Source organism: Amblyomma maculatum, chromosome 8 (genome assembly GCF_055883805.1).
Source record: "Amblyomma maculatum isolate TAMU_Amacu chromosome 8, ASM5588380v1, whole genome shotgun sequence".
Classification (NCBI taxonomy): Eukaryota; Metazoa; Arthropoda; class Arachnida; order Ixodida; family Ixodidae; genus Amblyomma; species Amblyomma maculatum.
The window spans coordinates 101,017,617-101,089,705 of NC_139351.1; the positions used below are offsets into that span (position 1 = coordinate 101,017,617).

At 47.4% G+C, this 72,089-nt stretch overlaps 1 protein-coding gene and 1 pseudogene across 1 annotated transcript; both read right to left on the bottom strand.

Annotated features, from left to right (window-relative positions):
- Positions 1-11,657: 11,657 nt before the first annotated feature.
- LOC146181993 (doublesex- and mab-3-related transcription factor A2-like) lies at positions 11,658-50,833 on the bottom strand. The gene is made up of 5 exons (XM_084575587.1): positions 50,328-50,833; positions 33,104-33,135; positions 27,411-27,434; positions 15,216-15,445; positions 11,658-14,207 (listed from the first exon to the last, which is right to left on the bottom strand). Exons 1-5 carry the CDS (start codon positions 50,831-50,833, stop codon positions 13,935-13,937), a joined length of 1,065 nt encoding a protein of 354 aa, XP_084431713.1. The 3' UTR covers positions 11,658-13,934.
- LOC146181994 (uncharacterized) lies at positions 45,810-46,348 on the bottom strand (annotated as a pseudogene).
- Positions 50,834-72,089: the final 21,256 nt, after the last annotated feature.

Consider the following 72,089-nt stretch of genomic DNA (forward strand, 5'->3'; position numbering starts at 1 on the left):
AATGACATTCCCGTGGGATTTTTTCACCCGTATACGATAAACACGAACGGGCTGATGGTGCTCACCTCAACGTTACTGCCGCGATTATATATGAACCACGACCGGCTTCATATGAACCGAAAATCACGTTATTTGCCTAGCGCACATGACAAAACTCAAGTCTTTCACATCCGCATTTATGGTCTCAAACTAGTAGTCGATACAAAAGGTATAATGCTTGGTTTGGTTTGTTGGGTTTAACGTCCCAAAGCCACTCCGGCTATGAGAGATGCCGTAGTGGATGACTTCAGAAATTACGACCCCCTGGTGTTCTTTAACGTGCACTGACACCGCACAGCACACGGGGATGGTAGTGCTTTGGTTGCCACTCACGTGTTCCAGGCTCTTTCGTCACAGAGACTACGTGAACGAGGGTAGGAAAGGAGAACGATTGCTATTAACGCTGTAGATTTGTGACAGTCGTGACAGTTGTCTCGTCCGTGTCATGTGCGTCGTGGTGTGCGGCCCTTGAGTACCTATCACTAACTATCAATTCTATGATGTATATCAGTTGAGGGTGTATGTCCTGTGCATTCTCTCTATCCAGGAGTGCGGACGTTCTTGGACTCGGAAGCGACCAGAATATGAAATGCCTGGTGGATTGCGATGAACGCTATAATGTTCGCCCGTGCCTTACGCAATCTTCGCTGTCGTCATAGCCACAACTCCCTAAGTTTTATCAGCTTTAGCACACATTGTCGCGTACATGGTTCCTTGTCAATCACAAAACATTCTACTGTATACTTTGCAAGCCGTGAGCCTTCACAAGGTTACCTCACGAACTTTCTCAATGTTCACTTCATCTCCACACTTGTAGCGCTGTTGCTACGGCCGCCACAATAGCTTGACAGCAACCCTCGATTTAAACATGAACCGGCTATATTCAAGGCGGAATCCGGAGAGAGAGAGAGAGAGAGAGAGAGAGAGCTCAGATGGAACTGGCGTGAGGGATAGAGACGAGTTAAACCCAGAACGTCGGGAAGAGCTAGAACGTATGTCATTGCACCTATAACAATATAACCGCTGTACTCTTCCATTCAGAATTATTCCGCGACCCGAAAGACTTGGCGGGGATGGAGGGGGAAACGTCCGGGAGAGGATGCGCTCAGCAGATGCCCGAGGCACACACGCCCGCATTCACATATAGACGAACGAAGACTTTCACATCGCTTCGCGCATGCACACCAAATTCCCATTGTGCTCCAGATGCGCGGGAAGTCATTGATATAAGACCGCGCATTGCGCTCTACACGCAGCAGTGACTCGGCCAGCGATGCCGCAGAAAACCATTGTGTCGCAATCCTCGCTCGACTGCTCGCGCCGACCGCGTGCAGCGTCTTTGCTGGCCTTGTTTCCTTTTTATCTTTGCTGAAAAAGAAAGGAAGTGGTGGCCTGTCGTCCGCGTTGCCCCTCGCAGTCCCAGTGCGCGACCAAGCTCGGGAGACAAGGGGCGTTGTAACTAACGCACGCACGGCCGAAGATCCCCCTTGGCGCTGTCCCGCAGTGCTCCCAACGGGGAAGCCATCTCGCCTGACCGATCAAAGCGCGCCGGTCGGCGCGGCAACAATGTGACTCCGGGAGGCTCCCGGAGGGGAGTGAGAGGTTTGAAGAGGGCGGATCTGTCAACCTCGGCATTATAATCGCCCCGCCACCGGTGCTTGAGTGGCCGTGTGACGTTTCGGTGGCGGCGGATGCCGTTAAGCGAGGAGCGCCATGCCTGTTTGCGGGCGTCGTCGACTCTTTTTGTCCGGGTTGGAGGTCACAGTTTGAGGCTTCGGCTCTGGCAAATATTGATGCGTATTAGATAGATGCCAAGTGCAAAGCAAGAGAAATGTATTTTGTATGCTGTAACAGCACTGGTCAGTGTCAATTCCTGGTGGAGTCCTTTTTTCTGCTTTGCTCATGTAGGCACGGAGAAGGACGAGGAAAGGCGAAGAGGCTAACTTTGTTGACGCTATCATGAATGTGAAAAAGCTCCTTTCTGCGCAGTGATCCTCTGCTCACTAAAAAGATGCGGAAATATCCCCCAAGACTGGCGGGCAGGTTCACGAAACCAAAGGAGAGCAATAATAGAGTCGAACGCTGAGCTACTTGGTCACACATCTCTTGGAAGAAGGCAGCAGAACAGGTAACAACACAAAACATAAGAAGCACACACAAACAAAAGGACAACGCTGCAATGACAACTGTATAGACAAGAACCCGCACATCTTCTACCTTCACTTCACCCCTGCATATGCAATCTGTGAATCGGGAGAGCAATGTGTCAGTATGCCTTCAGTAGTTTTGTTGAAGAAGCAATTAGAATTTCTCCGCAAACCGGCAGGGTGGTAAGGACAAGGAAGAAGTTGGCTACAGGCATGAAGTGAAGAGAGCACATATGTGCAGGTTCTTGTCAATATAGTTGTCAGTGCAGCGTTGTCCTTGTGTTTGTGTGTGCTTCTTACGTTTTGTGTTGTTGCCTGCCCTGCTGCCTTCTTACAAGAGCCAAAGGAGAGCGCCTTCATTCAGTGCCCTTCCGCTCGTCCTCAATGCCTGTTTCCTGATCAGCCCTGTTTCCTGGCGGCCCCATCCTCGAAGAAAAGGGAGCTCGTTACCCTCATTTGGCCATGACAGCAAACCAAGTTTTTGAAGATTTAGCTTTGTTTATTAGTTTAATTTGTTTCAAGCGAATGTGAAAGAGGATAGTAAGCTCGGCACAGAGGCTGTATACCTTGCAAGCGCCCAAACCGCGTTCGTACGGAAGCGGGCCCCACCATGTAAACTGCACCAACTCGTCGCCTCTGTCTGCATGTTTTCTGGAGCTTCACAAGCGTAGAGAGTAAAAACAAACTCATTTGAACCTTCCAGCAGCTCATCATCACCAGCAGCAATAGAAACAGCAGCAGAAGCCGGATTGACTATATACCCACTGCAGGTCGAAGGCCTCTCCCATATTCCTCCAATCAACCAGGCACTATACTAGCCACATCCACTTTACGCCAGCCAACTTTCTTGCCTCATCCACCCACCTAACTTCCTTTCGCACCCTGCTACGCATTCATTCCCTTGGAATACAAATGTTACCCCTAGCGGCCATCGCTTGCCCTCCTTTCCCTTGCCCATTTCTTCTTCTTGGTTTCCACTGAGAATGTCATTACACAAATTATTTCTCTCAGCTATTCTCCAGGCTTCTTATCTCTTCACCTTACACCTACCATTTTGCGTTCCATAGATTTCTGCATTGTCCTCAACTTAAGTAGAACCATTTTCGTTAGTCTCCACGTTTCAACGTTTCAGCCCCATAGGTGAGTACAGGTAAGATGCAACTGTTGTATACTTCCTCTATAGCGACACCGGTAAGCTGCTGGTCACAATCTGCGAATACTTGCTAAAGCTTCATCCCATTCTTATTCTCCTAGTTAATTATTTCCCTTTCATGGTCTGCAATATACTATACCTGTACTAAGTAGACATATTAGCCTACCACTTCCAGTGCTTCACTACCTAGCGTAAACTGCTGTTCCTTCCCAAGGCTGTTGAACATTACCTTAGTCTTCGGCATATTGATTTTCAAGCCGACCTTTCTGTTATTCCTGTCTATAGGTCATCAATCATTCTTTGCAGTTCATTGCCTGAGTTACTTAGCAAAGAAATGTCATCAGCAAATCGCAGAGTACTGGGGTATTCTTCACTGACCCTTATCCCTAACGGCTCCCATTCTAAATCTCTGAGTACTTCATCTAAGCAAGCTGTGAATAGTACTGGGGAGATCATGTCTCTTTGCCTAACACCTTTCTTTATGGGCATTTTGTTACTTTCCTTATGCAGAACTATGGTTGCTGTGCAGCCACTATATATATCTTCCAGCACTTTCACGTACGGCTCGTCTACCCTCTGATTTCGCAATGCCTGCATCACCGCCAAGGTTTCCACTGAGTCAAATGCTTTTTCGTAATCAATGAATGCTATGTATAAGGGCTGGTTATATTCCGAACATCTTTTTATCACCTGGTTGATGGTATTAATATGATAGATAGCAGAGTACCCTTTCCGAAAACCTGCTTGATCATTTGCTTGGTAGCAGTATGAGGTTGTCCTGATTCTGTTAGCCTTGACAAATACCTTATACGTAACAGAAAGTAAGCTGATTGGTCTGTAACTTTTGAAGTCCTTAGCGTCCTCTTTCCCACGAATTAAGATACTATTAGCGTAATTCCATGATTCCGGTACTACCGACGTCACCAGGCATATCATACACAGCGAGCCAGTTTTTCCAGCACAATATCAAGTTATTGCGCCCTGCGAACTCAATAACTCCCCCTGGTATTCCCAGAGCTAATTACACCCACTGCATGGTCTCTGGCCTGTTTTTTTTTTTTTTTGCCTACCTTAGCCCAGAACAGTATGCGGGGTTTTTACTTTCCCTGTTGCTAATTCTACATCTTCGTAGAAGCTTTTGACTGCCTGATCATCATGACTACATGTAGGCGCGTAGGCCTGCAAAACCTTCAGTTTATACCGCTTGCCAAGCTTAATTGCGATGCCTGCCGCCCTCTCATTAATGCTAAGGATTTCATCTTTGTTACCAGCTTTATGATTATTGACAACCCTACTCCTCGATCTCGTCTCTGCGGTAAACCTCGATAACACAATACATGCCGGCCCTTCAGTACAGTATATGCTTCATTTTTCCTGCTAATCTCACTGTGTCCTATGATATCGCATTTCATGTGCGCTAATTCTTCGAATAGGAATGTCAAACTAACCTCACTAGCTAGGGATCCACCGCTGAACGCTGTCATGGTCAGTTTCCAGTGGCGGCCTGAACGCCGCCTTGAGGAGTTGCTCCGTAGCCGCCACCGCTTCCAGTATAGCTACTACGCTTGTTTTCAACATAAAGTATTGTTGTTCATATACAGCCTCAGGAAAGACCCACAGGGCGGAGTATAATTGATTGAAACCCAGTAATAACCTGTTAACATCCACCCAAGCGAAGCCATGCGGCCAAAAATGGAAACTATACAGCTGCAACATAAACGGTGCAGTCGAAACAAAACTCTTACACAGTGATGTGCGGTTCGAATCCTAACGGCCATCCGTCCGGTGAATAGTTGTTCTACCAATGCAGATAACCAAGACAGCTAGCAGATCAAATGAGGTCGAAAGCGAATTGGTTAACAGCTTGAAGGGGCGGAGTTATCCATATAAAAATACAAACCCTACACAACCTTGTGGGATTCCCCTGAACTGTATATCAACACAATTCTCACTCCCATATCCCATATTTGAACTCCGGACCAGGACAATGTTTTCAACTACAAATTAAGTTGACTATTTTGCGTTAAAGGTGTACACATTTCATTTCCAGCCGTATGGCTGCTCTGAGGTAGAGGCTAATAAGTAATTACTCCTTTTGACGAAGAACTGTATGGTAAGGTGTATTCGTGTCGTTTATTCATAACGCACATGAAACCCAATGCTTGACTTTTCAGAGGTTTAAACGCATACATTCTGAGACAAGGTGCCTAAATTGTACGCCGTGCAACCACCCACGCCTTCGTGGCGTGCCGCTATTAGCGGTCACTAAAGACCCGATGGGGTTCCTCCTGCACCAATCATTTCCCGATAACACGGAGAATAGGTCAGATGAGTCGCCCGGTGCCGACGGCCAGCCCTTGAAACTGCCACCCGTTACGTCAACGCGCCCGTCTCGCTTTTTGTTTCTTTCTCCGTCTTGGAAGCGCATGCAAATTGGATATCCTCGAGTCTCGTAAGCGCGCCGACCGTCAGCTGTAGCAGCAGCTACCCAATCGCCTCACGTCTTGCGGAGCCCTGTTCCTGTCACCTCCTCATTCAAGCGACGCTGCATACACGCTTACACGCACGTTCGACAAACGCATGAACAAAACCACACTGCGCGCACACACACAGGCACCCACTTGCACACAGCACACACCCACATGCGCTTGCACGAACACCGCGCAGAGAACTTAAAAGCAGGGAGCAGGCTGGCGATGCAGATACAAGATTCGCTCACAAAGTTTCAAGGGAGCGTGACACTAAGAGTACCCATCAGAAACACACCGTGGTTCTAAATGCAACGAATTGCAAGCATATCCCCGTCCGCAACAATGTCGAAAAATGAGTGCTGAAAAGAAGAAAAAAAGAAACTCTATTGAAAGGGGAATACATAACGACAGAAGTGGCGGGCAAGAACAGTCACAAAGGAATACAGAAAGAAAAAACATATCGAAATAGAGACAGAGATTCTGTGTGGGTGCGCGTCAGTGGGTTGTGCAACCGTGTGTCTGTTTCAGAGCCTGCAGAAAGCGCGCTCGAGAGTGCGTGGTTGAGGTGAAACTGGCGGACACACGGACGGGCACTCACGCGCTGAGGAAGAATATAATGCTCCCCGAAAGTGGCTCCCTCTGGAGCGGCTGCCAGGAAAACCTGCTCCCGCCTCCTCACTCTCTCCTCTTTGCGGGGGGCGTTATGCAAGGGGATCAGGCAAGGCCACGTGCTCGCTTCCCGCACACGCCGCCCTACCCGTGCGTGCGGTGGCCTCGCCGTGCGAACCTGCGCGACGTTGATCGGGGACAGTGTTATACGTACTCATTGAGCCTGCCAGTTAGGGAGAGGGAATGGATGAATGACAGTTATGAAGTGCGAGACAGGCATGCGGGAGTTAAATTCCATGATTTTTGCCGAGTCGGACATAAATACGCAGTGAACTGTAACCACGCAACATTCAGTATTATTTCTCTGCATTTTGAAACCTTGTAAAAGTTACAGCGTTCGTCAGATTTAAACGGGCCATCTTCTTTCTTTTTTTGCGCAATGTACAGTATGGGCAACAGGTCGCGACACACAGCGTCACTGACAAAACTTTTTTGTCGAGGTGCACTTGTATAAACGCTAGTGATTTAGTTAGAGCGCTGTTCCGAATAGAGCAGCACAACCACAGCAAAGTCTGACAGCGCAGGCGCCCGACCTGAATATAAACGCGCTGCCTGCTTCTTTTCCTCCGTTGTTTTTGAACACCGGATGGTGCCTCACACGGCTGTACATCTTAATGACAGTCGTCCCCGAAGGTCGGACTGTCTGAGGGAAAGAAATCTCCAATGAAGAGGTAATTATACGAAGCGCCTGAGCTCCAGAAAGATTCCCTCTGACATGCAACCGTCTCTATATATAGCCTTATATACATGAGCCCGACGCAAGCGGGTCGGGTTGGGGGGAGCCTCCGGTTGTCGATCTGAGCCAGCCCGATCCGTTCGGGTTTACATGAGCTCATTTCTGTCGGGCAAATATCGCTCGGGGAAAATTAAGTGCAAAAAAAAAAAAAAAAAGACAAACACCAGAGAGGTAAATGCTGCAAAGACGAGACAGGACTACAAATTACGCTGTTGCTGCGCCGTCGGTCGGTACACGAAGGCTGACGCTGCTTATTTTATGTGCTACTCCTGAAATATGATCTGAAGCAGAAGTGTACAGTCGGTACAGTGTTAAATCGGTGTTGAGCTCGTGCTCTTTTTGCACTCCGGCACCGACGCTCACTTTCAGTCAGACACCGCCACCTTCTCGGGTAACATCGCGAACCGAAGCGCCAAGCTGAGGGGTACACGAGTGCAGTGCATGCAGCACTCGAGCAGACGAATAATTCGCAACTATACCGGAAGTGTATTCGTGACGTAGTGGCCGTCACGGCTGCAGCCAATGGCAGCCGATGGCAGCCTACCATGGCCAGTCACTCTCGGTACTCGTGACGTGTACGTCCCGAGTACCGAGAGTACTCGTGACATGAACTATTCTGCCGCGAGTACTCTATAGATTACTCACGGCAGAATAGTCCCAAATCTCACCGCCACGCGAGAACCGAGCAGCCCGCGAATTTCAAAAAACACACTTTTTAAAAATCAATAATAAATTGCTGCCTTTGCTGCAAGGAGTTGTACTTCAGGGGAACGCTCGGAAGCATTCGCTCTACACAATGAAAACGTTTAGCAGTGACCTTTCTAGTCATCATTTCATACACCTTTTAACTAGACGAGCACCTGTAAGAAGGTCCTCTCTAACAAAAAACAAGTGGCTGCACAAATAGGACTACTTACGTGCTCACCGTAAAAAAAAAAAAAAAAATGCCATTAAACTAGGAAGCATAAAAAAACGAGGTGTAGGACGAGGCTCGCGATGAAAGAGGCCGCGACAATTGAATGCAATGAGCAATATTTGTACCTCCATTATTCAGCCACACGCGAGCCACGTCTGCCGAGCCAGTCGGGTAATTCCTAGGCAGCCTCACACGAAAGTGAGCCTGAGTCTATTCCGCCGTAAAAGAAAACAAGAAAAAGTTTACACAACTGGTCACAACCTTCATTTATGTCCTTCAAGTGGCCTCTATATCGCACAGGCGAATGTGTATACACTGCGAGAGCGTTGAGAAAAGGACAGTGCGAAGAGAGGTCAACCAAATTTTTCTAATGATAAAGCGACTACTGCCCGTTTGTATTATATTGCATTTAACGTGCTGGAACAATAAGTTGCGGGCCCATTGGATGTAGTAGTTGAAAATTTACATAGAACATAATTGACTGTCGTGTCAGGAAGAGCCTTAGCCTGAAGGTAACCATCGCACTACGCAAAATACGGCGACACGCAAAAGCAGCGACATCGAACATTTACTTTTCCATCTGTTGCACTTCGGATAAGCGCATTATCAGACCACTGTCTTTGCGGACAGCGACAAGACAATGAAAACTGCTCGAGGCTTTGTTGGGGGAGGAATTTATTGACACTTTTCTTCTTGTTTCCGTCTCCCACCTACAGGTGCTCTTCCATGCCTGCATTTCACATGTACACGCATGCACAACATTTTGTCGCGTACTGTTCGCGCGAAAAATGTTCGTACGCTACCAGTCCTGCGACTTCAGCGGCGCAGGGATACACTTCATTACGCGCAGACTAGACATGGATAGTGCGTCGCCCGCGGGCCGTGCTTCGAGCCCTGCCTCTGTTAGTGTCAAGGCCTTTAACACTGCAACTGAATGTTATACAACTGGTCATTATCTGTACAAAACGTGGCCGCCCTCTGCGAATAGATTTAGAAAGATAGCAGACTTCGATGCTCAATGGGAAAAGTATGAGGTATTGCGACACATGCAAAAATGAAGTCACGAACATTATAACCACAGGCGCAAACCTGTTTGTTCGTCTTGTGTTTGTCCAATGTAGCGTAATTACGTGCACAATTTCTAACCATCCAAATCATGTTGAATGCTTATTAAGAAACCTTACTTTTCCAACATGAAGCAGCTGGATGACAGGGACAGTCCATCAGCTTAAACAAAATTTTAAATACACCTCCCACGCAGTCTAGGACAGGTGAATTCTACCTGGGAGGGATGGGCTTGTCCGCAGGTCCAGCTAAATAATTCTTGTTATTTTATTGCAGTTGTCATCAAGGTATCTAAATGGTAAGCGTGTTTACATGTATATGTGCATGGGGAGCTAAGCAATGTGACAACATCGCCGTGACCTTACCACACTAGACGCATTTTAATTAACACCTATTATCTGTGTAAGGAGTTCATTTTCCAGTCTAAAGGAGGTTTCACCATTATTATCTTGGTCAAGGTCCGGCTGAACACGAAAGACTCTGGTGTATCGGCCTATTGCTCTACAACAGAGCTCACCACTAAAAAGTGTTTTAAACAGGTAGTTCGACATCTTTCAATGCCACTCAGGAGAGCCGGCTAGGGTTCTACGGAAGGTGGAAAGTTGGGCTAGTTTTGAATATGATTTAAGATGCTGTTAGTGCAGAAAAAGGGATCAATGTTGAAAGAACATACAACACGAGCGCTATTTCGCAACTAAAACGAGAAGAACGCTTGTTGTGTGTTTTAACACCCACCTCTCGAGTCCGACCTCGTTAGCCAGATTAACAGCTATTTCAAGTATGGCTTCATGGTACGCAAGATCGGGCAACTGCCTTTCGGAAATCATCGGCTTGTATGGAGGCCTCCACAGCTGCTCGGAGTTTTTGAGGCAGGGAGGATATTACAAGGACCGGCTACGTCTGGTATGTGTGACCTGAACGTGCCCATAACCACCAAGCTTGAATGTAGAGGGAAGGTTGCGACACAGCGCAACAAACCACAGAGTTCATTTGGGCATGTATAGGCTATCTATACAACGCGTACCAGAAGAGAGCAAGAAGTTTGGGCTTAAACTGAACATTAAAAAGACAAAGATCATGGCGTCTTGCCCTATCAAGTCCTGGAGCATCGAGAGATAAGAAGTGGAAGCTGTGACAGTTGTTCTCTTCTTGGGCTTCAAGCACGGTGTGGCTCCAAGATTACCCCGGAAGGAGACTGCAGCCATGAAATTAGGAGACGCCTGCTTCTGGGAAAGAGAGCCATGGCAAGCCTTGACCGCCTAGTAAAGAGCAGAGACATTAACTGCCAACCAAGATCCGCATAACTCGTGTTATGGCCTTTCCAGTTGTGATGTATGGGTGCGAGAGTTGGACTGTGAAGAAGGCTGACCGCCGAAGAATCGACGCGTTTGAATTGTGGTGCTGGCGGAGACTCTTGAGAGTTCCTTGGACGGCCAGAAGATCACATCGGTCGATATTGTTGACCATAAACCCTGACTGCTCATTGAAGGGTCAAATTCTAAAGTTAAAGCTCAGCTACTTTGGTCATCTGATGAGAAGAGAGGAGTCGCTGGAGAAAGATTTGATATTGGGAAAAGTTAAGGGTCACCGGAGAAGGGGTAGGCAGCGAATGCGGTGGTTAGATGGCATCCTCGAGGCGCTGCAGATGAAGTTATGTGATGTTAGGAAGATAGTGAGAGGCCGGGAAACGTGGCGTAATATGATCCATAGGGTCACGAAGAGTCGGACATGACTGAACGACTGAACTGAACTGAGGCTATCTAATGCCAGGAAAGAAACAATGAGGCCCCTGGCGATAAGAAAAAGTCCTCGTTTTCTAGAATCAGTGCCTTTCGGAGCGAAACTTCAATGTAGACCGAAGTTCGTTTATCAACCATCCTATAGGAACCGACTGACAATCTGTCCTTTGGTAGAGCCATTGACGAGCGTGTACCTGAACAGACTCGACTTAGGTGTGTTGAGGAATGTGTCGACGCGAACACAACTGGCCTTGGGACAAGACCCTGTAAGTCTGATACCACATCTAGCTTAGCGGATGTTCTTGTCAGCTCAGTGTTGCGGTTACATTTGCCAGATAAAGAGCGTTACTTCATTGTTGTTCCCGAGGGCATGTATGCGTGATGTTGTTGTTCCCGTGTTTGCGACTATGAAGTTTACTGCTTTTTGCACCGTATCTCACATCATCCAGCACCTTCATCAAATACATCTTGCCTTGCGCCTTTCTTGATGTTGCCATGTTTGTTTATTTTGTTTTACTTTTTGCAAGCTGGATATTATTCTATGTTTTTCCGTTATACCTTTAGCTGCGATGTAGCTCTCGTGTTGTGTCTTCCTACTCCCTTCGTCCTCCTCGTTTTTTGCGCTAACTGCATTACGACGACTACGCGCATTGATTCGTTACACTCCCGGACAAATTTCTGTTGTTGCGGCGAAGGCTACGCAGGAAAGGAAAGCAGAGGGGCTTTTGTCCCCATGTGGTGAAAGTGTGAGTTGTCTCTTTTTTTCGGAGTAGCGGTTTGGAGAGGGAAGCTGGTGAGACTTTACGGGGTCTTCTATTCATATACGGCGCGGGAACAAACGTTCGTTCCCTCCCCTTTTCTGCCTAGTCTTCACTCCAGAGCCACAGAAAGTTGCCCGGGAGTGTAGTGTTCTCTCAAAAACATAAAGTACGCATTTCGTTGCAGACATGGAAACTAGGTGCAAGTGGCGGGAAACTAGTGGGGAGCCCTGAAGTCGTTGTATTTCCTGCTCGTATAGAGGCACTATTTGTTTTCCTTTAAGCACCAACAGCAAAGCGGCCTGACGCCACGCTTAGTGACTGCGAAAGTAATACGAAGCATTCGATCAATGTGCAGACACCTAACGGGCTGTAAGATGGGAAGGATGTGCAACTGAAGAAAGAGAAGTGTTTTTGGTGGACGGAGGACTGAGTGAGAGAGGCAAAGAATAGCACGTTATTTCGGGCATAAAATTAATCCAACCTCCTTATCAATGGCGAGATTAACGAGTGTTTATTTTATTTTTTCCCCGTCCTACACGGCCACCAAATACCAGATAAATTAACAACTTCGATAATCTAATACGTAAAGATTGCGAGAGGTCTTCTCATGTTCGCTACTTTTTATTTTTCTGTAGTTTAACTGTAAGGAGCTCCAAGCTTTGTCTAAAAAATTCCTCTCTTTAACAAAATATCAAACATGCATGTATCAAACATCTCTCCTCATGAAGCGGATCTTCTTAATCCTACTCGTTATTGGCAGCATTTTCAATGAATTTATTTGGACTCTGTGTTTAATGCTTATGCAGCAGACACTCCAGAAATATTTTCATACCGAGAGTGCTACACTTTAAGTTCCAAAACAATGCGTGCTTCAAGGATGAAATATCGGCCGAATGAAAAACCGGAACCACGAAGGTTACGTCACCAATGTTAATAGAGACCTCTGTTAACGACAACTGTTAAAAAAATATTTTTTTTTTTTAGCGGAGTTAGCAAACTAAGAAATATGTATGATGACAACTTAATCTGCAAGCCTTGTAAAGGCAACGGTACCAGGTAACCATGGTGACCCACCAGGCTCGATGTCGAGCAGTTTCGCCGCACCCTAATGATAAGAGAACGACGAGACATGGTCAGCGCTGCTTTTAATCGATATGTTTGGCGCTACCAACACGAACAGCCTGCACATTGTCGCAAACTACACACTGTATCGACACAGGCTCATAACAAGGCAGGAATTATGGGAAAGCAATACTGAAACGGTCCCTGCTTGAGTCACCCAGAGGCTGCTTAGAGGCGCATACAGAGGCAACAGAGGTCCGAGTGCTCCGCGAACGACGCACTATCCTCTGAATGATCATGGGTCGGAGAGCTATATGTTTATTGATAATACTTAAGTGGCACAGCTCTTGAACGTAAACAGTACGCCCATTTAGTATACCACATCTCCATTTGCATTTTCGCTAAGACTGACAACGCGTTCGTTCGCGACTGGAAATCTCAGTGACTTTCCTTCTGTGACATCACATTGAAACCCTCGAGTATTGCCGCGTATGTATACGAGCTCCGTTTGGTCTCGGGTAAAGTCAAATTTCGTCTGGTGGTGCCTCTGCTGCGCGTTTGTTCGTGCCCTTGAAGCCACCGTAATACATGTCTCGGTGCGTTCAACGTTGCACCTGTCTTAGCCTTTCCCGAGCCAAAACGGGGATATAGTTTTCATTGTGGCAGGCAGCTGGTTTCCCTGCACCGGACGCCCAGCGCTGTGATCAAGCTTGCTAGCATCACTCTCAAAACAAAGGCCACCCATTGTACATAAGGCAATCATGTGCACGCCGCGAACGTATGTGAGTTCAAGGTCATGTTTTCCCCGTGACAAATCCAATCGATCTTGTCCTGGGAATACCAACGTGCACTTATCTCGGCTTAGGGGAGGCCGCCCTTGTTAACTTTGGCTTCTCGCGCTGTTTGATAGCGTATTAAAGTAATACAACAAATAATTGAAGAAATGCTTAGGAACCCGATATGCTATGCGCTATAGACAGGACCTCGTTCCAGTGATGGCAACTATCAGAGCGCATGCGAGCAGTGCAGGGAAAACAGGTGGCGAAATGTAAGCACAAGAAGCGAAGAAGCGGCCACGGTTCCGGCAGCTCCGCCCAGCGGAGCATGTTCCGGGGACAAGAGGTGTGGCAATACTGGAGCGGTGGAAGAAGAGACCAGTGAGGGCGGGAGGAGGGCTCAGTCTCCGCTCTTGTGGTCGGCCTGCTGTGGCGCCCAGATGCTGGCCAGCCGCTTGGCGTGATCGGCGGCGGCGGCCGCCGCCGCAGGTGGCGGTGGGAACAGGCCAGGGTAAGCGGGCACGGCTCCCAGCAGGGTAGTCGCCGCCGGCGGGGCTAGAGGCGGGTGTCGCCGGTAGTCCAAGGGAGGCGGCTCCTGCAGCAGCAGCTGGTCCAGTGCTTGCAGCACGTCACCACCGCAGCGGTCCAGCACCGCCGCCAAGGACGATTGAGGCTGTGGGAGAAGAACCGAGAACCGACTGATCAAAGGCCGGCTATAGACACAGCCTCGCCCATAGCGAGTTCGCGGAAGGTTTATCCACTGGCCGGTCACGCTGCTGCATTCCGATTAGCTCAGATGCTCCGGTAGCGCTCGTGGTGAATCCGGTACAGAGACGCTGCTGAAAACAGAGAGACTCGCAGCTTCTTGGCCTCGATGTTTAATCGGTTACTTATACCTCCAGCGTTCCAAACAACTCGAATATTAACAAGGATGTCATCCTTACCCGTCCAAAAGTTGGGTCTTCCACAGATGCTACTACAGCCTCAAACCACGTTTGGATGCATTGCTGTGTGGCCGATGTATATAGTCTTGGTCAAAAGTCCTGAGCCAAAGGATTTTCGTCCTAGGTGCAAAATGGAGCTGTGATGTCATCATTAAAGGCCGAAGAAAATTTAAAATGCCGGGAAACGGTTTCTTGCCACAGCAAGAAATCTGATAGTATTTCACCGCCCTTTAGACTTTATCGGTGCCCTGACGTCTTGATTTTATTTACGGCTTCAGCGAAAATAATTTGGCTTTAGGACTTTTGACCATGACTGTACGTACCTTCGGCAAAGGCTTTAATATAAGGGAACCGAAAGGGTCTATTCCTACGGCACATTGCTCACCACTACCCCAGAACTAAGGAATGCTACAAAATGTCGATGTTTACCGTCAATTATCAATCAATCAATCAAAATTTTATTTGTTCTTACAAGGAGAAAATTGGGTGACGGGTAAAAGCCGCATAAGTGCGGCTTCACAAAGCCCGGTCCCCTCTATGTACAGCCCTCTCTATGTCACCATGGCGGCCATATTAGCCTTTCGCGACGTGAGCAATATGCTGATTCGTATAGATCCCCAAAACAGTTTCATCAGTTGCGATTGAAGTATATTGAGCACTCATCACAAATTCCTTCAGCTGCCCGGGGCATTATCGTACATGTTTACAGGCTCGATGAAGGTGGCACCCATACGCACCCTGGTAGGGAACAGCCTGGCCAGCGTGTCCAGTGGCGACCGGCGCTGCGACGCCGTGGACCGCGCGTCCAACGCCAGCGGCTGCTCGGGCGAGGGTGACCGGTCGCTGCTATCGTCGCCGCATCGCGCGCCGTCCTCGGCGGCAGACGAGGTGGGCGCCGGACTGCCGCTGCTCCCGCTCGGCTCCTCCGACGACGACGCATCCGACGGGGGCCCGCCGCGCTTCCAGTCTGCCACTGCGCCATTCGGTGCACACTCAATGCTCCGCTCTCCTCGAGACGCCACTCATCATCATCATCATCATCATCAGCCTGACTATACCCACTGCAGAGCAAAGACCTCTCCCATATTTCTCCACTTAACCCTGTTCTGTGCTAGCTGCATCCATTTGACCCCTGCGAACTGCTTAACCTCATCCGCTCACCTAACTTTCTGCCACCCCCCGCTACGCTTTCCTTCCCTTGGAATCCAGTTTGTTACCCTAAGCGACCATCGGTTATCCTCTCTTCGCACTACATGTCCTGCCCATGCCCATTTCTTCTTCTTGATTTCCACTAGAATGTCGGTAACTTGAGTTATTTCTCTGACCCACTCTGCACGCTTCCTATCTCTTAATGTTACCCCTACCATTTTTCGTTCCATGGGGCTCACCTATGGGGCTGAAACGTGAAGGCTAACCAAGAGAGTTCTACTTAAGTTGAGGAGGCGCCACTGTCCGTCTCTAAACCCGACAATTGCCAAAGTATCACTCATGAGCGAAAAGCTGGTTCTCCGACAGGCAGTAATCGCGGAAGTTAGCAGGCGGTCATGATCAACGCTGACGAAACGAACTCTGCGAACACTCCCTGCACAAGGCTGACAAAACCTCAGAAACAACCTGTTATAAGGTAAAAATCACTACTCACTGCACAGCGCCACCAAAACCAACTGTTCGACGCTGCCGAAGTCACGTGTTTGGCGCTGTTGAAGCTTCCTGCGAGGCGCTGGCCATTTCAGAACATTCGGCACTGCCCGAAACAAAGAATTATGGAGAAATCGAAGTTAAAGATCACTGCCAAGTTCAGAGACAGCACTATCGTCGAGTGACGTCCGAAGCGTGCCCATGTGCTTGGCCGGAATTTGATTCTGAGTTTCGCAAGTGAAAAAAAGTTTAAAAAAAAAATCTCACTGCGGTAACGCGCCCTAAAAACAAACTGAAAGCCTTCCGTAAAGCCTGCCGTTGCCTTCAGTGGGAAAGTCATTACATGTTGAAGGTGAACTATGAGGTGGTTCTGCGAGGTAATTAAGTTATCAGACAGCCCTACAAAAGCACCACTGTCCCCGCGAATAGGGTTAATACCTTTAAGCGAAACAATGCACTTGAGAATGAATAAAACTTCAGTGTTTTGGATATTCAAAGGTGAGGGGATAAGGGTATACATCTATATGTTGTAAATGCTGCCTACGAGGTTTGCTGCAAAACCACAGCTGAGGAATTTGGCAGAGTAGGCCGTTACACGTGGCAATAAAGTAATATGAGGCACGAACACGGTGAACTCGCCTTCTACTACAGATGCACAAAAATGAAGCACTGGTTTAAATAACAGAGGACCAGTGTAACCAGTACTCTTAGTAAAATACATTTGTATCAGGATACAATATCCCTTCACCAAAACCATTGCATGGTACTTAGACGAGAAAGTAAAAAAATTCCTGGCATGACTAACTGATTTAACAGATATAATAACACCGCATAGGTGCGCTGTAAAGCACATAAAGCTCAGGAAGGCGAAGCCTATACAAACGGACAAGACACAAAGAAACGAATACGGTACCACGGGTGATGAATGTCGAGTGCATAATAGCACAACGCAGCACAAGGCTCTGTTAAAAAAAAAAAAACTGAAATTAATGGTTTTTATTTAATGATGCATACACATAACAACAGTGTAAGCGTTATGAATGCATTAACCTGCTTAAGGTTGCTCACAGAAGCTAAGGCAATTAAGGCTTGGGCTCAGCACAGGTGACTAACACCGCCAAGTCAATAGTAAATAGCGAAGTCGCTAATGTGATGTAAAAGCTTGGCAGCTCAGCTAAGCATAGCTCTGTAGTTGTGAGCGGTTCATTATTACAAATGCATGCTTATATATGTGGTACAAAAGCATGATGGGTATCATAGACATTTTATATTTAGGGTTACTTTCATCGTTTTGTTCATGTCATCGTTTTTTCGGCTCCTCGAGGAATATTTTGGTATAATAGTGACGTCGTGGTTTTCTCTGAGCTCTAGCTATGTGATGAATTTCTTGACAAAATAGCTGTTTTGACAAGAAACAAATAAAAAAAAGACAACTAAAACAAAAAAGGTTTGTATTACTTTTTCTGCAAAACTTCCTTGCATATTCTTTGTTAGTGTTTTTCTCTCAACATCTTTAGTATTTTTTTTTTCGATATTGGAAAAAGTAAGTAAAGTTCAGCGCCCTTAGGTTCGCGTCCGCTTCGTCTTTATTCTTGGCCTCTTTTCCTTAAACTTATCCAAGGAAGCGTGCTCGAATCCCGGCCTCGGCGGCCGCTTCTCGATGGAGGCGAAGAGCAAGGCGTCCGTGTGCTGTGCGATGTCAGTGCACGTTAAAGAACCCCAGGGGGTCGAAATTTCCGGAGGTCCACTACGGCGTCTCTCATAGCTCGAGTCGCTGGACGTTAAACCACACAAAACCAAAACCAAACCTTTAACTTATGTGGTGTAATATTTTTCTATGCATATCCCTTGTTCGCAGAAAATATGCTTGCGATTTCCTGGTTATTTTTGTTATTATTATTTCAAATCCACGACTCGTCGTTTGCTGTACACGCCTCATTAGCGTTAGGGCACTTTATGCTATATAAGCAGGTGCTAGGTAATAAAAAAAATAAAGATAGGTATTGTTCACGCACGATGCCCTTTGCTTAGAACGCACTTGTATACAGGCAAGCGACGAGTCTTCGCATATCCCACGAGAGACTGCTCCGATTCGGGGTTCCGTTCCATCGCTTCAACTCCCAAGGCACGTGCCGAGCCTCAAGCAGTGGAGCCAACGTGAGCAAAAAAAAAAAAAAAGAGGGAGTGTAATTGCTCCGAGGGGAATCATGCTCCTCCGCCACCTGCACTTGCGCACAAAGGGCGATATTGGAAACGCTTTTCTCTCGCACTGCTACGCTGCGCCAGCGTTCTGACGCAGGCAAAGAGAGCTCGTGCGGGACTTAATAACGGAGAGAAATTTAATAAGCGACATAGTTATCCGAGCCCCGGGGAATGTCAATAGGTGTCGCCCACCCTCGCTGGCTGTATTAAGGGAGCCCGGAGGAATGCTCTTCATAAGGAGGAGGTGAAATAAAGGGCTCGCACGTGTTAAAGCTGTGCTGCCAGCGTCGCTGTCGGCTCCTCATATTCTCGTATAACAAACTGTCAGAAAGTTAGATGACGCAGTGTCGTAACTGCTCTGGCTGCGGATATATGAGGCGTCGCATTCCGGCCATGCCCCCCCCCCCCCCCCCCCTCTGCGCCCTTCCTCAATACGCCCTCTCTCTCTTTCCGTCTCTTTGCCCCACTGGAGCAGTGTCTCTCCTCCTCTGAGGCCTCTTCCCGGCTGCAAAAACCATTGTGCGGCTAGTCGCGAGATTAATGGGCTGAAGACCTGTGGGATAAGGAGGGCAGGAGAGGAAGCATGAAGGCCGCTTCGCCGCTCGAACGCGCGGCCAGCGGAGAAGCACGCTTTACAGTGCGTCGCAAAAAGCCATGGTCGCCAACGTGGTTTCCGGGCTCAGCATCTCCCTTCCCCTCCTGACGCGTCCTTCCACAACGGAGCCCCCGCATCGGCTGTGCACGCCCGCTGCAAGCCTTTTGTGTTCGTCGCTCGGTCACATTTTGTCGCCCCAGAAGAACGACTTCTTCCCCTTTTCGACAACGGCGTGCATATTTGCCGCTGCTGCCGTGTCGTTCGTTGTTCGCTCCTGTTGTCGGCGTTGTTGTTGTCAACGCTCCTTTTCTATGCCTGCCTCTCCACCCTCTAGGCTGGCCTTGCTTTTCTATATAACGAAGAACTTTTCTCCTGCTAGTGGGAGGATGTTATGCCTTCGGTGTCCTACTTAACGCTCCTTTGTCGAACCACTTTTCCTCTCCAGTATTGCACTTGTCAGCGTGTCGTGCGCGTATCAGAGAACATTAATTTCGGCGCAAGAAAAATCATTTTTTTGCGTCTTGAAACAATCTTCTTCGCTTCTATGCGCTAGCGCACTTAACTCTCCAAAGGCTATCGTCTTTTCCTCGCGTTGAGTTGTTATTCATAGCTGCTGAAAACAATGTCAAAAATGCTGCAGGCATTTGATTCCAGAAAAGAAGAAAAACGCACATTCAAGGCGGCCGCACGCGCAGGCATGAGCGCGGCCAGGTGTATCGCTTCAATCGAAAAGAAAAATCGTGTGAAAGCAAATCTGGCGTGACTCTGTTCTCTCAATGGTAGGGTCCTCTGAGCAGCGTCACCTTTAGACAAATAGTGCAAAATATTGTCAGAACGAATAAGAGCGCATTTAAAGGCAGCTGTTCCCGCAGCGCCGTGGATTAACACTACTCATCGCAGCACTGATTCAGCTTAAGCATCTGTTTGAGTCCTGTAGTGCAATTGTTTTGAATTTTTTAATTTAAATTTATAACGTTAAAATAAGTTACCAACATCTTTCCTGGGGTTTGTTCCCCTTCATGTTACATTATGCGATGTTTATTTATTTTTTTTTTATTCCTAACAGCCGCAAAAGCAGCCGTGAACAGAGCCAAGAGGTGATGGAATGACAAAGGTTACACTATGCAATTACTTTCACCGTGATCATTTCCTGCCTTTAGTGAGTGTATGTTACTTTTAGGTTGCGTTCAGAGACACCTCTCAGCAACAATCGCAGTTTCACTCGCTGGAAGACTACCAGTGAAGAGAAAGAAGTTGCGGGACCCTACCGTTGAGAAAAAGGAATTACGCGCATATCTACACCTGACGAGGTAACGATCACTCTCATGAAAGGCAGGATTCCTCGCCTAATTCTTTATTTATGTAGATGCGGGATCAGCCCCACAGACCTTTGTGAGGCTTGCGGTGAGATTGAAAACAATGATCACTTCCTTCTCGCTTGCCGAAGGTTTTTACATCAGAGGAGGGTGCATTTAGAAACTCCAATTGCACGCTTGGGATTTACGTTGTCGGTCCCGCTTCTACTCTCCTTCGGTGCGAGTGCGAAAGGATTTGCGTTGCCTCAAGTTTGTCAGTACTTACATAACTACATCACAGCTACGGACAGAGATTCCCTTGCTAATTGTATTCTAAATTTACAAACTTCCAATTTTTTGCTTCGTATTTTTTCTTTCAATCAATTTTGTGATCTCAAATCTTATCTTTTGTTTAGTTGACAATTACTTTAATGCACTAATTCAGTTTGTGTAGGACCTTTGGCAGTCCACAGTGAACTCTGACCAATTCCCCTTCGTGGGCATGTGCCATATATCAAGGCAGAAGAAGAAGAAGAGGCCCAGAGAAGAGGCTTACTGTGCCTAGCACTGCGCGATTACGACCCTTCCTAGAATCAGACATGGCAGTGATTCCATTATCCGTAAATACACTCTTTCTCGTCTCAATATATCATGTAACGTAAATTTATGAGGTAGTAATTTGGCAGCGCAATGAATATTTTCAGGAAATATTTGCGTTCAGAAAAAAATCAAAACGCCCCATTTTGTGTCGCCAGAGATTTTGTCGCGTCGGCTCAGTGCCACAAAAGTTTCGATCCGGAAGTTTATGTTTTTCTGCGATGTAAAATAATAAAAACAAGAAGCGGAAGAGGGGAAGGGGATGAGACCAGTGTACTTACTTATGTGCGTCAGAAGTCAAAGAAGGAATATTTTGAATTATTTGTATTACTGTAGGGAATCCACTGCAGCGTTACGCCATTGCTTTTTTTTTTTTTTTAGCAGCAATTTTAAAATAATCTGATTGCGTACGCATAAATTTTCAAGACAGTAGTTGGTAACCGTTATTTTTTTTTTTTTTACTTTAAAGGTTAATTTCGCATATATGCCTAAGATCTGTCACACCGGTTCTATAACGAAATTCATACTGGTACCTACTTCTGGCGTCAAGATTGCCCGCTTTATTTTTTTTTTTTTCTACAATCGCATGATGAAGCTAATCTTAATGCAAATGACTTGTTTCTTTCTGACAGTCAAGTGCCTGAGAAGCCACTTCTTCTTTTGTACAAAAGTGTAGAAGACTGTTAACTTCTCATGAAGTGTATTTGAAATATCTGCGCACAAACATCACTATGCGGTCTGTGTATTTAAGCCTGGTAGCAATCTTTCTTTGGAAACAACAGCTCCACAAATTAATCACATATGTTCAACTTAGTCTGGACGTTGGTCATGTGGGTACAATGTTAAACATATATGATTGGTTCGTGTTTGCATTTACTGCTTCTTTTAGGTATTTTGAAAACGGACGGGGAAATTTGACACTGATAAATTACATCAGAAATGCCCGTTTCAAAATACACGAAATTCGTTTTCATATTTGTACAGGTCAAGTTGAAGCCCGAGGCAAAAGTAAGCATGTAGCGTTACGTACAATGCTGATGCATGTTCTTGTATCCTTCTAAAATATTGCAGCGATAAAGCCTTTATACAGGCTCTTTGTTTTAAAAGTTTACATTGAAACAGTTCTACAAATAAGCAGGAATTTCTTGCCTGGAGCATACTTCAATTTTTTTCATCAAAGAATTAACAAGAAAAGCTATGTTTGCTCTAGTAAGTTCCTTGGTAAGTTGGAGTAACTCAAGGTTATAATTTCCTCTTAATATTTGATACAAATATTAATGTAAGCCCTAAAGCAAAGTCTCGTGTACAGCTTCTTTCAGCATTAACAACGGCGACAAAATCACAGCAATCAAATTTGAAAAGAACTCATCGCTCGGAAAGTGCATCTGCATGTTGGTGTGATGGTACTAATGTTTTCTCAACTAAATGGCGCAGTGTTTACAACAGAATTGTTTACCATATCATGCCTACTTCTTAGAGCATGACTGTTAATGTGCAAGACATACGTACGTTACTTATCTGAATTTACAGGCAGAGCGGCACAACAATCCTGGAACGCTTCCTTGCAGCCATTGTCGATACACGCGCAACGGCCGATGCAGTGGTATAGTATATCTAAAGATAACCCCAATTACAGACGAGCACATTAGATCTAATACTGATTTGACCCTTATTTATCAAGACGAGATTTTCGTACATAACTACACTTCTTTTAGCGAAATTTTCGTTCCCAGCGCCGGACAGCGGATGTTCAGTTGACGTAATAGTTTCAATTTCGCGGTTGCAACGTTTCTGGCGTCTTATCTCGCGTTGTTTCAAGTGCCACACGTCGGGACAATAGTCGAGAAAAACAGGAGAGCAATTACTGGGCAGCATCCCCCCCCCCCCCCCCCCCCCCGGAGCAGACGCCGCCATGTGACTGTACAGGAAAGCTACAAAGGTTTTCTTTTTTTTTTTTTTTTCAAAGAATTGAGCAGCACTTTTAAAACAAGGACGAAATTTTTCTTCACCAGCTCAAATCATCAAAAATGCCGTGTAGCATTGCTTTGTAGCCGCAGAGCGGTGCTTAAATGATTGCAGATATAACTGAAGCGCCCTCGGAGGTTTGCTCTAGAATGCTTGTGGACCTCAGCTTTATAAAGAAGGGCATTCGCGCTTTGAGCGCCTTGCAAGAAACCTCCTCCGAAGCTTCCTTGTGCACGCACAGAACTCGCGCGTCTTCGTATGCAGAGGCGACACAGGTCAGCGCGGGTCGCCTCGAGCGAGGCGTGCGGCCGAGGCCCTGTCCTTCCGATCGTCTCTATCGAGGAGCAACAACACAAAGGGGACGGAGGACGCACAATGGGCCGCCCCTGTCAGCCGGGGTTAATCCAGTTGGCGCGACCATTCTTCGCCGGCAGGCACCTGGAGCGCCACCCTGGCGACACGAAAGGGAACACGGACACAATGAAGATTCTATTGTGCCCCAAAGCGAAAGCTTCCTCCTTTTCGCCTGAGGGGGTCTAATCATTGTCGCCAAGACGCGGGTGTCGGGTTGCCGACACGCCTGTTGAGCGCCCGAAACCCCGTCGCCTGCCGCTGTCTCGCTTCGAGCCATTAATGCACGTAGCCTGGGGCTTCAGACATCGCTGTAGGCGCACGGGAGAAGGAAGGGGGAGGGGGGGGGGGGGTAGACGGGCTTTGCACTCAGCTGGTTGCACCCGCCCAAGGCATTGTGAACCGGGATGAACACGAGCGACAGTTACGAGCGTCGGAGAGAGAGAGAGAAAAAAAAGTCCCATTTTTCTGCTTTTCTTGCGTGCTCTTCTCTCTGTGACCAAGCTTGTCAAGACGTTAAGTGTCGAAAAATAACCGTTCAATTCCCGTCCTTTCCTCCGGTTCTTCTTTGCACTTGCATGCTTATCAGTGCTGACATCTTTCTTTTCACGCGCCCTCTGATGATGTCGTTGTTGCGGGCGAGAAAGAATTCTCTGCAACTCTCCTGTCGACAGGGTACGCACACGCGCGTTCCAACATTCGGAACATACAACGTTCGAGACAAAAAAAAAAGAAAAAAAAAACCCTGTGATCTCGCTGAAAGATGGTGGACGCGAAGGAAGTTAGAAAAATTTAATCCGAGTGTGCATCTGTTTGATTCTTTTCAGTCTCTCTGGAGAGAACTGAATGCTGATGCCCTGCGCCTCGGCGTGTGGGCTTCTGTACAAACTTCTCCCGGAGAAATTTTGGCGAGCCCAATCTCAACACGGAGATGTCACCCTGATACATACCGAGGCTGCCCTGATTTTCAAACCATCGTCGGGAAAAAGAAATGCGCATCACGACAATGCACAGGAAATATAGTGCGAAGGGAGGATAAACTGATGGTCGCTAAGGGTAACAAATTGTATTCCAAGCAAACGAAAGCGCAGCTGCGGGTGGCAGAAAGTTAGGTGGTTCGCCCTGCTGTGGGTATAACCTGTTTGATAATGAGAATGACTATACAAGAGCACCAATACATTCCGGGACTGCGCACACGTTCAAACTGTCTCATATGGCATCTGTCTCAAAATTCCCACTGAGAGCTGGGACATAAAACTTCATATAACTAATTTACTAGTAACTGCCGTACTTCGCTACAAAACTATAGTTCAGTCCCTTGCACCAGCTTGGATGCGCGTACCATGCAAACTATAGGTAGGCCATTCACACCCCCCACACTCGAAGTTTCATCAAAGACGGTTCCTTTCATTTTTTGCTGCATGCGAAAGTTGTAAAAGTGTTCCATAGTAAAAACGCTGTAAAACGTTCCGCTATTAAAAGCCTCGTGAAACCTTTAGTGAAATTCCTCACTAGCGTTGCCAATCCGTGCAAGAACAAATACAGAGGATCTAAGTGCGTCGACACAACGCACAACAGACTCAAGATGACAACCAAAGGAAAATAACACAGACAAGAGGCACACGCAATGGTGCTTGCATCGATTCCCTTTTCTCTCTTTCGATGACATTCACGTTGTCTCGCTAATATGGCCAACTCAACGAGTTAGCCACCTGAGAATTATGCATTTGTAGTTTTAGATAAATTCACTTCGTTGGCAACGCGTGACTTCATACCCCTTTTCACACGTGCAGTTTAAACTATCCGACAGCTGATAGCATTTTACTTCAGTCGCAACTGAGCGCTATTACGCGGCCACATCGGCTGCCGCTGAGTTCTAATTTGGCGTATTGAGGCACTGGCGTTCAGCTGATATAAGTCTGTCGTAGCCACTTTTCTCCAGCCAGCAGGATAACGTAAATTTAGCTCTTTGAACACTACCTATATATTTGTTGTCCATACAGTACAAAGACAAATACACTGCACTCGTTAAACAGACGTATAAATAAGGAAGCAAGCATGTAGAGCTGCAGTGAAGATAAACATATGCTCTAATGCGGAAGCAAGCTTCCTGGAAACGTATATGTAAAGTGCAAAGCTACGGACCTGCAGAGATTGCCCTTTGGAGAGATAAAACGTAAAGTGGAGGTTTGACTGTATACGAATAGCAGAAATATTCTTTTTTGTACTATTAGCATGATCAGGTCGTCCAGAGTATGAACATTGTTCCGCTAAAGATGAATGGAAAGAACGAGAGACTATATATATACACATATATAGCGTCACGTGCTTTGGGGTGTCATGAGAAGGCAGAAGAAGAAGAAACTGAAGAGCTATATACTGTCTTGCCTCCTCAATGCGCACAACTTCTTACCGTTGTTTCTGAACATATCACTGACGGGGATGTATTCATTGTACCATATCATCGTCATCTTGCTGGCGGCATCGCCTACCCGTCAAGTCTTCTACGGTTTCTCAACCGCTCTACAATAGTAGTGGCCACGAACACTTCACGTGAATCCCTCGTGCTACCTAAAGGTATACTTCACTCCCTTGCATTGTGGATGTGCAACCTATGTCTCTGATGGTGCTCACAGCTCCTCTGCCTCCACAACGGTATTCATCGGACGTCTATCTTCCTGTTCTGTCAAAAACAATCAATCCGAACCTCATGGCTGAACGAACGCCAAGCTATTTTTGATGTCACTTCCCCACCACTAGGACAGACTACTGTTGCAGACCACCGTATCTTTACTGAAGGTAACTCGATCGTACGACGACGGCCTTATCGGGTTATCTTTGCGGGTAATTCTGTTGGGTGCCCAGTAATCAACACAAAATCACACCTATCCGTCCTTTTTGTTTTTGTTTCTTTAACTAATACTACTGGCTAGCGAGGATCATGTCCTCGTTGATGGACGAATAATATTGCGACAGAGAATGCCATTGACATTTTCTTCAGTTACGGGTGTAAATAAATGTTATTTCTCTCTCTCTCTCTTTTTCAGACAAAATGGCCGCGCAAGGGTGATTGCGTACGCCAGCCGTCTCCTTTCTACGCCTGCACAAATTATTCTATCCCAGAGGGGGAGTACCTGGCGCTTGTTTGGGCTATTACAAAATTCCGCCGTTATTTGTTTGGCCGCTCCTTTACTGTTATAACAGATTGCCATGCCTTGTGTTGACTTTCCTCCCTCAAAGATCATACTGGCGGTTTGGGACGCTGGGCGCTACGACGGCAAGAATATTCTTTTTCCGTCGTCTACAAGTCCGACCGGCTTCACCAAGATCAGACTGCTTGTCACCGTCATCCCTTCCGACTTTGATGATGTCGCATGTTTTTTTTTTTTTTGTTTTTTGTTTCGGCCTTTCTAACATTGCCGACAAACAGCGTTTGGATGCTTCGCTGCAATCCCTTATTCTTCGTTTTAACCCCCACCACCCTGATCCATCCAGCGCATTATTTGTACTCCAAGGGAATACACTATACCAGTGTAATATGGGCCCAGATGGCACTGACATTTTGCTCGTCGTTCCCCAACATCTGCGCTCCACCATCCTTGAAAAGTTCTATGATGCTGCCTGGCCACTTGGGTGTATCCCGTACATACGACAGCATGCGCCGATGTTTTTACTGGCTAGGGCTATACCGCTGCGTCCAGAACTACGTTGCCGCATGTGAACTATGCCTGATATGTCAACTCACAATTTTGCCTTCAGGTCACTTGCAACCGATCCCTGTACCAACTGACCCATTTTGCCGTGTTGGCGTTGACCTTCTTAAGGCATTTCCCAGTTTCCGCCTCGGGGAATAAATGTATCGCCGTCACCACCGATTACTCTACACGGTACGCTTTTACCAGAGTCATCCCAACCAGTTGAGCCACAGACGTCGCTGACTTCCTTCTAGAAAGCTTGATTCTTCATCATGGTGCCTCTCGTGAGCTATACTGACTGACCGTGGCCGCTGCTTCCTCTCACGAGTGGTTGACAAAATTCTCCGTTCGTGCTCCGTCCGCCACATATTCACCCCCGCCTATCACCCCCAGACCCACGGCACGAAGGAACGTCTAAACCATGCACTCAAATGCATGCATGCTGTCAATGTATGTATCGCACGACCACCGGGAGTGGGATGTTCATATACCCTTTGTGACGTTCACCTACAACTCGTCTCCATTCTACCGCTGGATACTCCCCATTTTACCTGCTATTTGGCCGACACCCGTTATTGCCCTTCGACACCTCACTATCCGCGGCAGACGCCACCACTGCTTACGTCAGTGATGCTGTCGCCCGCGCTCATGATGCACCCCAAATATAACAAAGAGAGGCGCGGGCATAGAGCCACAGCCTACGAGAAAAGAATGGGAGAACAACCAGCAGAACAAGTGGCCTACGTAGATGTTGCATGTGGACGGCAAGGAGCAGCCGTATCCGCAGTAGTCGACGGAACAGGAGCACCTGTAGTATCGGCTTCAAGCCGCACGAGAGACGCCAACGCGGCGGAGGAATTGGCAGTAGCGCTCGCTTGTGTGGTACCAAGGCTGAATTCATACTATGCGATAGCAAAAATGCGGTCAGAAATTTTGGGAAGGGAAGAATATCAGAAGAAGCTAAACGAGTCCTCGAATCGAGGCCGCTTGAGCGCAACGTGGAAATTATATGGATACCAGCACATGAATCCATCGCAGGGAATGAGGCTGCTCACGAGTTTGCCCGAGCTCTCTATCACCGGGCGGCTGCCGAGCAGCCCTCTTGCATGGATATAAAAGATAGCCTAATCTCGTATAAAGAGGTTACAGAGCACTATAAACTAAGCAGAAGGGTCTATCCGCCGCCAGACCGTTCCCTCGGAAACGGGGAGGCAATTGCATGGAGGAGGCTACAAGGGGGCAATCATATTAGTCCCTTTTGGGTATATGTAACAATTTCAAAAGATGAAAAGGATCTACATTGCATAACATGTGGGAGATGGGGCACTCTAGATCATATTATTTGGGAATGTAACAACAGCCCAGGAGCTAAAGAAAATATAGATAGAGACGCCTGGGAGACCCTGCTGCGAAGCGAGGACCCCGCTCAGCAGCAGCAAGCCATCGGCCTGGCTGCTGAGGCCGTGAAGCAACAATGCATATTCACCAGACCTTAGTTCGCGAGGCTCCTGAGTAAGGCTCCATCAGGCCTGCGTGCCGGGGAGTCCGAAACAGAGCTTCTTCTCGGTGGAAATAAAGGTTTTCAACAACAACAACCCACCAAATTGCTCGCGCCAAGCTCTCTACATCCCAAAACTCCCAAATATGCTGGTGCAAGAGTCGCAACCGGTATGTGCGCTACACTCCTGGATCTCTCGTCTTGCTGTGGCTTTCGTGCCATCAAGTTGGGGTCTGAGAACAACTTTTGCCTCATTACACAGGTCCATACTGAGTTTTGCGCCCCGTGACCGACGTCACATACGAAGTTAAACCTGTACATCCGAAGTCGTCGTCAGCAGCGCCACCATCTGAAATTGCGCGTGTCCCGTCTCAAGCCCTATAATTCCCGTTCTATTTCATTAACGCAGCACGCATTAACGCAGCGCCGTAACCACGGCGCCACCCCGGAAGGGTTAAATGGTCATGTCTTTGATCGATTTATTTGCGGTACAAAACTGACAATGTAATTCAAGTGATCAATTTTCTTAGAATCCCTCCAGGCAAGGCGCACAGAGGCCAGCCTGAAATTGTTATACCTAATATATAATACTATAATTAAAATCAATAGTCATGAATACATCACCCATGTTTCCCGCGCTAATACACGTTTTAATAACGGAAAAATTATGCGAGGATATTGAGCTCATATAAATACATTTAAGTACGCGTTTTGTCAACACAGTTGTAAGGTGGAACAAACATCCGAAGTGTGTAACGAATAGCCAAAATGCTGAAACCTTTCTTGCTACTCTGAGAGCCTCGAGTGTGTGAAATTTTTAATGCGTCTTAATAATTGGTTCACAGGAGGGGAAAGGCACAGTACCTGTCACACTTGCTCTGTGGACACCTGAAACACGCCGTAAGGAAAGAAAGGAAGGTGGGAGTGAAAGGAAAGAGAAAGGGGAGCCGTAGTGGAGTACTACGGAGTAATTTCGACCACCTGGGGATCTTTAGCGTGCTCTGACATCAGTTAGTGAGGCGAGCAGGTCCCGGTGGCAGTTCCTGGCCCTACGGGATTGGGACGGTGGGCCAACGCCGCTCGCGGCGGGGGCTAGCCAGCCACCGAATGTTTATTAGTTGTAGGCCGTCATTGCGCCCGCCACCGCTTCGGTGATGGTGGACGACGGCCGTTGTTGCGGCGCGCGTCTTTCTCTCCCTCCTCTTTTTTTTCTTGTCTATTTTCTCTTCTGTCCGCACGAGGCAGCGGAGGTGGCTCAGCTACAGAGCCAGTAGCAGGCCCGTGCATTTTCTTTTCCTTCTTCCTACAGCCACAACAACAACAGCTCTGACATCGCACAGCACGCGGACGCCACTCTGTTTGGCCTCCATCGAAACGCAGCCGCCGTGGTCGGGTTCGAAACCGGGAACTCCGCACAGTAGTCAGCGTGTACCTCGGGGCTTAAAATTCGCCCTTTTCAGGGAAGGCGTGTCAGGTTCCGTCGCGGCGTTAAACAGCTGTCATTGAGCAGCACGTGCAAACAGGTAATATGGAGACATATGTTACGGCTATGATTAATACGTTTCTTCCTACAACCGAGCGTCGCATTCTAGGGAAACTACTTCTGAAACACGTGACAGTGTTCGACTTGGCCAAAGGACGGCTCAACACCTCTGCCTATACCAGTCGTATTCATCACACGAACAACACCGGGTCCGCACCTCTGATACGTCAGAAGCCCTATCGAATCTCAGCAACTGAACGTAAGGTAATAGAAGAACGGGTTCAAGAGATGCTAAAGCGCGGCATTATTCGAGAATCTTCTAGTCCTTGGGCAGCTCCAGTTATCCTTGTTAGAAAAATGGCTGAGGCTTAGCTTGTTTAAGCATGGTCAGATGCGAAGCATATTGATTGCTAAACTCGGCTTTCCATGGTTACACTTGGATAAACTTTTCTTTCCTTGGTTACACGTGCTTTTACACGGTTTAAACTTGGAATGCACAATGTTTTCCCATCGCATAAAACTAGGTAATAGCATGACTCGTTCATCTCTAATCTAACTGTGTTACCGACACGCACAACGAACATGTCGTCCCCCAGGCCAACGATACTCGATTGCCACTACGCGAATATATACGCAAAGCAAAAGCTCTTAGAACAGCGTCACCATACCACGTGGTCCGCACGGCGTGCAACCGCAGCCGACGGCGCGAGCCGGTCCCCCGTCTCTCCTCTGTCGTGACGTCAGCGTATCACGTGGTGTGACGTCACCATACCACGTGGTCCGCACGGCGTGCAACCGCAGCCGACGGCGCGAGCTGGACCCCCGTCTCTCCTATGTCGTGACGTCAGCGTACCACGTGGTGTGACGTAGCATTCCACATTCTTTGCACGGCGTGTAACCGTCACGAAGGGCTGTGGTTTACCTCTATAGCAATATGCTTCGCATAAAAACGACGGCACATGGAGATTTTGTGTTGACTTCCGTCATGTCTACCCGCTTTTACGTATAGATGACGCAATTAAATGTGAACTCAGCTTCATAATTGTCTTCTATTTACCTGAGGTTAGGCTATTGGCAAATCCCCATGTACAGAGCAGACAAAGGAAAAACGGTATTCGTAACACCAGACGGACTTATGAATTTATTGTTATGCCTTTTGGATTATGTAATGCGCCTGCCACATTCCAGCGGTTCATGGATACAATCCTGATTATGTTATTTGGACGACGTTGTAATTTTTGGCAATACATTTCATGAGCCCAACAGTCATCTAGATATCGTGCTAGATTACATGGAATGAGCTGGTCTTGTACTGAATTCAAATAAATGTCATTTTGGTGATCGTGAAACAATTTTTCTCAGTCACTCATAGTTGATAAAGAAGCTGGTCGACCAGATCCCAAGAAAATTGAAGCTGTCAAAAGTTTTATGGTGCCCCAATCAGTGAAATAGCTACAGAGCTTTTTAGGACTGCTCGTACTTTCGACGGTTTATATCCGAGGTTTTCAGACATCTCTTACCCACTTACGTGTCTACTTCATAAAGATTCACCATTCAATTGGACCAGAGAATGTGACGCAGCTTTCCGTCATCCGAAATCTTTTTTGACCTCGCGCCCCATCCTACGCCCCTTCCGGCCATCAGCACCAACTGAAATACGCACTGACGCAAGTGATATCGGTATCGGCACTGTACTTATACAACGTCATAGACGCGATCAGCACGTGATAGCGTATATGCCAGCCGCTCGTTGAGTAAGTGCGAAATAAATTACACGGTTACCGAGCAAGGATGTCTGGCCGTTGTTTTCGCTGTACAGCGCTTCTGCTCCTATCTGTACGGTAATGATTTCACCGCCATGACAGACCATCATTCCCTTTCCTGACTTTTGAGTCTTCGTGACCCCCTGTGGACGGCTGGCTCGACTAGCTTTGCTCCTACAGGAGTTTAATTTTACTGCGGTGCATAAAAGCGGCCATAATTAACACTCAGATACTGAGTTTCCCGTTTGCCGCTTCAAACGACTGATGGCGACGCAGACAACTTCGATGAATAATTGGCTTCAGTTTCATAAGCTTTCCCCAAACTTTCATAAGCCGTCCCCGAGTTTTCCCAACTGAGAAACGCAAAGACCAGACATTAATATCTTTGTTTGATGCGGCCGAAGATTCTACACAGAAAACTTGTTGCATTCGCGAAGGATTGCTATACAAGAAGAATTTCGTCTCTGTGGGAAAACGCATGGTTCTTGTTGCGCCGGAAAGCTTACGCCCCACAGTTATTGAAATGATGCACGAAGACACTGGGCACTTCGGAGTGGCCCGAACTTTCCATCGCACAATGCAGAGGTTTTACTGACCGAAGATGCGTTCAACTGCCCATCGTTATGCAGCCAGCTGTGTGCAATTCCAGCGCTTTGAAGTTGCCGTCTTCAAGCCCACCGAGGAAACTGCGGCCAATCACACCTCCAACAGCTGCGTTCGAGCAAGTTGGCATTGACCTTCTTGTACCTTTCCCGCGGTCCTCTAAAGGAAACAGATGGATTCTTATGTGCATATATTATTTAACCCGCTATTGTGAGACAGCCGCAATGCCATCCGCAGGCTGCATCTGAAGTATCTTATTTCCTACACCGATTCGTCATTCTTCGGCACGGCCCTCCTGCAGTCCTCATTAGTAACCGTGGACGCCAATTCAGAGCAGACGTTGTCGAAGAACTTCCCCGCCTCAGCGCCTGCAGTTTTCGCCACTCGACACCTTATCATCCCCAAATGAATGGTGTGGTAGAACGCACTAATCGGACGCTCGCCACTATGTACGGCGCTGTAGATCATAAGGACAAGAATGGCGCCCTCCCATTCATTACTCATGCATACAACATAGCGCGACATGATACAACTGGATACAGCCCCTTCTAGCCGCTCTTTGCTCACTCGCCTCGCTGCGGTCTCGACATTATACTGCCATTTTTCATTCATGATGAACCTTATCTTGCAACCACACTCTGCAGATCTGAAGAAGCTCGCAAGCTGTTCTGAGTTAGAATTTTATCTTCGCAAGAACATTCTAAGAATCGCTATGACGCCCGACACCAAATAGTTTATGTTCCTGGCGACAATGTGTAGTTGTGGACACCTCTACGTAAGCGTGGTCTTTGTCAGAAACTGCTGTCACACTACACTGGACCGTTTGTTGCGCTCATCATCATCATCATCATCATCATCATCATCATCATCATCATCATCATCATCAGCCTCATTATACCCACTGCAGGGCGAAGGCCTCTCCCATATTTCTCCACTTAACCCGGTTCTGTGCTAGCTGCATCCAATTGACCCCTGCGAACTTCTTAATCTCATCCGCCCACCTAACTTTCTGCCGCCCCTTGCTACGCTTTCCTTCCCTTGGAATCCAGTTTGTTACCCTCTGCGACCATCGGTTATCCTCTCTTCGCACTACATGTCCTGCCCATGTTCATTTCTTCTTCTCAATTTCCACCAGAATGTCGGTAACTTGAGTTATTTCTCTGACCCACTCTGCATGCTTTCTATCTCTTAATGTTACCCCTACCATTTTTCGTTCCATAGGCCTCTGGGTTGTTCTCAACTTGAGTAGAACTCTCTTGGTTAGCCTCAACGTTTCAGCCTCATAGGTGAGTACTGGCAAGATGCAACTGTTGTATACTTTCCTCTTGAGCGATACCGGTAAGCTACTAGTCATAATCTGCGAGTGCTTGCCAAATGCGCTCCATCCCAATCTTATTCTTCTTGTTATTTCCTTTTCATGGTCCGGATCTGCGGTTACTACCTGTCCTAAGTAGACATTTTCGCCTACTACTTCCAGTATTTTGCTACCTAATGTAAACTGCTGTTCCTTCCCGAGGCTGTTGAATATTACCTTAGTCTTCTGCATATTGATTTTCAAGCCTACCTTTCTACTTTTTCTGTCTAGGTCATCAATCATTATTTGCAGTTCATCCCCCGAGTTGCTTAGCAAGGCAATGTCATCAGCAAATCGCAGATTACTGAGGTATTCTCCATCTACCCTTATCCTTAACTGCTCCCATTCCAAGTCTCTGAATACTTCCTCTAAACAAGCTGTGAATAGTACTGGGGAGATTATGTCTCCTTGCCTAACACCTTTCTTTATTGGAATTTTGTTACTTTCTTTATGCAGAACTATGGTTGCTGTGCAGCCACTATATATATCTTCCAGCACTTTCACGTACGGCTCGTCTACCCCCTGATTTCGCAATGCCTGCATCACCGCCGAGGTTTCAACTGAGTCAAATGCTTTTTCGTAATCAATGAATGCTATGTATAAGGGCTGGTTATACTCCGAGCATTTTTCTATCACCTGATTGATGGTATGGATATGATCGATAGTAGAGTACTGTTTCCGAAACCCTGCTTGATCCTTTGCTTGATTGCAGTCTAAGGTTGTCCTGATTCTATTAGCGATTACCTTAGTAAATACCTTATACGTAACAGACAGTAAGCTGATTGGTCTGTAATTTTTAAGGTCCTTAGAGTCCCCTTTCTTGTGAATGAGGATAATGTTTGCATTTTTCCATGGTTCCGGTACCGTCGATGACACCAGGCACTGCGTATACAGGGTGGCCAGTTTTTCTAGCACGATATCCCCCCGTCCTTCAGCAAATCTGTAGTTATCTGATCCTCTCCAGCTGATTTCCCCCTTTTCATAGTTTCTAGTGCTTTCTTGACCTCGTCCTTCGTCACTGGTGGAACGTCTGACTGTTTTTCCCTACCGCCAATCTCATTACGGTCCTGACTACTTTGGCTACTGTAGAGATCTGTATAGAACTCCTCGGCTACTTTGACTATCTTGTCCATATTAGTGATGACGTCGCCCGCCTTGTCCCTTATCGCATACACCTGGTTTTTGCCTATGCTTAATTTCTTCTTTACAGCTTTAAGGCTTCCCCCGTTCTTTACAGCATGCTCAATTTTTTCCATGTTATACTTTCTTATATCGGCCACCTTGCGCTTATTGATTAGCTTTGATATCTCGGCCAATTCGATCTAATCTGTTGGATTGGAAGCTTTCATTATCTGGCGTTTCTTAATTGCCCCGCCGGGGTGGTGCAGTGGTAAGACGCCCGACTACTGTGCCGGAGTTCCCGGGTTCGAACCCGACCGCGGCGGCTGCGTTTCGATGGAGGCGAAACGAAGAGGCGTCCGTGTGCTGTGCGATGTCAGCGCACGTTAAAGACCCCCAGGTGGTCGAAATTACTCCGTAGCCCTCCACTACGGCTCCTCTTTCTCTCTTTCCACTTTCATTCCCACCTTCCTCCCTTCCCTTACGGCGCGGTTCGGGTGTCCGCAGAGCAAGTGTGACAGTTACTGCGCCTTTCCCTTCCTGTGAACCAATTTAATTGGTTTCTTAATCAAATCTTTCGTCTGCTTAGACAGCTTACCGGTATCCTCTCTAACTATCCTACCGCCTACTTCCACCGCGCACTCAGTAATGATATCTCTGAAATTATTGTTCCTTGCCTCTAGGGTAATGTCGCCATCCTCAATTAGAGCTGAATACCTATTCTGTAGCGAGATCCTGAACTCTTCTGCCCTCCCCCTCACCGCTAATTCGTTGATGGGTTTCTTTCTTACTAATCTGTTGCGTTCTTTCTTCAGATTTAGGTTAATTCGGGACCTCACCATCCTGTGGTCACTGCATCGCACTTTCCCGATTACATCTACATCCTGCACAATGGCGGGGGTTGAACACAATGCATCTACATCCTGCACAATGGCGGGGGTTTGTTGCGCTATAGAGCGCATAAGCGACCTGAATTACTTTATATCACGCCTAACTGCAAGTGAACGTCACCGCTCACGCCAGTCTCGGGTGGTGTATGTAGGTCGCCTAAAAGATAAAAAATTGGTTCACAGGAGGGGTAAGGCGCAGTATCTGTCACACTTGTGTCTGTGGGCACCTGAACAAACGATTTCATTAGATTCTAAAAAAACTGCTTGATTTATAGGAAAGGAAAGGCGCGGTAACTGTCTCACTTGTTTTCTGTGGACACCTCAACCGCGCCGTAAGGTAAGGGAGGAAGGTGGGAGTGTGAGAAAAGAGGAGCCATAGTGGAGGGCTACGGAGTAATTTCGACCACCTGGGGATCTTTAACGAGCGCTGACATCGCACAGCACACGGACGCCTCTTCGTTTCGCCTCCACCGAAACGCAGCCGCCGAGGTCGGGTTCGAACCCGGCTACTCCGGCACAGTAGTCGGGCGTCTTACCACTGTGCCATCCCGGCGGGGCTAAAGAGATTATGAAACGCTCGACGGGCTTCGTCTGAGAGGAGGTCACGCGCCTTCGCAGAGCAGCGACGAAACAGCCAGGCGGATCCTTAGAGAAAAGGAACAAGGGTAGAACGACGTTTGTACGCTTCACCGTGCGGTCCTGCTTCGACCGATACCTGTAAATCAGCCCCCCTCCCGACCCCAGTGCGTACTAAGCACGTAACAATCTAAGTACTCGGCTGCGTTCCTATAGAGGCGAAACGATGAGGCGTCCGTGTGCTGTGCGATGTCAGCGCACGTTAAAGATCCCCAGGTGGTCGAAATAACTCCGGCACCCTCCACTACGGCACCCCTTCTCTCCTTTCGATTTCACTCCCACCTTCCTCCCTACCTTACGACGCAGTTCAGGAATTTTTCTGACCTTCAAAGTCTTTTTAACAAAACTTGAAATTGGGCTAGATGGTGCATTGCTTGACTAAAGATAAAGCGAAAAGCAAGGCGCCCGTGTGCTGTGCGATGTCAGTGCACGTTAAAGAACCCCAGGTGGTCGAAATTACCGGAGTCCTCCACTACGGCGTCTCTCATGGCCCGAGTTGCTTTGGGACGTTAAACCCCACAAACCAACCAACCAACCAAAGATAAAGCGCACAGGAAACACACATAAGAACGCGTGTCCTGTCTGTTTCTCTTGTGTGTGTTTCCTGTGCGCTTTATCTTTAGTCTAGAAAGTTTTTTTAAGGTCAAATTTGATTCCCTGTTGACGGCTTGAAAACCTGGCGTAGTGAAGCTCTGGCTTCGGTGGCTAAGTCGCTTTAGGACATTAGACCCATGCAAGTCAAACCAAACGATTTTCTGCTCATTCCTCACGGCATGGGTCAGGAGTCAACGAGGACCAATACGGCGCCTTCCGTTTCCTCTAAACCAATTTGATTTTCATTAAAACTAACCGGCAAACGGGAATGAACGCTGTCACATGCAAAACTTAAGCGGCTTTCAATTTTCTTTTACCACTTAGTTTCATTTTACATGTGCTGGTTGGTTGGTTCATAGGAAGGGAAAGGCGCAGTATCTGTCACACTTGCTCTGTGGACACCTGAACCGCGCCTTAAGGGAAGGGATGAAGGTGGGAGTGAAAGTGGATAGAGAAGGGGGCCGTAGTGGAGGGCTACGGAGTAATTTCGACCACCTGGGGATCTTTAACGTGCGCTGACATCGCACAGCACACGGACGCCACTTCGTTTCGCCTCCATCGAAACGCAGCCGCCGAGGCCGGGATTCGATCCCGGGAACTCCGGCACAGTAGTCGGGCGTCTTACCACTGCATCACCCCGGCGGGGCATTTTACATGTGCAAAAACAAACCTGGCGCGCGCCAAGGAATGTGATTCTCCTTTTTGTCTCGAAATCAGGTGCGCGAATATACCTTAAATTCCAACACTATAAACCTCCAAAACAGCCAGCGCATCATTTTACATGCGCAAAAACAAACCTGGCGCGCGCCAAGGAATGTGATTCTCCTTTTTGTCTCGAAATCAGGTGCGCGAATATACCTTAAATTCCAGCACTATAAACCTCCAAAACAGCCAGCACATCATAGATACCTTTGCATAAGAACATGAAGGCCCTTTAATGAGTATAAATTGGTTTTTACGCACAGTAGATGGGTCATGCGTGGTTTTACAGTTAGAAACGGACGGCGAGACGTGGTTTCTGCGGCGCTGGCACATATGTTGTACGAGGCAGCAGACTTGAGATACCATCCTCGATCGTTTATACTGTTTTCCTTTCTCTGGGGAATCATGTTATTTTCAGTTTATTATGCATATGTAACCTATATTGTCTGTATAGTGCTTTGTTGTGTGAGTAATATGTGCGTTTTTGTATGTATGTATGTACTCAATACATTTTCTTTTTGTGCTATTGAGAGAAAAAAATAATGGCAGTGGTGGCAGGAGCTGCGAACTCTGGCCTCTCACTGGAGATGGAAGGGTGTTGGAAATCTGCCCACCTGGATACATATATTGCCGAGCCGAGCATACCACCTTTAGGCCATGCGATCAAGGTCGTAGAGCTTGGTTAATAATAAATAAAGATTGGCTGTGGCTTAGCTTGGTTAAGCCTGGTAATTGCGAAGCAATATACGTGGGTTGGGTTCTGCTATTGTATACCGCTTGTGGTGATGCTCTGGTTATGCTTATGCTAGTATGGCTATCATCGCTTTCAGTCCGGGTAGCTTGGGTGAGAGATTTCTCGCGTGTTTTTTTCAAACATTCCTCTCGTTGCTCTGGTGTTTCCTCAGCATGCCGTTTTCTTCGCTTTTCATTCTGCCTCTCTCGATATGCAAGTTCCTTCTCGAGTCGCTGCAGCCGCTGTTCCGGAGTTTCTTGGGCACGTCGCTCCCGTTTGGCTGCGTTCCGGCGTTCCAAACTAGTAGTGCTGAAACGAGATGCACATTCTACCACTGTCGGCCGAACTTAGAACTTCCTCACTTGCTTCTGCCGTTGATTCTGCTGCCGAAGACGCTGAGCGTTTTTTTCGCCAGGCTGCAACTTGAGCTCGTCGCTTGGAAAGACGTTCTTCTCGTTCTTCTTCTGTCTCCGTAGCTCGCTGATGCTTTCTCTTTGCAACCTGCCGAAGCGTATAGGCTGGAGGCCGCATCTCATGGGCTTGACGAGAAGAGCGGGAGTCAGGCCGCGGCCGTGGCTATGCACCGCGCAAGGCGACGGCGTGTGATGGGGCCCCGTTTTTACACAGATGGTATGACGTCACGCAGCGAGGTCACGCGAAAGGTCAAGCGTGACTATGCGGCCGTGGCATGGCACGGGCTGAGGTGGTAGCTAAAGTAGTATTGCTTCGCAATAATAATTGGTTCACAGGAATGGAACGGCGCAGTATCTGTCACTTGTTTCTGTAGAACCCTGAAGGGAAGCGAGGAAGGTGGAAGTGAAAGTGAAAAGAGAGAAATAGGAGCCGTAGTAGAGGGCTACGGAGTAATTTCAACCACCTTGGGATCTTTAACGTGCGCTGGCATCGCACAGCACACGGACGCCTCTTCGTTTCACGGCTTCCCCACGAAGACCTTTAGAGAACAGTTGGTTGCCTGGAGACAGCTACAGACTAATACATACCCCAACCTGGGTCTACTCAGTAAAATTCATCTCACAACATATGGGAATAAATGCCCATTATGTGGGGAACACCCTAAACTCTACCATGTTACAGGGGCGTGTCAAAAAACGCAGGTAGCGCCAATAAACACCACACTAACACCGGAGCAGTGGGAGGTTGCTTGACGCCTGATGACCAGCTCAAGCTGATCGACAGAGCGCGCAAGACGGCAAAGGCCACTGAAGAACTGGACTGAGGGCCCCACCCCCGCCGGGAGAATTCCTTTGTAAAGCTTTTCATTCATTCACGCCCCGCCGGTGTGGTGCAGTGGCAAGGCGCCCGACTACTGTGCCGGAGTACCCGGGTTCGAACCCGACCTCGGCGGCTGCGTTTCGATGGAGGCGAAACGAAGAGGCGTCCGTGTGCTGTGCGATGTGAGCGCACGTTAAAGATCCCCAGGTGGTTGAAATTACTCCGCAGTCGTCCACTACGGCTCCTCTTTCTCTCTTTCCACTTTCACTCCAACTTCCTCCCGTTCCTTACGGCGCGGTTGAGGTGTCCACAGAGAACAAGTGCGACAGTTACCGCGCCTTTCCCTTCCTATAAATCAATCAATCAGTCCCTAACGGGTGGCATGAATAGGAAGTTCGAGCCGGAAGTGATACCAAACATATAGGATGATCATTATTGTCACGCAACCGTTATTTGAGCAGTATAGTACGCATGCTGCATGTGTCATATTATTTCGCATCCCCTTTTGCGATGGTTATTCGAACCGATGACTTATGTACTTACAATTATATGCCGTTTACTGTAGTGTAGGTGTCCACCGGCAGTGAGGCAGATACTGCGCCTTTCTCTTCCTCAAAAAAACGTTTAACATCTTAAAACTCTGTGCCAATTTCTTAGTGCTAACCCGGCAAGGAAAGCCCTAAAAACAGTGCATCTTCTGAGCGGAGTTAGACCATGCTATTTTTTAGCGCAGGAAAACTAAAGTAGCGAAGTCATATAATACCCATGGATTTATTTATTACAGAGTCCTGCAGCACCCGAAGGCATTATTGCAGAGGAGGAGGGGGGATGACAAATAACATTGCTAGAAAGGCCAGAAGTGCAATTAACATACACAAAAATAAAGAAAGTAACACCACACAAGTGATAATGCAGAATAAAGAGAGAGAGAGAGTAAACTTTAATTGTTTGACGGAATTGCGTGGGTGGTTTCCTCAGTCCAGGATACCATTGGCTTGGGCTGCCTCCCGGGACCTGCTCAGAGACCCCCTTGTGGGCCAGCTCTGCCTCCCACTCCGCTTGGCTGAATTCTCGAGCTTTATATTTCTGTAATTGCTCTTTGCAGTTCCAGATCATGTGAAGGATGTCCTAGACTTTCCGCATGCAGTGCATGTGCTATTTTTGAATTTTTCGGGCCAGATTTTGCGGTACTTTGCTAGGCTTGGGAATGTCCTAGCCCTGTATCTTCTTCCAGGTTACTGCCTCCTGTCTTCTGATGTCTTTGTGCGGTTCTGCGTATCGTTTTCTTTCTAATTTGAAGTATTGTATTAGTTCCCCGTATGTGAGACGGGTTGAAGGCTCTGGGGCAGCTGACGCAGGTGCCTGGAAAGTATGCCCCCTGGCTATCCTGTCGGCAGCCTCGTTGCCGTCGATTCCCTCGTGTGCTGGTATCCACAGGATTGTGTGCTTCATGTTGCTCGTCTTTTTTTTCCTGCTCCATAATTCGGTGTGCCTGTTTGCATACGAGCCCCAGGAGGAAGACACGACAGGCCTTTTAGGAACCGCTGAGTATTATGCATGTTTTTTTCCTTGGTTGTTAGCGTGTTTAACTGCAAGGGCAATTGCAACTTCCTCTGCACCTTCTATGTAGTTATTGGTCTTAATAGATGAGCTGATCACCTCTTCCGGTGTGGTCAGCTGTGGTGGCTACCGCCGCTCTTCTTCCCAGATATGGACTGGCGTCAACATAGAGTATGTCGCTATTGTTTCTGACGACGTTGTTTTGTACGTGGCGACTTCTCGCTTGTCGTCTTTCGCTGTTGTGTATAGGGGTCCATGCATGTTTTGGGGGATTGGAAGGGCCTGGTATTCAGCTCTGCTTTCGGGAGTGAGTGTTTCTCTTGGGGGGTTAGTTTTCTCGTCGATGGATCGTCCCATGATGTTCGGCGGGTGTCTACCAGTCCGACTTTGTTCTAGTCTGCGTTCATGCAGAATAAAAAACATGCATCGAAGCATGCATCGAAAAGGGGCAACTGCGCGACGAATAAAATGATGGAAACGCTCAATGACAAAGTGATGAAGAAAACACGCGCAAGCGAACTGCGCGCCACGTCCCGAGTTCATCTCGGCCGCCGCCGGCTTCCTTTCGACGGAGGTGAAACAAAGAGGCGTCCGTGTGCTGTGCGAGGTCAGTGGACGTTAACGATCACCAGGTGGCGCCCTATCCATCGCATCACCGGTGCGAGGAGGTTAATACTTTAAAAAATTTTGGCTGTAGCGACTACGCGTATCTATACGTATTTTTAGGGTTATTTGTTTTGGGGTTTTATGTGCTTTTGTTTTTTTTTTTTTTTTCAAATTCAGAGGGTAAAAATCGGGTGTTATTTTTCGACTTGATAATAGGGAAGATATCTTGTTTTTCGCGAAAAAACTCCAAAATTTACGTTTTATCGATGTGAATTTACAAACTAATATTTTATTCCATTTGTCCTAATGGGTGGTAACGATTAGGGTTATGTTTTGAGTCGCTTTCAAGAAAGTATCATAATATGGCGTTTCTGTATTAACTGTTACTCTCCGAGTGATGTGCAGTTTTGGAAAAGAAACATTTTATTCGCCTGAGCATGTTCATCGACGTTTTACACGCCATCATTATAAATCTGCATGAGCAACATTTCGGTTTCCATCCGAGACCTGTCTCGTCTCTGGAGGTATATCTTCGCTGAGAGAACGTTCGCTCAACGTCACAGTTGCCATTAGCTTGACACAACAATGTCAACACTCCACTTGCTAGCCTGGGGTAATGCGCATTCTCATCGTTCCAATAGTCCATCACTTCAACACTTTCATTTGTGGGGCCATGCTTCCATCAAACACATGGTTAAACCCCTCGCGAAGCGAGCCTACATTGCCCGTCACGGAAATAAACAGAGATCAAATTGTCATCAAACGACTGACTCAACAGCCACTCCTGCAATGGATCGAGTAAGGCACCCAGTTTCCACATTGTCAACTGGTACTCTTCTTTTTTCTGAAACGTTCGATTTCATAGTGCAGACCCATTTCGCGGAGATTTTCAAGCAAAACTTTTCACAAGTTTTTTACTAATGTGTCACTGCTCTTAGGTAACATAGATAAACACATATTTTGCTCGGTTTTACCGATTATCGTGGAAACCTCATTGACAGTTTGCTGTAGCTTGACGTTTAGGAGCAGATAGAAGCTTGGCATCAAGCAGCTCCTGCCAGCCAACATATAAATCTCCGCTTTAACCAAGCCGTATGAACGTGCCTGACGTCACGTATCACATGAGCACCAGCTGCGCCTCTAGCGCGCCACGACGGCCGCTTTTGTGTCACGTGGGGTGTGACGTCACGCGCTGCGCCGTAGCTTTGTGACCGCGCTACGCCGAAGGCTTGAGTTGGTAGCCCAGCTCTCACCCTAGTGTCACGTGGGGTGTGACGTCACGCGCTGCGCCGTAGCTCTGCGACCGCGCTACGCCGACCGCTTGAGTTGGTAGCCCAGCTGTCACCCTATAGTGTCACGTGGGGTGTGACGTCGCAACGTCACGTGAGTGCGGCCACGCTAAGCTGAAGGTCCGAAACCAAGAGTAGTATTGCTTTCGCAATAAAATGCGCTGGGCCCCAGCCCAGTGAAACTCGTTCAGAAATGTTCAGAGTCGCCTATGGTATTCTGCAGTATGTTTTTTCGTTCACCAAATTTCATTAATTAGTAATGACTAATTAGCACTTTTTGATCATTGCCTTGAAAGAAAAAGTGTCACATATAATATATAGCGGTCGCCTAATCATGCTGCATAAAATTGTATACGAATCAACTAACATTGAAACGCCTATCACATTGATCGCACCCACAGCACGGGTTGCCCGACGGGCTCACCCAACGAACATAGTTCCTTTCACTCCATTTTTAGATTGCTTTAAGTTTTCTTTTTTTTTTTCGGTGATAATGCGCGCGCTTGATGACGGTGAAAACATACGGTCGTAGTGGCTGTAAATGAATCTGATGGCCTTTTTTTTTTTTTTGAACGGGTTCTATTTTAGTGATGTCGTTTATGAAATGAGGCGACCACACTTGGGGATGCCTGATACTCGTGAATAGGTCTGATAAGTGTTTTATAAGCGGTCAGCTTGCATTGTTTAGTGCCGTGTTTTAGAGTGCTTTTCAGACATCCAAGTCTTCGCAGCGCCTTGAAGCAGATACGATCGATATCGTGAAAGCAATGCCTAGGTATTTGAATTCGTTAACGTGGGTTAAATTGTACCCCTGACTGCTATACGCGAATTTGAGAGGCTGCTTCTTGTTAGTAAAATACATTGCAACAGTTTCATTGAAATTGATGTTCATCTGTCATGTGTTACTTCAGTCTGAAAACGATGAAAAGACGTTATTGAGCACTTCTCGATCATGACGAGTACAAATGTTAGAGTAGATTACGCAGTCATCTGAATATAGGCGCATTTTCACTGGTGTGTCTCTGGTTACTTGAGTGACGCCATTTATATATATGTATATGATAAATAAGAGTGGCCCTAATACGGAGCCTTGCGGCACCCCAGACGTGACATGAACTGTAGAAGACGGGTTACTATTAAAAGTGACGAGTTGAAACCTTAAGTGCAGGTAATCAGGTATCCAGTCAGTTTATTACCGGGAAAAATTGCAGCTAGTTTTAGGAGTAGTTTTTTATGGCTTACCGTGTCGAATGCTTTTGACCAATCGATGAAGATGTATCAAGCTGACTGCGGTCGTTTAGTGTTGAGGCTATATATCATGCGAGAATTCTAATAATTGTGTTATTGTAGAAAAACCTGCTCGAAATCCATGCTGTTGAGGGGACAGAAAGTTATTCGCCGATAAATACTGAATGATGTGCTTGTGAATGATGTGCTCGAGAAGTTTGCAACAAGTGGACAACAGTGATATAGGTCGATCTGTAGTTAGTGATTAGATGTTTGCTGCCAGATTTTAAGACAGGAATGACGTTTGCATGTTTCCAAACTTGCGGAACGTTTAACAAGTCGAGGAATTCATTGAATATTATCGTTAAGTAACAGGCGTTCCATTCAGAGTACCGTTTTAAAAATACGCTTGGCACTCCGTCTGCTCCAGAACTTTTAGTTGTATCAATTGATAGCAATAGGTTATGAACTCCAGCGCAGGTTATAAGGAAGGAAGTTCTGGCAAGGTGTTACTGACACAAAAAAGGGACCCTCGTCAGGACCAAATACCGACTGGAAATAATTATTGAAGGCTTCTGAAATAATCTGAGTATCAGATGAAGGATGATATCGTTAATAGTGAATGAAGAAGTGTCATGAGCAGTTGGAAGTACTGTTTTCCAAAACTTTATTGGGTTTTCTGTCATGAATGTTGATAATGTTCTATTGAAATAAAAGTTTCTGGCTTCGTGCAATTTGGTTTTTAGTTCACTTTGAAGCTTTTGCACTAAAGAGCAGCGGCTACTCTGGCTTATGTTCCTGCGTTTCCGGAGTCTTTTGATGCGCCTAATGAAATGTATAATGTCGCTGTTGTACCACGGGTGCTTCGGGTTGCGCTTTATACCCTTTTGGGGAACGAATTGTGCGATGCCTTCTCCGATAATGTTGCAAAATCTGTCAAACAACTCACCAACACCGCAGATGCGGTGAAGAAACGAGTCATAAGAAGACGCTAAAACATTAACAATAGAACTGTCATCAGCACGAGCAAAATCTTTAACAATCTGGAAATCAGGCCTTGTGATCGGACAGGCCCTCCAGGATATGACCGTTGTAATCATTTTGTAATAACTTTTGATTAACAAAAATGAGGTCAAGAATTGACTTCTCACGGGTAGCGCCGCCAACAACCATGCGTCAAATCTAGAGACAAGGCCATGTCAATAATGGAGCCACAAACGGGCCTGTCGCGACCGTTTGGAGACAATGTATTCCAGTCAATACAAGGTGTATTGAAATCACCAACAAGGATCAATTTACAGTCATGAAGCCTGTGCTTTAGTATATAATCACAACAATCGGGAAAAAGATTACTGGAATTGGGAGACCGGTATAAAACGCCTACAGCCACAACAAAACCATCCATAACCAATTTTGCACCAAACTGACTCGGCATTAAGAAGGTCTGGCAGCAGAAAAAAATCAATGCCTTTTTCAATAACTAGGGCTACGCCCCCACCCCTAACAAATGTCCTGTCACATAGTAAGACAGAGTAATTACGGGGCACAAACTCTCCTTCCGTAACCGAGTCGTTAAGCCAGGTCTCTGTGACAAAGATTAATTATGGTTGATAGCATTCAATTAGCCAATTAAAATCCGCTAACTCATTCATTAGGTTGTGGGCATTTACATTCAAAACAGTTAGGTTGTGCTCATTACGAAGTCACTCTCTGCTGCTGATAGGTACGTTAGGAGAAATTTTAATAATCGACATGCTAATATCATCCCAGGAGTAATGGACGCTATCCACTATCAGGGTGTCAAAGCTGAGTCGAAATTTTTTCGCATCCTTTCTATAAGCTCAACGGAATTATCCCAGATTGCTCTACGTATCTGTCGCACGTGAAAAGAAAAATCTTCACTGATATGCGTGTCTGAACCTTTGAGTTTAAAAGCATTCTTTTGAATTATGGCCTTCGCTCTGGGATCAAGTAACTTCAATATTACAGGTCTCACTTTTTCATCTTTTTGTGCGCCGAGCCTGTGACAGCGATCAATACAGTCGCATTTGATTTTCAATTTGGTGGAGAAGAACTCCAATACAGAGGCAAGTAGCTGCTCAGGGGTTTCAGCCAACGGTTTAGGGAGGCCATAGATTATTAAGTTGTTCCGACGTGATCGGTTCTCTAAATCATCATTTTTCTTGTCAAGTTGCTTAATGGCTTTCCTAAGATCGGCAACTGTTTCTTCTAAAGTAAGCATATATATATTTGCGGGCTTCTCCCATGCTGGTCCACTGTCGCGGGGGAAAGTCCGAAGGAGTCGCCAAGGTGAAAGGGAAGCTTGACGCGGGTTTATTTTTGTCTGTCGCACAGGCAGCCGCTCTACGGAAGCGGTACATCCGAACCCATGGTAACAGGCGGCGCCGCTGGTTCGGTCCGTTCTGATTCTATAGGAAAATTATCGGCCGTGCCGCTAGGCAGGCAAAACGGAGGAGTTAGAGAGCTTAGGCGTATGTGATCGGCGCTAACTGCTCTGTCTGTTCCTCGCTGTGGAGAGGGCGCGCACGGTCATAAATCCCCGAAACGCGGTGAAACACGGACTGGGGAGAATGCGCGAGTCAGCGGGACTGAGGGAGCCATTGATGTGTCTTCTCGGAAAGGCGCTTGGCCATCCGTCCCTTTGAAACCACCGCCCGCGCGCAACCGACCAAGGGCAGCGATCGGAATGTTTGGACCTGAGGTTTGTATGTGTGTGTTTGTGTGTAGAAGGGGGACAACTTTATTCAACGCACTGAATTAAGCGTCGAGAACGTCCTCCAGGATCACCAAGGCCAACTGTTTTTTCAGCTGGTCGGAGGCTAACCAAGCCAGCCACGTTGGATGAAGAAGGTGGGGGTGCAACAGGGCAGGAAAACATGCAGTGTTCCAAGTTTGCATAGAGTTCAGAACAATTCGGACATGCGAGAGAATGTCTGATTCGGCATAATGATGGTGCAGGAGTAAGGAGTGTATTTAGTTGTATGCGTCTAAGAATGCGTATTTACGTGGTAGTGAGGGATTCATCAGTAAGAGGAAGTGTACGAAGAGTTTCCCTAATGTTGTCATAGTGACCATTGATTTCATTTTTGTAGTGAAGAGATAGCGTCCCCCGTGGGTGGATAACGCCAGAGAATCCCCCAGGTGCCCGGTGCTAAAGTTCACGGACAAGGCGATGCACTATTGACTGCGTGACCGTGGAATCCACCTCAGCGTGACAGTGTTAGGACGTAGCTTGGTGAGAGCTCTGTGTAGATCATCCTGCAGTTGTTCAGGAATGCGTCCCGTCTGAACGGCACAGCCTGTATTGAATCAGTGTATATGGTGGGTGGTACAGCGCGAAGTCACGAAGCATTCATATATATAACGATAAGCGTTGCAGCAGCGACAAGGATGAAATAAAATTATATGAGACACTCCGTGATAATGCAGGCTACCAGCCCACATATAAAGCCCCGCTTTAACATAAGCCGCATGAGCGTGCCATGCATGGCCGACTCAGGCTGCAAGGGTCGTGCAGCTCCCAAACCAAATGTGCTCGGCCATGTCAGCTGCCAGCTCACTATGCGGACGCCGAATTTTCTGGTGAACGGGTCATTTACCCCAATCAAAGCAATGGTGTGCGCTGAGAAAAAAATGTTGAGATTTATGTATTTATTTGTTTCGTTATTAACGCGATAGCATTAAACCCGGCGTCGGCGGGTGTGACATTCCGAGCATGCATGCGCTGGCAGTCAGTAGCTGACATAAGCATAAGCCTGCGCTCTGAATGAACGCAGAGTTATTTCCTGACAGTATACGTTTGTCAGGAGCTGCCAACTTTGGCGTCTCCTTGCATATGGGAGGGTGATGTCAGGATCAGCCTGTCAGGACCCTTGCGTTCACGCTACCCCTTATCCACACAGGGACGCTCACGTGTTAGAGCGGGGTTTTGCATGTCAAGGTATAGCCTATCGCGTCATGCCCTTAATAGCGGAGCTCCATATTATTTGCCCCACCGCGGTGACTCGGGTGTCAAGGGGCTGGACTGCTGCGTCGGGTTATAAGCCTGTTTCACATGTATGCGAGCTAAAGCGACAGCGACTTTTGGCGCAAACACCTGTGCAGCAGTCGCGATGGCTCAAGCGACGCAGTTCCAACATGTTCGAAATTTTTCGCTCTGTCGGCTACCGCTGAGTTCGCTCAGTCGCTTATATGTAAACCAGATTTTCGCCAAGATTGACCCTGGCCACGCACGTCCGCTTTTCTAGTGAAGACCGTGTACTGTGCTCAGAACGTCAAATGAAGAAACGCAGCTGGTCGAAATGATCCTGTTGCGTCCGGTATGCGGCATCTCTCATCCAATGCCCTTTGCAGACACGCCTTGGGGTGTGTGTCCTTTTGCTTTTCGTCTCTATCGAAAGGCGTCGTATTCGGTCATGAATTCAACCTGCGAAGTCATGTTCATAAAGAAAGTATTTTATTAGCTGCGAAGACAGTGAAATATTAAGACGTTCAGAGCCATAAATTATAACTGGCTAAAAATCTCGACGCAACGCAGTATATGACACGTGCCAGATTTTTCATTTGGCTATTGGAACTTGTTAGGTCACGGAGATCACTGTTCAAAAAGCCGACCGGGCAAACATGCCTCATTGTCGCTTCCTTTTGTGCCAGACGAAATTTCTTCAAGGGTCCCTGTGATTCGAGCTTTTTTGTCTACCAGTTCTCTACATGCGTAGTGAAAATAACTTGATCGCAGCGTGCAGTCCACCTCATTTGTTACTCTGCACGAGAACAGGTCCTTTTGCTACTCAGAGACCTGGTCCACAGAGCCCGGCATTCACTCTGCTGCCCGGGCCGCGATTAAAAGGGCAATAACTTAGAGGACCCGGGCTCTTGCACGGTGTCTTTACGTCGGGCGAGGTTGAAACGCCACCTCCCTGGGATGTTGCAAACCGGTTTCGCTGCCACTTCCACCATGCTGACGTCAGCGCACACAACAGTCCAGCGAGCAAATATGATGACACGCAGGTGCCCCCTCATTGCAAAGGTCCGCCTTTGACTAGACCAACTTCTGAGAGGAATCGAACCCTCCCTTGAATGAGGAGTAAAACAAGGCCACGGAGGCACGGCTTGGTCGGGTGGTCTTTCAGATAATATGGAAGTCCCTTTGTCGAAACATTGGCTAGCGCACTGAGGCCTTCTCCCGCCTCGTTAGTGTTGCCTTTGTGTTCTGGAAGATGCACACCCCCTTGACCTTTCTGTATAGACGGATGCTGCTGAGTATGTGCTAGATACCAAATGCACGTATTGAGGGATCACATGGTTGCGCCTGCAGTAGAAGCGTGCACGTACGCGTGTGAAGAATAGCAACGAACACTTTGGATTCATCATTAACGCTGCCGTGCGTTAAAGGTGGAGCATAAGCGTGCCTTCAAATTTGTCCTCGCGAAATCCGAAGCTGTTCTTCATCTCCACCGACACTGATACAATTGCACGGATTCGTTTGTCGCATACTTTGCTGCATGCGCCTAGTGCAAGTATCATCCACGACGCACTATCAGGATCCCCATCTAGCCAGCCAACGCATCCATCCTCAACGTTTCGGCCAACGCAGTTGGAAGGGTTTGTTTTCTAAAGCGAATTATCAAACGATTCGCTTAGGGTATGTTATTTACGTTTTCTTTGAACTGTCGAAAGAACTGAACAGATATTCTTAATGGGCAGGACGATTATACAGGAGGGTATTGGGGCGATATCGGGAATAACTCGTATATACTTTATTCGTAATACGGGAGTGATTACTCATTGGCATCCACCCGATACCAGCCAAAGGCGAATGAGAGCTATGTAGCCTTTATGCGTATCCGTACGCTGCGCTTAGGCGGATGCCAATGAGTGATCACTCCCGTATTACAAATTCTACTCCATCGTGTGATATTCCTTTATAATTTGGATTTACGTCTTATTTTGTAAGTAAGCTAACGCGATTCAACACGACAGCGCCAACATCCCTAAGAGAAAGTTGTTCGCAATGAAAAGAAATGGCATTAACTATTCCGCGCCCCACTATTCGAGCTTCACATTCTTGAACGACCCGTCAGTGCGTTCCCAGGGCACCTTTATATGTCACCATGTTCGTGTTGTCCACTCTTTAATACGTTGTCGGGTTGTGCACGCTGAAAACCGAACACAGTGGGAGAGCGTCGTCGTTCACCCACGATCGATGCTGAAATAAAGCAAGGGGGGTGTTGCACGCACCTGTGGTGGCGGGTGGCGCAGAAATCCCGCTGCGTCCACCTGCAGGGGGCGACGTGGGAGCGGCGGCGACAGCATCCCTAGCCAGCAACTGGGCCATGGCCGCCGAGAAGGTGTATCCGGCGCGATGCATAGCCAGCAGCCCGTCGTGGCAGCCGTATAGCAGGCTCAGCTCGCGTGCCTCGTTCTCCTCCTGCGCTTGCTGTCTCCGGAGGGCAACCTGTGCCGCCATCACCCGCTGTCTCTCGGCGATCAGGGTGCACTTCGCACAGGCGCAATCCCGCCAGCGGCAGTAGCGCTTGTGCCCCTTCAGCGCCGACACGACCCCGTGGTTGCGACAACGGGCGCACTTAGGCGTCCTCTGGTACCGCTCCGCAATGGGCACCGCCGCCGAGCCCACGCGCAGGCCGAGCAGGCCCGGCGCCGCTAGCCCCGCCGTGGTCGAGGACCCGCCGCTGTTGCTGCTCATGACACCACCGCAGCCGGCACCGCCGCCGGCGCACCGAAACTTGTGTCTCCTCCGAGGTTCTGCCGGCGCCTCCGTGGGTGGGAGGCGCACGACGCCCCGCCCCCCGTTCAGCCCGCCGCGCGCATCCACCAATGGGGAGCCTCCTCCCTTTAAGTCCCGAGACGACATTCCCGTGTGCGACACGACGACGAAACACGGCGGCAACGGGATACCACGCGGGAAGAGAAACTCCTTTTTTTCTCCCCTAGCGAAGGGAGCGAGAAACGGCTCTGTGGGCGCACCATGGGCGGAAACTTTTGAGCCGCACTTGTTGGAGTCGCGAGGAGCGCTGTTTTCGCTCTCTTTTGTTCTGGCCGCCATTGTGCTCCGCTATTACGGCCTGCTGAAAGGTTATAAGTGAGGCTTAGATTAAGGGACAGCCAAATCTGTGGAGAGCTCATCGCGGCGGAGCGGAATTCTTTTCATCGAGGGTATAGGGTGGAGGAGGGAGCTGCCTCTCCCCAGCACGCACCGGGTGCGCCCGGTACAGGACGGTTTCATTTTCTTTTTTGCCTTTCCTTCAGCCTTCCAGGCAAGAGTGTGCGAGCGTTCCCCTGCTTTCGCACCATCCGCCCTCGCCACGGTGGCCGTAATTTTCGCGCTTCGGAAATTGCGCGGCTACGTCGCTTTGTGGGAAATGATATTTGATTTCTCTGCTTTTCTTCCTTCCTTTGTGTTGACATACTTTTCAACCTATGTCATTACTCTAGCAACGTTTGCTCTTTTGATTCCGTCCTATCTTTTTCTTCATAGTTTCTTCTCTTTTATTCCCCCTCGTGACCTTCTCTCATCTTGATTATCAGCGTAGTTTCCTCCTTATCGTTATTGGGATCTGTGTCGGACCATCTAGGGATGTTATCGCTGTTACGAGTGCCACCAGACGTTTATTGATCTTAGTTTCGTGTGTCAATCTCCTCGTTGCTACAAACAAGCGACTTGGGGCGCATAAGTCCTCATTAAGACGGAGCTCAGACGAGAATCTCTCTGCAGGTATCCGTTGACGAAGTAAAAGAAGTTAAAATCGAAAAACGAGTGCACGACGATGCTGCAGCCGTATGCAGTGCTACACGTGATGCTATAGGGAGCACTCGTCGCTAGCGAGGCTCGACGTGACCAAGTTGCGACAGAGCCAGAAGCCGGTCGGCGGCGTAGAAAAACCGAGTTGCGCCGAGGCGAAGAAGGTCTCGCAGTAGAGAGAGCGGCGCAGGAGAGACCGCGGGTGGATGATGGACATTCAACTTGTAGAACTTCCGTTTCGGGCGGTGTCCTCATTGATGCAAAAGAGTTCGCATCCACAGGCTCATTTCGACTCGTTGACAGGGCAGCTACCTATATATTTTGGACATTTTTCGCCTGTTAGCGATGAAATGTATCCAAATATGTATTTGCCTCGTACATTTTGGCATGTGGCCAGGCGGTAACAGCCAAGCTATCTATGCTCCTGCCAAGGCGATTTGTGACTGACTCAATGCCAAACGAGCTTAAATGAAAGCTCCGATTTCTAAAGACGCATATAGCAGCGAGAACCGTGTTTACGAATACGAACGGCATAAATATAGAGCGAATGCAAGCTTGAGCAACAAGTTTTGCTATTCATTTAATAAATTGCAGCTGACATCAAAAATAACTTGCTGAAACATGTGTCAGCAGTTTCAGTCGTTAGAGCATTCCATCACTCCACTATATACTTAGACAAGCAGCCCAACGGCGAGAACGGAATTAAATGCGCAGTTGCATATCCACGATACACGGAAACTCACCAGGCAAAAGAAAGAAATTAATACAGCATTTTCATGAATGAAACTAACGAACAGCATATCATTTAACAAAAACAGCGATTAATAACATTTAGTGCAAGAACAAATTTTGGGGCAGAGGCGACTAACGCACTTGTCATATTCCCAAACAGAGTAAAAGATCTTACTTATCAAAGTGGGCACATAAAATACTCCGTTGTTTTTTTAGTGAGCTCGAGATGGGTATCGGACTGTGCCATTTCCTCTACTTTGCAGTTTCGAAAGAAAAATGGAACTCGTGTTAGTTTCAGAAAATCTCCAGTATAAGATCAATCTGTAATTAATGAAAATATAACACTCGGGGAATAATATATTTCAAGAACAGAAGACTGCAGTGGGTTGAGACTGAGTTACGCTATTTATAGCTGTGCATCGGACTGCCCTCCTTTGCAGCATATGTCGTTTTGAGAAGTTTGTGACACCTTGGAATTCCATATATTACGCAACAATATTGATGAATCAACAATATTGGTGAATCAAAATGCAAGTTTAGGCCCCGCCGGGGTGGCGCAGTGGTTACGGCGCTCGACTACTGTGCCTAAGGAAGCGGGATTGAAACCCGACCTCGGCGGCTGCGTTTCGTTGGAGGCGAAACGGAGTGGCGTCCGTGTGCTGTGCGATGTCAGTGCACGTTAGAGAACCCCATGTGGTCGAAATTACTCCGTAGCCCTCCACTACAGCGTCTCTAATAACCCGAATTGCTTTGGGACCAAGCCAAAAAAAAGTTACAGGAGTTCAACGCTGCTGAACCAACTATTGAGCGAAAGCTGCGGGTGACCGAGTGTTCTCTTTTTCCTCTTCCTCAGCCCACATATAAAGCCCCGCTTTAACCAAGCTTTATGAACGGGCCTTAGTGGCCTATAGGGTAGCTTGAATGCAGGGGTCCTAGCAAGCTGATTCTGACATAACCGTCCCATGTGAAACGAGAGACCCAAGTTGGCAGCTGCTGCCAACTGAGCCGCGGCTCCGACCGCGCCACGCCGACCGCTTGAGTTGGCAGCCCACCTCTCGTTTTTGTGTCACGTGGGGTGTGACGTCACAGCGTCACGTGGGTAAGACGTGGCTGCCGCCACGCTACGCCGATCGCTTGAGTTGGTAGCCCAGCTAGCCCAGCTCTCACCCCAGTGTCACGTGGCGTGTGACGTCACAGCGTCACGTGGGTAAGACGTAGCTACCGGCCGCGCTACGCTGAAGGCTCGAAACCTAGAGTAGTATTGCTTTCGCAATAAAAGAAAGAAAACACAGTAAAAACATCAAAGCGCAGTCTCATGAGCGCAATTGTCGTCCATAGCTAGCGCCCTTGGCGGCTCCTATTACATTGCAATTATAGGCATCCGAATCGCCACCATTGCGGACCACATCAGGAGAGCCGAACCGCGTACTCCCGCTCCGCATCTTATCCGTCACTGTTACACACGTGCCCAGCCATCCAGCGCCGCCGTCTCGCACCATTGTTGGCATCCAGGGTTGGAACTGTCACCGAGACATGATCCCCGCGCCTATGCCGACTATAATTTTCATTTTATGGGCTCCCCGTCAAGGACGCGGGCCTTACACCCTCCAGCCTGGCAGCGTTTGGGCTTTACAAAGGAAGCGCTCATTTCAAAGCAGCGCTGCCTCCGGCCGATGAGTGCAGAAACGCTCTTTAAAAAAAAAAAAATACTTACGCGACGCAGCGGCGAGAACAAACTGCGTGTCCCCGCGTCTTCGAGCGCGACCGCAAATCACTCGAAAGAGGGACTGCTCTCTCTCTCTCTCTCTCTCTCTCTCTCTCTCTCTCTCTCTCTCTCTCTCTCTCTCTCTCTCTCTCTCTCTCTCTATCTCTCTCTCTCTCTCTCTCTCTCTCTCTCTCTTTGCGTATACGTTTCGTTTAGCTGGACCTTGCTGTAGCTGCCTCTCTGTGTGCTCCTTTTCGACTCCTGCCAGAAGTAAGGGGGGGGGGGGGGGGGGACGGCCGCAGCTGGGCGTTGAACAAGTGACTCAAAAGGGCGGAAAGTCTTATAATGGCGACACGCATATCCACCGATCGCGTACAGGCACAATATGCAGACGTGGGTGTGAAACTATATAGCCATGAACTTAATTAAAAGCTGCATTTCATTGCCATGCTTTACATAATTCTGCATCTCTGACATTAATAATACGCATGTGCAGAGGGTGCTTTCAATGCACCTTGCTATCGCGCTTTTGGCAGGAGACCTTTCATCATCTTTCTGGAGTGGTATCCTGCATTTTATAAGGCAGAGCCTCTGTGTTATACTTATATGCCTTTCTCAAAGAATGTAAGGAGATGGTTGGCTGTTCCTGGCTCTACGGGGCTGGCACTGGTAGGTCACAGGCCGCTTAATTGCGGCGGGGGCTAGCCTGCCACGGATTTGTATCTGTTGTAGGCCGTCATTGCACCCGCCACCGCTTCGGTGGGGGGTGACGGCTGTTGCGACCCGTGTGTTTCTCGACCTCCTCTTTTTCTTTCTTTCTTCTCTATTTTTATCTCTGTCCGCACGAGGTAGCGGAGGTGGGTCATCTACAGAGCCAGTAGCAGGCCCGTGAATTTTCTTTTCCTTCTTCCTAAAATCGCAACAACTACAACTGCATTAAGGGCAGGGACAATAGAATAGCCTCATAGATACCCAGGTAGGAACAATATTCATCTTTATATTCGTGGGAAATGAATTTGGAGGCAAAAAATGCAAGGGAAACAAAACATCCCCCTCAAAAAAAAAAGAAAGAAAGAAACACGTGCAGTTGTCACTCGGGTGAATGATCAGGTGACTAAAACACAGTGTAGTATCAGGAAAAATTACTACTATAGACAATAAGATATATGAGAGACCAGTGTGAAACAAACTAAAATTATTGGGTGATAGAATGAAAACCAACAAAGAACCAAGCCAAAAGTAACGGTTATAAAACAAAGTTTAACATAAGAAACACATAAAAATGGAGAACTGCACATATTAAAGAATTTTAGAGGGAGCTGTTTGTTAAGTCACATCTTTTACGTTCATTGGCTAGCTTCCATTTTATCAATATGTTTTGTTCATATTGTTGCGAAGAAGATCGGCGGTGGCGCGAGAGGAAGTCTCGCGCTCGGTCAGTCATTAAATCATCATTCACCATGTCGCCATGTTGTTCCGTTTTCTTGCTTGTCGCCACGTAACAATATTTCTTGAAGCGAGCCTCATGGTAGTCCAACATCTGCGATGTATATGGCTTGGCCCTGCTCGTAACAAGAATACGTCTCTTTGCATATTGTGTCTTATTGAGCATATATTCTGAATGTTTTTTCTGAGATTGCAGTGTGTGTGTGTGTGTGTGCGTGTGTGTGTGTGTGTGTGTGTGTGTGTGTGTGTGTGTGTGTGTGTGTGTGTGTGTGTGTGTGTGTGTGTGTGTGTGTGTGTGTGTGTGTGTGTGTGTGTGTGTGTGTGTGTGTGTGTGTGTGTGTGTGTGTGTGTGTGTGTGTGTGTGTGTGTGTGTGTGTGTCATAGGTATACCTCAGATTTGGAGAATTTTCATTCATCGATATATTTTGTGAGTTTATTCCTCACTATATAAATGCTTGGAAGGCTTTACTTGAGTACTATTTCTATGTGTCTTGCTTTTTACCTGTCTTTTGCGCAGTGTTATTTTTATACGTGAATTCACTACCCCATAAACATGTTCTGTGAAGCTTTCTACGTGAGGAACCAATTACAAGTTCTTTTCTCTGCGCAGGTCAAATACATGGTGAATCCCTGCCCTGACTGTGCGGAGAAGATTATCGAGTCCGTTGCTGCAACTAAGGTGTACTATTAGGTGAAATAAATACCACGGTTTGTTATTTTCACTGGTTGTTCTGTGAAATCTTTTTGATCATTCTACAGCAGTAACTATGCTCGAACACAATATGACACAGCCCATCTCACCTGAAACATTGTTCACTGTCGTACTCCAGGCGACATAAAAATATCGCAATATTTCAACATTACTATTCCGTCCCGAAAATCTTGAAACATGTTGGTCAGCATTATTCCTGCTTTCAATGACCAAGTTTACGGTGCCGTCGGTAATAGTATACACTTGCGTGGACAGCACATGTATAGCACTAGACGATGCATAGATATACTGTGTAATATGGTATTACTTTGAACTATAGTTGGAGGGCAACATTGTCCTTGTGGTAGTATAAGCTTGCACCACAAACTTGCAAAACTATGCTCTTTTTACATCAGTTAAATTTATACTCTAAAATGCTAACTTTGCACCTGTACATACAGAATAAGTTTACTTTTCCATGGTGCAAACTTGCAACATTGATGGAAGGGTGTATTTATAGTGTGAGCACTGTGTGGCACTTCATCTTTCAGACGGGTGAACGTGCTGCTTCATCTTCATCCTGCTCTCTCTTGTAGATACTCATCGTCATCGCGGAGTGTGGTTCGCTACTGTGTGCGGCCAGGGCTTCAGGTCCCTAATAAAACCTGATCCACCAAGCCCGATCCTTCGCGTTACCTTACACGTGGTGGAGGTGCACCTTGATTTCCCCGCTGCTTTATCACCTGCATCTACCTGGAGCTCCGTTCTGGCCGCCGTTTGACCCCGACCACCATCGTCATGACCCAAGAGGGCCACTCCGCTGATCTGGGTTCTTCCAACTCTACCTGCAGCTCCCCTTGCCATTTGGACTGTGAGCAGCCGTCAGCGCGGCTCGCAGATGTTCGCCGGTCTCTGCGGCGACGACGCTGATGACTGGCTCGACAGCTACGACTGGGTCACGGCTTTCAACCGGTGGGACGATTCTCTTAAACTAATTAATGTGTCCTTTTATTTGACGGATGTGGCCAAAACGTGGTTCCTAAACCATGAATCGACGATTCCGGACTGGGCTACCTTTAAACAAAAGTACACGCCTGATTTTCTGTGCTCCTACTGTTCGCACGGCGCCAAGAAGCTAGAAGACCGACTTCAGCGATCCAATGAGACCTATACTTCTTATATAGAGAACGTTCTTGCACTTTGCCGGCGCATAAATGACACCATGTGCCAGAGGCCGAGCGGGTTCAGCACGTCCTTAAAGGTATTGGGCCAATCGCCTTTAACGCCATGGCCGTGCAGAACCCTACCAACATGACGCCATCATATCGACTTCTCAACGCCTTGACGAACTACAGTCAATATGCCTGCAGCCTGATCCCACTTCCTTTGGTTCCACTGCCGACTCTGACCTCCGTGCGCTTATTCGCGGATTAATCGTGAAGAGCTCTCGACTCAAGGTAATTTGTGCTACCCTGCATCTGAGCCACATCCTTCAAGTGCCGGCCTGAGTAGCATTGCCGAAGAAGAGCTGGCCTCAATAACTTCTCCCCCCCCCCCCCAACACCTGTCGCTCCTACCTGTCATGTGCCAATGTAAGCCCAGGTCACGTCCTTGCCGCCTGCAGTTGGAGCGCCTACCACTGCTCATGTCGCCGCATTGGCCCCACCTGCCGCAGCGCTGACATTCTACCTCACCTGGCGCCCAGCCATCCCTGCTTGTTATTACTGCGGGTATCGAGGCCATATTTCCGGTTTCTGTCGTCGCAGGCTCCAAAATAAACGCCGCGGCTACGACTCATTAGAAGCAGACTACCCTCCTCGCTTCTCCGGCTCTAACCACCGTTCATTCCCTGATTATCCCCGACGTTCATCACCCCCGCCAGAAAGTCCCGCTCCGCCTGGTGGTTACAGACCTTCAAGATGCCGTTCTCCGACGCCTTTTAGACGCTCAACCTCGCCGCTCCGCCAAGCTTCTCTAACGACCCCCCTCATATAGGAAAACTTACCACTGCAGTTTTAGGAGGGAAAACTGCACTCTTCGGCCATCCCCAAAAACCTCCGGAACGTCCCTCCAATATAATTTTAGTTTGGGTCGAAGGTTTATCTGTTGAGGCCTTGGTTGACACGGGCAAAGCTGTTTCTGTGCTACACACTGACTTGTGCTCCCGCTTGCGAAAAGTGAAAACGCCTTACGATGGACCTGAACTCCGTGGAGCTAATGGTACAATCATTCGGCCTTCTGCTAAGTGTACTATGTGAGTTTTTGTTGACGGTGTCCGCCACCATATACAATTTGCCGTTATGTCACCTTGCGCTCACACAATTATTTTAGGCTGGTATTTTCTGTCTGCTTCATCAGCCAGCATTTCTTGTTGTGACAGGGTCATTTACATGAACGAGAGCGATCCGTCTTCGAACCTCCCGAACCCCGTCGTCGCCTGCTGGCAGCTACTGGCTCAGTGTTGCCCCCTGGATGCGAACAACTTGTCGCGCTTACTTCTACTGACATTGATAACGGGTATGTGCTAGTCGTGCCTTCTGCTCGCCATCTAACCCGTGGAATCGCGTTACCACCAAGTCTTATTCGGTTTCAGCACAGCACAGCGCTTGTCGCTGCTTTGAGCACTTCCCCGGAGCCCATTGTGCTCACTAAAGGGACATGCTTTCCTTGTGCCCTGTACATTCACCCGGTGTCTCTCAATGCCCTTACCGCCCTCTCTTCCTCACCAGCATTTTTTTCCGATGCCTCTCTCAGTGTTGTCTTTGGCACTATCAATCCTGACCTTCCTGCGGCTCACCGCCAAGCTTTGCAAGAATTACTTCGAAAACACCAAGCCTCCTTGACGTCACTTTTCTGACCTTGAACCGAACTTCTGGTGCACAGCACCACATAATTGCAGAAGGTACTTCTATTGTTAGCCGCCGCCCTTACCGTGTTTCCTTATCAGAACGTAAAATCATAGAAAATAATGTGAATTATATGCTCCGACGAGACATTATTCGGCCCTTAGCTAGCCCCTGGTCGTCTCCGGTCGTCTTGGTCAAAAAAAAATATATATATATATGATGAGTCTGTGCGTTTTTGTGTTTATTTCCGCGCACTTAACAAAGTCACTCGCGAAGATGTTAACCCTATGCCACGAATTGACGACTCCCTCGACTGTCTTCAGGGCGCCGAATATTTCCCAACTTTGGATTTGCGTTCCGGTTACTGACAGATTCCGATGCACGAAGCCGACAAAGAAAAAACCACATTCGCTACTCCCGATGGGCTGAACGAATTCAATGTCATGCATTTTGGACTTTGTAATGCCCCCCCCCCCCCCCCCCTACGTTTGAGCGCATGATTGACACTGTTCTTAGCGGACTTCAGTGGAAAACATGCTTGTGCTACCTGGACGACATAGATATCTTCTCTGCGACTATTTCTGATCATTTATGCCACTTTCTAGTAGAAATTAAGAAGAAGAAATGGACATGGGCAGGACATGTAGTGCGAAGAGAGGATAACCGATGGTCGCTGAGGGTAACAAACTGGATTCCAAGGGAAGGAAAGCGTAGCAGGGGGCGGCAGAAAGTTAGGTGGGCGGATGAGATGAAGAAGTTCGCAGGGGTCAAGTGGATGCAGCTAGCACAGAACCGGGTTAAGTGGAGAAATATGGGAGAGGCCTTCGCCCTGCAGTGGGTATAATCAGGCTGATGATGATGATGATGATGCCACATTGATCAAGTATTGACGAGCCTGGCATCCGCCGGTCTCCATCTGAACACAAAAAAAGTGTAGTTTTGCTCCGCACTTGTGGCACTGGTCGCCCGAAAAAAGAAAAAAATAAAGAAAGCGCCTCCGATAAAAAGTAAAACTGAAAAGCAACGAAGCACATCAACTAGCGAAAATAAAAACTGCAGCCCTAGTGCGCTTCGAACTCAGTACCTCTTGCTCCAAAGCTTTCCACCCTAACCACTCGGCCACGCCGAAAACGGAAGCTTTGAAACATGTTTGCGTGTTATGCCATCATCTCATTCATAAGCTTTGGACTTGATGTTTTTGAAGTGTACAGGCCATTGCTACCGTTCTAACAATTACAAATTCTTGACCACTGGAGCTTGCTGCCTGATCTCACGACTTGCAACTAATGTTCTGGATGTCTCTGCGCACTATTTTGAGCTCTGGAATCATTTTAACATGTCGAGTTTGGCATCGCTGACAAATTTACTATCGCCGGCTCTTCGGTGGTGCTCTGCTACCTTGGGCGTAATTTTCGCTGAACACGGAGCTGTAGCACAAACCTTCAAGGAAAAAAGTACGGCCAAGCTTCAATACCGGCAAGCGCAGCAGCGACGACACTATTTTGCTGGTAACTGAATCTTATTTGTATCTAAACATTTCGGGAAGCGATGCGATGTTCAAAATACGTGGCTGGAACATGCAGTTCCGAATCATCGGTCTCGCCATGTCTCGAGAGAATCGAAAACACTCTACACCACAATCAATAATACACCGAGTACTCGGTTCGCACGCAGCTAGCCAGGTAACAAGCAATCGCCTCAGCGACTTTGGTCACTTCTCTACTAGACGGAGCGTTAGGGACGCCTGAATCTGCCTCCGAGTCGGAAAGTAATGTTAGAAGCGCTTTGTCGTTGAACACTCCCACACATACATCTACTTTCGGCCAATAAAAACATATGGAACTTTGCAAAATGCTGTTCCACATGCCAGAGCCACATTTCGATGCCAGTAGATGCTGATGGCTGGCCTTCGCTTCATCGATGCTGCGTCGTTTGCGGTCGTATCTGGTGCGTATACATACGACGAGACCCAGATAGTCACATTAGCGTGCCGCAACAGCTTTTATAACGTCGCAGAGAGCTGTGACAGCTGCGATCTACATGCCACGTAGCGCAGGATGCATATCGGCAGCGTCTCGGGTCCTCGCGACGGCGTCACGACAGCTCGACCAATCGCAGGCGGCCGCGCGGTCCGCGGCGTGTCTCGAGGTACCGGCAGTGCCCGTCGCATATTTTAACTTAAAAAAAAAGACAATTGGCGCTTGTTTCTGCCTAAATTTAATTAGATAGTCGAGTTCGCGGCATGAGAAACTGTTATAAGCCATTAAAATCTCGATTTCTGCAAAAATTGCTGCAGTGTCCCTTTTAGAGAAGGTCTGCCTGTAAAGCGTGCTCCGCCGCCTAAATATTCAATGTGAGGTGAAGCCTACCAAAACGACAAACTGATGGCAGAAGAGCCCTTATTGGCTACAATAAGCGATCAGTGGCGTAGTCTGAAATTTTGTTCTAGGTGAGGCTGAATTGCTACGCGGCACCCTGTGTATAAAATTTGTAGAATGATCAAATGCATGAATAAAAACTGAGCTGTCTGACCTTGAATGAAAATGACTCATTAAATTAATCGTCTGCAACTCGTTCACTTCGTGGCCTTTGCGTTTTTAAATCAGCGGCATGCGCTGTTTTGCCGGTTCTGAACTGGTATATTTCTGAACTTCACAGGATATTTTCCTCATTATTAAATAGCATGAACGGGGCAGCACTGATATATATTAATTCTGCTAAAATTATTGAGAAATACGAATGTATTTTCTAATAAAAATTGCATATTTTACTTGCATTAGCAGTGCTTAGCATCCAAATAATCGGTTGCAGCCTCTAATACGCAATTACAATGACAATTCAGTTTTCATTCATGCATTTTATCATTCTACAAATTTTATACACAGGAAGCCGCGTAGCAATTCAGCCTCACCTAGAACAAAATTTCAGACTACGCCACTGATCGCTTATTGTAGCCAATAAGGGCTCTTCTCCTGCCATCAGTTTGTCGTTTTGTTGGGCTTCACCCCACATTGAATGTTTAGACGACGGAGCACGCTTTACAGGCAGGCCTTCTCTAAAGGAAAGCTGAAATTGTTTTGTGACATTTGGAGGATATACAACGATTCGAATGTTAAGGTAGTAAGGTTGGCCATTTCTTGACGGCTGTTTTGAACTCGACGTTAGTAGCACTTCGTTCGTCGAGTATAGGTCCAGCGTGCAAACACTCTGCTGTTCGAGTAGCTAGAGCACGGTGTCCCCGCCATTCATTAAAATACATGTTACCTGTTCCTCGACATTCCCTTTCCCCTTTTAAGTGCTTCCAAATCTTTTTAATTCTTTATTCGTTGCCGGCGTAATGGTGACCTTTATTACTGCCACTGTCCCCCTGATTACTCCGCCTACTCCACAAATCAGCGTGAACTCCTTGGCTACATTAACAACCTTATCCATTTGGTAATGTCATCGCCAACCTTGTCTCGTAGTGCATACATCTGATTTTTTTTTTCAGTCTGTTTCCTTTTGTTGCCGCCGTTTTTTTTTAATTATTATTATGCTGACTTTTCTCTACATCGTTCTCTCTTACGTCGGTCCAGTAGTGCTCGGATAAACTTTGATAGCTCTGCAGCCTATCCCCCAAGTTCGTTTGCAGGCTTTAATGCTTTGACATTTTTTTATTGAGATATTTGGTCCCTTTAAATAGAGCACCAGTATCCTGTATATATCGATCCTGTGTTAATACCCACTACGTATTAAGCAAATTATACTTCATTGAATTGATACCCTAGACAGGAAAAGTATAAATGTAAGCTTGAAAATCAATATTCAGAAGACTAAGGTAATCTTCAACAGAAGGTACAGCATTTTAGGTTAGGTAACGAAGCATGTGAAGTAGTAGGCAAATATGTGTACTTAGGACAGGTAGTAACCGTAGATTCGGGCCATGAAAGGGAAATAACAAGGTGAATAGGATTGGGATGGAGAGCATTTGGCAAGCACTCGCAGATTATGACTAGCAGCTTACCTGTATCACTCAAGAGGAAAGTGTATAACAGTTCCATTTTACCTGTACTCACCTGTGGGGCTGAAATGTGAATGCCAATGAAAAGGGTTCTACTTAAGTTCAGGACAACGCAGAGGACTATGGAACGAAAAATGGTAGGAGTTACGTTAAGAGATAGGAACCCTGCAGAGTGGGTAAGTGAAATAACTCAAGTTGCTGACATTTATTGGAAATCAAGAAGAAAAATGGGCACGGGCAGGACATGTAGTGCGAAGAGAGGATAACCGAAGGTCGCTTAGGGTAACAAGCTGGATTCCAAGGGACGCAAAGCGTAGCAAGAGGCTGCAGAAAGTTAGGTGGCGGATAAGGTTAAGAAGTTCGCAGGGGTCAAATGAATGCAGCTGGAACAGGATCGGGTTAGTTGGAGGAATATGGGAGAGGCCTTGGCCCTGCATTGGGTATACTCAGGCTGATGATGATGATGGCTTCACTGAATATTTTTTATGCAGTGAGATCACAAAATTCTCCAATTTTCCACTTACCGCTAACTCATTACCGCTTGCTTAATGTTTCTGCCTATCTTTCTTTGAATCTAGTCTAATTTGAGAACTCGTCAACCATGGTCACTGCATCTCACCTTTTCTAATGACTTCTACAACCAGGGCGAAGTTAGTGTTAGCGCAAAATTCGAGATCTATTTCATTTTTAGTCTCCCATTCGGGTTCTTCCATCTCAACATCCTTTTCTTCCGTTTGCTAAAATGGCATTCATAATATATATATATATATATATATATATATATATATATATATATATATATATTAGCCACTATCACCTAGTTGGAGTTACTGGTACAGCTTACTTAACTATTTGTAGAGCCCAGGATATAGACTGCTTGATCTTCATCCTGCTTCTTGTGTATACCTTGGCATTGAAGTCACCCAGCAGTACGGTAAGTATACTGTATTTTTTACTTTCCCCACTGCATATTCTACATCTTCAAAGAAGCTTTCGACTGTCTGGTCATCATGATCATAGATGCAGTGTGTAGGCCTATATATTCTACTAACGCTTTCAAAAATGCTTAAAAACAGTGAGTTTCAAACAGAAGCAAAAATATTTAAAGGAACAAATTCTCAGCCTTGGTGGACACATTTTTCTGTAGTATCCTTCGAGATATAAAACTAAATAACTTTTTAGTTATCACAGTAGGCTGGTTAGTACCAATGAAGGGTGTTCGAAGTAGCGAAAAAGATGATGCGATACCAGTTTTTGAAACGAAGTGAAAGACATTTTCTGAAGCGGCGCAAAAAAAAAATCCGACACTTTTTTCCGTAGGAGACCAAACTCGAGCGCAAAAGGCGCAAGGGTGAAGGAACTGGCTAGTTGGTAAATCATTTTGGAAAGCAAAACAAAGCACTTCAAAACACAGACACAGAAAGGAAACGACAACACAGCGCTGTCGGTCATGATGGGGGAGATATATATCGCTTAATATTGGTGCAATGCAAGAGCCGATGCACACTCCGCTCTTTTTAATAAAAATGCTTTCATCCCATGAAACGAAAGTTGAGCTAAGGTAAACTGTCAAAAGTTCCAAGAAGCCGCTCACCGAGATGCCACAAGGATTCTAGAAGGTTGCCGATCCGAACGCATCGATACAACTTTCAACACACAAAAGAAGCTTGTCGTGTGGAAGTGAATAGTAAAGGTCCTTAACGTCGACTGACAAAGGCATTAGAACATCACTGGTGTCCTTTAAGAAGTGAAAAACCTGTCTCGAATCTTTCAGAAGGAAAGGATCATCTACTGCGAGCACTTTGAGATTGTCAGCACTTTGAGATTTATTTGGAGGCTGTGTTGTCGTTTCCTTTCTGTGTCTGTGTTTTGAAGTGTGCTGTTTTGCTTTGCAAAAGGCGCGTCAGGAAGCTCGGAGGAGCCTTGATGTCCGGTGACGACATGACGCAGTGGCAATGGTGCCAAATTTCGAACTGCCTGCCTTAGTAAGACGTGCCGCACTATTCCTTTCTTTAGGTCATGCAATTGCACCTGCAGGCTCCGAGAAGAAGAACGTAAGAACATGACACGGTGCAATACCTCTTGCAGTTCGAACTGAATGGCAGTGCAGACACCACCACCAGATAGCGAGCTTCCCGCGCGGTTCTTGCACTCAGCTTCGGTTAAGTTTCGGTAGAAAAAAAAAAAAAAAAAGAAACTCGTCGAGTTACCACTTGCTGAAGGGCTCTAGAAAAGGTGTTCTTCCTCGTTTCAGAAATTGGTAGGACATCGTGTACCTCACGGCTTCGAGCTTCCCATTAGAACTAACTATCCAAATTAGATAATTTAAAAGTTCATTAACGGATTTCATTAATTATACTGACAGGTAGAGGAGCATTGTGTCCGGCAAATATTCTTTTTTTATTTCTGTTTTTATGCAACTAATTTCATTAATTTTTTTAAGCATTTGCTGAAACAACCAGTATACCTATAAGCTATAAATTCAAGGTGCCGCAGTCCCATACTCAATAGTAAGCGGGCACGCTTGTCAGTGCGCTACGGCTTCTGCCACCCTGTATATTCTCGATGTTGAATGTCAAATATAGGCCCGCATATTATACGTTTCCGTGAGGTCGGTCCAACCCGCGTTTTTTCTTTCACATAAGGCTCGATGAAAGAATGAACCAAAACCCACCCTTCTAAGCTTAAAAATTTCCGTTACGTAACACGTAAATTGCGTGCCTCTGCTGTCATACGTGTCTTCCAAGACAGACGATGCCCGTATTCCTGCCCAGCGACCGACGCATTTCCTCGCTGCCCCGATCGTTTACGTCGAACGCACACGTTACCTGCAGTCCTGCGCGGCGGCATCAGCGCCGCAGCGGAAACGCTCTCGGTGCACTTTTACATTCGGTGGTTATATCCGCGCGGCAGGAGTGTCCGCGCATAGCGAAGGCGGAGCGAAGGCCTCTTGGCGATTCGCCACGGCGACGCGAAATGAGGACAGAAAGCGAGCCTATATGTACGTAAATGGGCGCGGCGGCGCGATAAATAATCCGGATGTCCGCATAATACGCTCTAGGCGACGACTACGACGCCCCTCGCATCGCGGAGAATCGCCAAAAGCGGGAGCTTTTGTTCCGACCGAATTACAGCGGGAGAAAGGCCCGCTCGTGCGCGCACATAAATAACGTGGCGGCGAGTGTCCTCGGGCTTATATGGGCGAAGAAACCTTTTGCATTTAAATTGGTAATCCGCGAGCAGAGAGCCGGGCACAAAACTCACCGCTTGCGGGTGACAGCTGATTTCCATGGACAGCGCGCGACGCTCTCCCCTGCCGATGGTAGCCGCTCCGTCGGTCGGTCCGTTCGTTCGTCGTGGTCGGTGACGCGGGGCCCCTTTGTGGTACTATGTGCACTGCAGCGCCCGAACGCCTTACGACAATGACGCCGGAGAGGAGGAAAGCTGCAGCTTCTTTCTTTTGTCTATATACTTCTGACGCGGGAGCCATCGCCATGTGTCGCCTCGGTTCTGGTGGCGCCTGCGAACAAGGAACGGCAGTCGCGGGCTGGTTTCGTGAGACCGTTATTTCTTCAGCAAAAAAAATGCGAAGGAGCAAGACGCTTTTTTTTTAAACATAAAAGCTTTAAAGGTGCCGTTTGGCGGTGAACCTGAAGTCGGCATAAGCCCTGTTAGGTGGAGAGTAGTCGCTCGTGGCGTAGTCATGGCGTTACTCACATAAGACATGGTGGCCAGGTGCTGGAATCGGACCTGTGACACTTGGGTCGCAAGCCGGTCATGCTACCCTACCCCCCCCCCCCCCCCCCCCCCCCTAGTAACGTCCGTTTAGTGGTTAGGATAATCTAAGGCTATGACTAGCGCTTTGCCTCCTACAGTGTGCAGAATTATAATACAGGAAAGCGAAGTCAGATGTAGATGCGCTAATTATTCCCATTAATCAGTTGTAGCTGTTATTGTCACTATCGAACGCTGCCGCGTGACACTCTTAAGGTGATGTTAATTGTCCTCCCTGAGGTTTTGCCAGTATTTCGGGAGTCTAAATCGATTTGACCGCCGAGGAGAATGTTTGGTTTGCAGGGTTTAGCCTCCCAAAGCGACCCCGGCTATGAGAGGCGCAGTCGAGGAGCAATTCTGTACTTTCCGTCCTCTATTATTATGCACGAAATTCGGTCGCGTAAAATAAACAATACTGGCAACAGAGGGAGTTCTTATTGTTGTTGCTTTTCGTGAGCCTGGAAACTACTTCTTTCGTGGGCTCAAGCCTCTCACTCTCTTTCTGAAGACAGCTTGAAACTACCGCTGCATGCTTTTTGAAGCCGTGATTCCCCCACTGGTACTGCTCCAACTTTAACGTGATTTAATGATATATCTGGTGGTCGCCCACAATTAATGCCGCTGAACGTAAAGCTTTAAGGAACATTGATTTGTGCTCGACCACTCGGCTAACTGTCACATCCCAGAAAGCTCACAGTAGTAACACAAATAGTTTATCATTGCAGCTCCAGAAGTGCGGCAAGCCACCTAAAGATGCAGAAAAGGCAAGAGGCAGAGCGGCCGACCCTCACGGTGTGCGTTAAATACCGTAACCAGCACTACCTAGTCTTCCTCAAAACTGAGAAAGCAACCATCGGAGCCTGAAGGGCGATTTGACCGACAGAAAGAAACAGAAAGATCGTCCTGCATTTTCTCTTACCACTTTCGGTTCTCACGCTGTCGTTATACGGAGCACATCCTCAGAGGTCGCATGGGGTATTCGAAGCAGCAAGGAATGGAAAATAGGAGAACGAAGATGGCCTTGTGATTAAAAAAATAAAGTAGGAACGCTGTCACGGACGGATGTAAAAAGAAAAGAAAAGGATGCAGGGGCTTTCCCCTTTCTTGCTTTCGCTCTTCGCTGTAGCATCCTTGCGTCGAGCTCTCGAGTGATGTTTCTGCTGCAGACACGAGTACCTCAGGACGTTTGTTGCATTCGCTGTCTCGCCCTTATAGCGTTTGTCTTACCTCTCGCTCATTTAAGCGACCGGCTGTAGCTTGGAAGAGCTTCAGCGATGATCATCGACTTTCGGAACACGAGACGAGGCAGAGAGAGGGGGGACACGACGCCGGAAGGGAGTAGACAGCATCGCGTCCCCCCCCCCTCCCCTCCTTTTCTTCTTTGTCTCGTGATAGCGCTGTCTTAGCCACAGGTCATACAACAACCAACCCAAATTTTCATCCTGTTAAACTTTGGGAAGTTTTGCCTCGGACTAAGATGGTGCCAGGAGGGTTGATTTCACTGGATCGAGAGCGTATACCGTCAGCATGAATCAGCCGCCGCTGGATCAAGCCACTTGTTGGACGATGATGTTTCTTAACCATTGCAGTCTTTTTGAAGCGAAAACTTCACTACGCGAGGTAGTTCGAGCCGTCGGGTATGCACAGATTTCACCTTGAGGTAGATTTAGAGGTCAAACTTCTGTGTCAAGCCTGGTGGTCGCCATGCGCCTTTGGGGCATAGTCACGTAGGCCACCAAGTGGCTCGTGACCAATGTCAAGGTCACATGAGCGGGGTATTCACCTTGAGGGAGATTTAAAGGTCAAACATTGTGTTAAGCCTGGTGGTCGCCATGTGACATTGAGGCATAGTCACGTATGCCGCCAAGTGGCCTGTGACCTTTGTGAAGATCAAGGTCACGTGACCTGCTGGTCGCCATGTGAATTTGGGACACAGTGACGCAGGCCACCAAGTGGCCCGTGACCACTGTCAAGGTCACGTAAGGTGACGTCAGTGTGACATGTAAGAAGAGGGCGGGGCGCTAGAGGGGCGATACGCGTATAAATAGGAGCCCTTGGGCTCCTGCCTATAGGTTACAACACTCCGCGAGATGGAGTAATACGAACTACCTGCTACAGTAGCGCGTCGGAACCCAAAGGCACGTCGAAATGAGACCCTGAAAAGGCGATGTGCCGAAAAGACCGATGAAGAACGGGCTTCACGCTTGGAGAAACGCACAATGTGCTTAATCCAAGCTTGGCAATGAGCGTGGCCATGTACTCAAACATTCGCTTCCCTACGGGATTAACCAAAGTTAAATCAATGATCATCTTTTTTTTTCTTTTGCTCTGTAAAGAATTAGTTAATTCGAAAGCATTACTTCGCTGTGTTAACAAATTTCTGTTCGCAGACCGCGTCAGCAAAATCATGTCCGCAGCAGTTGTAATTCAGAAGTGGTAGAGGTTAATGACTAGTATCAATCGATAGAGGGTGACGTAATGTGCCCGACAAATATTTAGGCAAACAAGTTAATTAGGTAATTAATGAAGCAGAAAATGTAAAAGTAAAGGCGAAAATGCATGATCTCATTAGTCAATGGCTTGACGCCACATTTGAACGCATCAAATACTAAAATAGTTAATTAAACCAGTCAATTAAGGTGACGTCAAGAATGCGACGTCATGCATCCTGAAGTCGAGTCAAAACAGGGCATAGGAAGGGATTGGCGCGCAATTTGAAAGTACCCAAGACTAATGTAGTTAATTAAGGCAGTCAGATAGGGTAACGTCAAGGATGTGCCGTCACTCAACCGGAACTAGAGCCTAAAATGGGCATAAGAAGAGATTGGTGCGCAATTTGAAAGTACCAAAGACTAAATTGGTAAACAAGAAGTGAATTAATGTGAGTAGAGGATGTGACGTCACGCAACCAGAAGTAGAGCCGAAAAAGGGCATGGGAAGGTATTGGCGCGCAAGGCGAGGCCTCATGGGAACTTTTCCCGCTGGCTTACCCATCCATCCATCTTACCTCATTTCCCTGCAGCCGCATCAGTTCCCGCTCTGTAGCGTAGATGCTGGCGTAATTTCACCCCGTAATAGCAGACTTTCTCCGCTTGTATGTCAGGCCTAGTTGGCTGCTTTCTTACTAGGAAATGTCCAAAAGCGTCCCAAGTTCTCGGCTCGAGTTCGCCAGGATAACGATGACATCGGCATGCAAGAGCGTCGGAAGATATATAGCACCTTGATTATCCCCTCCTCCACATGTACGTAAGGTTTCATCTCGAGTCGTCGTGTCAATGGAGATATGAACAGCAAAAGAGAAGGGGGCAACGGGTACATTTCTCCCAAACCTCGCTGCACCTTTACTGGTTCTGAGCAGTCGTCGTACCCCTGAATGACAGCAAGATTCCCCTTGTACAACTCTCGAAGCGAATGCAACCATTGAGCTGGAAGTTCAAGGTCACTCAGAACTCTCCAGTCTGTCTCGTTCTTTTACAACATCATATGCCTGAGAGATGTCTAGAAATTTTATTAGGAGAACCCTGTTTTCGTTTTTTCGTTCGATTTAACCATATCACGCCACGTTTTCCGGTCCCTCAAAATCTTTCTAACATCACACAACTTCATCTGTAGCGCCTCCAGGATGCCATCTAATCATCGCATTCGCTGCCTACCCCTTCTCCGGTGACCCTCAACCTTTCCCAACATCACATCTTTCTCCAGCGACTCCTCTCTTCTCATCAGATGAACAAAGTAGCTGAGTTTTAACTTTAGAATTTGACCCTCCAATCAGCAGTCAGGGTTTATGGTCGACAATGTCGACTGATTTGATCTTCTGGCCATCCAAGGAACTCTCAAGAGTCTCCGCCAGCACCACAATTCAAACGCGTCAATTCTTCGGCGGTCAGTTTTCTTCACAGTCTAACTCTCGCATCCATACATCACAACTGGAAAGACCATAGCACGAGTTATACGGATCTTGGTTGGCAGTGTAATGTCTCTGCTTTTTACTAGGTGGTCAAGGCTAGCCATGGCTCTCTTTCCCAGAAGTAGGCGTGCCTAATTTCATGGCTGCAGTCTCCTTCCGGGGTAATCATGGAGCCCAAGAAGAGAAAATCTGTCACTGCTTCCACTTCTTGTCCCTTGATGCTCCAGTACTTGATAGGGCAAGACGCCATGATCTTTGTCTTTTTAATGTTCAGTTTAAGCCCAAACTTCTCACTCTCTTCTTGTACACGCATAAGAAGTCTCTTGAGTTCCACTTCACTTTCTGCCATTAAGGTGGTATCATCCGCATATCTAAGGTTGTTGAACGTTTCCCAGCAATCTTCACTCCAGCTGAAGACTCCCTCATGATGCACTCAGCATATAGGTTAAATAGACATGGCGACAGTATGCAGCCCTGTCTCACTCCTTTCTCAATCGGAAACCAATCAGTAAGACCATGCCCAGTTCTCACTGTGGCCTCTTGTCCTTCATACAGGTTCCTGAGGAGACAGATGAGGTGTATTGGAACTCCCATCTCTTGAAGAGCTTGCCACAATCTGTTGTGATCTACGCAGTCAAACGCTTTTGCATAATCAATAAAGCAGAAGTTGATAGGCTTCTGCAACTATCTTGCTTTTTCCATGATTCAGCGAAAGTTGGCAATCTGGTCTCTAGTTCCTCTGCCCTTGTGAAACCCAGGTTGTATGTCCGGAAGCTCCCGATCTGCATACTGCTGCAGCCTACCTGGGAGAATTTTCAACATCGCCTTTCTAGCATGCGAAATAAGCGCGATCGTGCGGTAGTTGGAACAATCCTTGGCACTGCCTTTCTTTGGAATGGGGATGTAAACTGACCTCCTCCAATCCTGTGGCCACTGCAGAGTTGTCCAAATCTGCTGACATAATGTATACAGAACATTAACAGCGTCGTCATGGTTGAGGGTTCGAAGCAACTCTGCTGGAATGCCATCAATTCCGCTAGCTTTGTTCTTAGCAAGGCTGGCTAAGGCCCATTCAACTTCACTCTTCAGGATTCCCGGC

Coding starts and splice junctions, on each gene's coding strand:
- LOC146181993 (XM_084575587.1), bottom strand. CDS start 50,833: ATGAGCAGCAACAGCGGCGGGTCCTCGACCACGGCGGGGCTAGCGGCG. Junction 27,435..33,103: donor TGCAGCTAGCACAGAACCGG/GTTAAGTGGAGA, acceptor CACTGACGTAAG/CAGTGGTGGCGTCTGCCGCG. Junction 14,208..15,215: donor CCAGGCTGTTCCCTACCAGG/GTGCGTATGGGT, acceptor CTTCTCCCACAG/CCTCAATCGTCCTTGGCGGC.